The following is a 72089-nucleotide window of genomic DNA, read 5'->3' on the forward strand; positions in this document are numbered from 1 at the left end:
TTTTGTCCAAGTTGTTTGTATCTTCCTACAGTCACTCAACTTCAGCACCTTGCCAAAACACCACAGCATCATCAGCAAACAATTGCAGATTGCTGCATATCCTTTTCTGCCAAATCATTTATGTATATAGAGAACTACAGTGGCCCTATCACATTTCTCGGGTGCACTCGTGATACTCTTATCTCTGATGAACACTCGCCATCAAGGACAACATACTGGGTTCTATCACTTAGAAAGTCTTTGAACCACTCACATATCTGTGAACTTGTTCCATATGCTCTTACCTTCATTAACAGCATGTGATGGAACACTGTGTCAAATGCTTTTTGGAAATCTAGAAACATGGAATCTGCCTGTTGGCCTTCACCCATAGGTCACAGTATGTCATGTGAGAAAAGGCCAAGCTGAGTTTGCACGAGCGATGCTTTCTACAACCATGCTGATTCGTGGGCATACTTCTCAGTCTCAAGAAAGTTTATTATATTCAAATGGAGAATATGTTCAAGGATTCTGCAGCAAACCAAAGTTAGCAATATTGGCCTGTAATTCTGTTGTCCATTCTTTTATTCTTCTTACATACTGGAGTTGCCTGCACTTTTTCTTGTTGCTTGGGACTTGGTGCCGGGTGAGAGATTCATGATAAATGCAAGCTAGGTAAGGGGCCAACACCATAGGGTACTCTGTAAAATCCAACTGGGATACCAGTGATTTATTTGCTTTCAAATTGCTCAGTTGTTTCTCTACATCAGGGATGCTTGTGAAAAATTTCTTGAACATGAAATTTAAAACTTTGGCTTTCCTTTTGTTATCAACTACCACACCAAACTAGACAACAAGCGGGTGAATGGAAGCCTTAGATCCACTTACCAATTTCATATAGGGCCAGAATTTTCTTTGGTTCTCTATCACGTTTTTTGCTTAGCTATGATGGTTGTTGTAGTTCTATGCTTTGTGCCCATATCTTTCCTCAGATGCACGAGTCTCTACTAACCTTTGCTTGTCATCATTCATGCATTCTCTTTTGAACCGAGAGTGCAACAGCCCCTGCTTCCTCAGCATTTTCCGAATTTCGTTTTTAACGATTTTGTGGGTCTTTTCCACCCTTTATTCACTTACTCGGCACATAGCTCTTCACACCACGATTTACAGTCTTCTTAAACTTTGCCCATAATTTTTCTATGCCCATCTTCTGGATAAATTGATGTCAGTTCACTGTCTAAGTGGGATGATAACAAATGCTTATCTGCTCTGTCTAGCAGAAATACTCACGTAGCTTTCTTGGCTGGTTTATTGACTTTTGTAACCATAGATGCTATAATGCCATCATGATTGCTAGTCCCTCTTTCTATACTGCATTGTCAATAAGATCCAGCTTATTTGTAGTTACAAGGTCTGATATATTTCCACTCTGTGTGGGTTTCCATGATAGCCATTAAAGACAGTTTTCAGAAACACATTTGAAAGCATTTCACACAGTTTTCTCTCTGTGCCCCCCCCCCCCCCCCTCCCCTAATGAATCCATACACATACCAGTCTGTACTTGGTAGCCTAAAGTCACCTCCAACTACACTACCGGCCATTAAAATTGCTACACCACGAAGATGATGTGCTTCAGACGCGAAATTTAACTGGCAGGAAGAAGATGCTGTGTTATGCAAATGATTAGCTTTTCAGAGCATTCACACAAGGTTGGCACCAGTGGCGACGCCTACAACGTGCTGACACGAGGAAAGTTTCAAACCGATTTCTCATACACAAATGGCAGTTGACCGTCGTTGCCTGGTGAAACATTGTTGTGATGCCTCGTGTAAGGAGAAGAAATGCGTACCATCACATTTACGACTTTGATAAAGGTCGGATTGTAGCCTATTGTGATTGCAGTTTATCGTATCGCGACATTGCTGCTCGCGTTGGATGAGATCCAATGACTGTTAGCAGAATAAGGAATCGGTGGGTTCAGGAGGATAATATGGAATGCCGTGCTGGATCCCAACGGCCTCGTATCACTAGCAGTCGAGATGATAGGCATCTTATCCGCATGGCTGTAATGGATTGTGCAGCTATGTCTCGATCCCCGAGTCAACAGATGGCGACATTTGCAAGACAATAACCATCTGCAAGAACAGTTCGACGATGTTTGCAGCAGCATGGACTATCAGCTCGGAGACCATGTGACGCAGCACCACAGACAGCAGCGTCTGCGATTGTGTTCTCAATGACAAACCTAGGTGCCTGAATAGCAAACGTCCTTTTTTTCCGGATAAATCCTGGTTCTGTTTACAGCATCATGATGGTCGCATCTGTGTTTGGCGACATCGTGGTGAACGCACATTGGAAGCGTGTATTCGTAATCGCAATACTGGCGTATCACCTGGTGCAATGGTATGGGGTGCCATTGGTTACACGTCTCTGTCACCTCCTGTTTGCATTGACGGCACTTCAAACAGTGGATGTTACATTTCAATTGTGTTATGAGTCGTGGCTCTACCCTTCATTCAATCCCTGCTAAACCCTACATTTCAGCAGTATAATGCACGACCGCATGTTGCAGGTCCTGTATGGGCCTTTCTGGATACAGAAAATGTTCGACTGCTGCCTTGGCCAGCACATTCTCCAGATCTCTCACCGATTGAAAATGTCTGGTCAATGGTGGCTGAGCAACCGGCTCGTCACAATACGCCAGTCACTACTCTTGATGAACTGTGGTATCATGTTGAAGGTGCATGGGCAGCTGTACCTGTACACGCCATCCAAGCTCTGTTTGACTCAATGCCCAGGCATATCAAGGCCGTTATTACGGCTAGAGGTGGTTGTTCTGGGTACTGATTTCTCAGGATCTATGCACCCAAATTGTGTGAAAATGTAATCAGATGTCAGTTCTAGTATAATATATTTGTCCAATGAATATCCGTTTATCATCTGTATTTCTTCTTGGTGTAGCAATTTCAATAACCGGTAGTATAATATTGCTTGATCTGGAGTATTTGTGCACTACTGACGATAGACATTCTTTGAATGACTCTAGAACTGTCACACTGGAATCAAGTGTCTGGTAAAAACATCCAACAATTAACTTGGTTTCACCTACACTTGTTACATGCGACCAGGTAACTTCAGCGTCACACTGAACTTTGACCTCAACAGAGACAATATTTTCGTCAACTCCAGTCAACACTCCCCATCCCATGGCCTCTAATCTTTCTGATATACATTCCACAAATCACTATATACCTCAGAGCTTTCCACTATGGGTTTCAGCCAGCTCTCAAACCAAAGTATAATTTGAGTGCAAGAAATTTCCTGGAGGGCAGTAGATTCAGCAGCTTTGCTACAAACACTTGGAGACCCGTATCAACTCTGGGAACAATGGCGCAAATTGCGAGCTCTGCTTGGAACCCCCTCCATCACCCCCATGAGGCCAGCAGTCTTCACCAACTCTGCCAGCCACCTGTATGAACTGTGGATGCCCTCAGAACCCTTGCGAAAGGCGTTGGTGCTGACATGAGCCATAACTTACAGATGACTGCACCTTGAATAGCCACAGGCAAGTCTGCCTCCACAGCAGACATATTGTGTACACACTGACTTTCTTCCACAGGCAGTAACAGAAAATCCGTCTCATTCACCATAACCGTGCATCAAATTTGATCGGCTTACATCAAAACAGCCCAAACAGGAGACTAAACGCACAGTTATGAATCTTAGAGGGAAAACCATTGACAACACTGTGTTGTCTGCCCTAGAAAAAGGCTTAAACTTTGCTCCAACACCAGCAGCAACCCCTGTCACAGAAATCATCAGCGGAGTGGAACAAGTCGCCTCCAAGCTGCCACCGGACGCAGCGGAAGAGTTACGATGAGAAACGTGCCGCACACTCGCCAGGGCCGCGCCGCCATAACACAACACCTCCAGACGGAAAAGGGCCATGCTGCATTCTCTGCATGATGGTTCAGACATTGTCGTCCTCCCAGCGGATAAGGGGAACATAACCGTTCTACTAACGGCAGCAGAATACAAAGAGGAAATGTACAAGATCTTGGCGACCCTGCTCACAGGAAGATGATGATGGATCCAACTAGTCGGATACAGCGCAAGACGATTGAACTTCTTCGAAGTACCTTTACAGACGAGACAGCGAAGAAACTTCGGCCACGTGCTGCTGCACCACCAAGACTCTATGGACTTCCAAAGGTACACGAGATTGGCACTCCTCTGAGACCGATAGTGAGCACTATAGGAGCATCAACATACCAGCTTGCCAAACACTTGAGCGCAGTATTGAGTCCATTGGTTGGCAAATGTGAGCACCACATCAAAAACTCGGCTCAGTTTGTGGAACGTATGGGGAAACTCAAGTCGGCCAGCTCAGATCTTATGGTCAGTTTCGATGTTGTATCACTTTTCACGAGAGTTCCACCCAAGGATTTGCTGAATCTTATTGAGAAGAAATATGGGGCCACATTCAGGAAAGTATTCAACTTTGTGCTCACGTCAACATATTTTCTTTTTGACGGACTTTACTACGTACAGACAGACGGCGTACCTATGAGTATCTCTCGGTCACCTGTGGTGGCCAACATGTACATGGAAGAATTTGAGGAGAAAGCGTTAGAATCAGCACCACTAAAACCAACAGTCTTCTACAGATATGTTGATGACACTTTCGTCATTTGGCCTCATGGGGAAGAGAAGCTCCAACTGTTCTTACAACATCTGAACTCTATCCACACCCAAATTCAGTTCACCATGGAGGTGGAGAAAAACAAGCAGCTACCACTCTTGGATATTCTGGTATGGAAAAAGCCTGATGGAACACTGGGACACAGTGACTACCGGAAGACAACCCACACGGATCTGTAACTTCACACCTCCAGCTGTCATCACCCGCCACAAACGGAAGAAGTAGTAAAGACATTGGTTCACAGAGCTCGTGTGATCTCCGATGAAGGAAGCTTAAAACCAGAACTAGACCACCTTCCAGAAGAACGGCTATAGTGACCGCCAAATTCGACGCACCTTCAAGCAGAAGACCACACCACAGCCGGCACCTGATGATGATCCACTGAAAGCGACAGCCTACATACCATATGCGGGCAACGTATCTGGTAAAATAGGCAGGATTCTAGGACGTCATAACATCAAACATGTCTACCGCCAAAGAGCAAGTCCCTTGTAGGGACAGTGAAGGACGATTTAGGACTTCGGAAATCTGGAGTTTATTTCATACCGTGCAAGTGTGGGAAACCATAGGTGGGGCAAACCATTCACACATTTGAGGAAAGGTGTACTGAACACAAACGGCACACCAATCTCCAACAGTCTACAAAATCTGCAATCGCAGAACATTGCCTCGAGAAAAATCATCTCATGAAATACAAGAACACGGAAGTCCTGCACAACACACCCCACTTTTGGGACTGTGTATACAAAGAAGCAATTGAAGTCCGGCTGCATGAGAACCTTATTAACGACGACAACGGATTTAACTCAGCCAAACGTGGAATCCAACAATAAAAGTTCTGCAGGAGCAGCGGAAATGGGACACCACACCCGCCGAAGGCGGCATGTGTACTGACGCCCATCAGTCATCTCGTCAGCTCAATCTACCCCCACCACCACGGCCTGCACATCCCTAGGTCCATAACGCGGAGTCAGTGGAGGGGAGAGGCGAAGGTATATATACCACACCACCGTCCGGCCTAGGACATCAGTCAACAGGAGTAACCTGATGATGATGGCACGTTACGCCGTCGAAACTTCGTTCTACAACGACCAGTCAACCCGACTGCATGCCCTAGAGACCTCCAAGCAATATTAGAGCTGTCACAAAAAAACATGGAATGCTCCATACAGGGAAGTGGTCTAGCACTTGATGAAGCCTGAAAGTAAGCTCATAACAAATATCATTCTATTTGAGATAGGCTTTACTGTTGAGATAAAAAATGCATATTGTAAATGAAGTAATGGAAAATACAGGATGAATGTATTGTATTGTAGATGAGGTGTTTATACTATTTTGGCTGACCTATGTACACTTATTCTTTCGCCATTATGTGTACATGTTCCTTCCCTATTCTTCCTTAAAATAATACAACAAGACATTTATTTCTATTTGGTGTTCACAAAATTTAGGGAACAGGAATGCCTTCTAAAAAGAATAGTTCTTGCTTTAACTTATTGTTTGCTTTAACAAAACAAGCCTGAACTGTACCATTTCAGGGTCCCATTATGCATTTCATTTAAACATGCACTGAGAGGCTGTACATGCAATTTGAATTTACATTGATTAGTTTAGAACTAACAAGGATTGAAGTGGCTACAGAAAGATGTGGGAAAAGAAACGATTTTATCAAAGAAAGAAATCTACTTACCCACATTAGTGAAGGAATTGGAATAGATGCTTTCTGGAATTATTGAAGGCTTGGTGAGAGATGCTTTTCTAAGCTGCTAAAGCACATTAAGTTACACTCAATGAAAAAGAATACTGGTACAGTGATAAGAGAAGCTGTGAGCTGTGAGGAGCAGCTCTTCAATGTATAAAGTTTTCTAGCTATTAACAGAACATAGCAAGATCTCTAATTCAGTTATTGTGTAAAATTATTCCTGAAATCTGCAGCGTTACTTACAGATGTTCAGGAAATACATCATGGTAAAGCAAATCAGAAACAACGATTAATGGCATGTGGATTCAAAGGTCAATGGAAACCATCCCATCAAAGACAGGTAACGTATGCCCACACGATATGTGGCCTGCAACTCACAAAGTGTCATAATGATTCTCCATTGGCAAAAGATTCTAGAATAGTCCCCCAATTTAGGTCTCTGCGAGGGGACTACGAATGGAGAAGTGACCAAGAGGAAAAGATTGAATAACCTACAAAAGGATAATCTTTCTACAAGTTGGGGCAGAGAATCTCAGCAGTTTGAATGAGGTAGGGAAGCTTGAAAATATGAAGAGATAAGAGCCAATGCTCGATATAGCTATCATGGGTTCAGTTAAGTGAAATGGAAAGAAGAAAAGAGTTTCTTGTCAGACGAGCATAGGGTAATATCAACAACAGCAGAAAATGGAATAATGAGAGTAGGATAGAGGATGAGTTACTATGGACAGTTCAGTGATAGGGTTATTCTCATCAGAATCGACAGCAGACCAACAGCAACATACCTGTATACCTGTCGATGTTGCAAGCAGAAGATGATGAGATAGAGAAAGTATATGAGGATATTGAATGGATAATTCAGTATGTAAAAGGAGATGAAAATCAATAGTCATGAGAGACTGGAATGCAGTTATAGATGAAGGAGCAGAAGAACAGATTATGGAAGAAAATGGGCTTGTTAATAGGAATGAGAGAGGAGAAAGACTGAATGAGTTCTGGCATAAATTTCTGATGGTAACAGTGAACACTCTGCTCAAGAATCACAAGAGAAGGAGATACACTTGGTAAAGGCTGGGTGCTACAGGAATCTTTCAGTTATATTACATCATGGTCAAGCAAAGATTCCAGAATCGGATATTGGACTGTAATGTACCTGGGGGCAGATATACACTCAGATCACAATTTGGTGATGATGAAGAGTAGGCTGAAGTTTAAGAGACTAGTCAGGAAGAATCAATGCACAAAGAAGTAGGATACAAAAGTACTAAGGAATGAAGAGATATGCTTGAAGTTCTCTGAGGCTATACATACTGTAATACTGAATAGCTAAGTTGGCAGCTCAGTTGAAGAGAAATTGACATCTCTAAAATTGGCAATCACAGAAGTTAGAGAGAAAAACATAGGTGCTAGGAAGATAACTGCAAAGAAAACATGGGTAACAGAAGAAATAGTTCATGGGAATTCCACTGTTAAATGTAGAGGAGAGAGTCAATAGGTGGAAAGAGTACATTGAGGATCTGTATGGAGGGAGGACTTACCTGGAGATATGATAGAAGAAGAAACAGAAATAAATAAGAAGACTGATGATTCGGGTGGAGGGGGAGTATTTATTTACATACATTGCATAAATGATGTCTCCTATAATTTTAAGATCTGGGGACACATTTTAGATCAGAAGAAGAAAGATTAGAAATGGTTATGAGTAAACATTTTGAACAATAAGAAGACAGATTATCAGCTGTGTAAGTTAATATATTAAAGGTCGATTTGATGATTAATTAAAATATAAAAACAGATCTGTGGGTGGATGTTTGGAGGAAGGACTGGGGAAGAGTGAAGTGGGAGGGAGTGCTCAGAATCGACATTGAGACTTAGGAAGTGGGTGGAGAGGACTGGAAGTGAATATTGCCCTGACAATGGGATGGTGGTAGGGATCTATTAGATCTGTTTGGATGGATTTCATGGTTGGGTAAAGGAAAGCAGTTAAAGTTTCATTGGGAGAAGATGTGGAGTTGGGGGGATGTGGAGATATAGGTACAGCAGAGTAACACAGTCAGTGAATGGGGGGAGGGAAAGCTAGAGGGTAGGTAGTGTCGAGTTTATGGTATATGGGTCTTCAAGATGGAGTAGTCTGGGTAATTTTTAAGTTGGCAGTGGATGCAGGGGGCGGGGAGGGGGGGGGGGGAGGGTAAGTGGAGCCCAAACACTGGATGGGGCACATGGCATTCAAGGATCTGTGGGGCATGATAAAAGTAAAAGGAGAGAGGAGCGGGAGTCCATGCCAGATTAGCATAAGAGCGCAGAGAGTAATGTTACATCACTTTTTTATACACATCACAAAAGGTAATGTAGATGTGCTCCTTCCAAAAATATACCTTGGCTTTTTCCAAGGCATCAATAAATGTATCTGTTATCAAGGTACGATCGTGATTACGGCAGCTATTCTAACAGACAAATTAAAGTAGATGCTCTTTACATGTTCATCTGGTTTATTCATTGTAAATTAGGAAACTGTTGCTGCCTTTTCTTTCTTGGAAAGTGAGAACCTGCTACTGGTATGTAGTACGAAAAGTACTTAAGTTCCCCCAATGCTAAATAAATGTGCTGGTTGCATGAAGTATGTTATACTTTGTGCGAAAAATTAGTTCACTGCTAGAAAAGTAAATTCTACCTTCGCTCTTGAAAGTAACTGAAACAACGAGAAAAAAACACCGGCACGGATATGCCTGTACCAGTACCATAATGAATTTCGTCGGCATATGTGCTTTTTTTGAAGACGTTCTTGTTTGGTAAAGTTGTCGCTTAAAATTACTAACTTGTAAATTTTCTTTTAGACCCTATAGCCGACTGACAGTGAGACTAAGTCATCTGTTAATTCTTTCTCTTATGGATCGGTCTTTTTTCGTGTTTTATTTTATTTTATTTTGTAACAGTGAGTGGGAGTTTGTTTTTGCCATATAATCATTCGCATTTTCCGTGTTTCATGGTATTAGTAAATTATTGACAATGATAAGTCGCAGAAGCTATCTGAAACGTGAAGCTAAATAATAACATTTATTCATGACTGGTTGAGAAAAAGCATTGTATTTGCAAATTAATCTCCTTACCCACAGCTGAGGACGTTCCTCGCTACAAAATGCCAACGGGCAGTCAATATTCGTGTACTGTGTCATATGTCTCCTGATACATTTAACCGCCAATTACCCATCACCGGTATCAGAACATTTAATGGACGCTTGTCACGACAGCGCTGCGCAAGACATGATTTGTTGGGCGAAATGATGTGGATGATCGCCCGGGCAATAAACTAGTGCGTGTGTAGGCCCTTCAAGAGCAAAACAGATGCTTGGCAGAAATAAAATCTAACATGCCAGTTTTCCAGTTCATATCAGTGTCACAGCCTGTGTCAGCATAGTGTCAACAACTACTTTTTTTCCAAGCACACATGTTGGCACGTTTCTTGTAGTGGTCGTTTTTGCAGCAGCTGTATATAAATTGCAGTTGTTTCGAAGGAAATGCCTTTTTTGCATGCTGGACATCGAAATTTTTATTTTTATTTATGCACCCAGATGCGTTTCGGCTTTTTTACAAGGTATCTTCAGTATGTGTTCTGAAATATTACATGATCTGTCCATTTTTTACGTCTGGGTGAATAAATAAAAATAAAAATTTCGATGTGCAGCATGCAAGAAATGCAATTTCTTTGAAACAACTACAATTTATATATGTTGGCACTGCGTCAGTCCCGTAGCCAATGGGAAGACTGTTTTCGGCAGCCAATGAGAGACGAGGAACTAGTGAAATGTTCGAAGCGCTGGAATTGAAATCGTTCGACGTTTTACAAAGGTTACTCCGGGCTACCCTTCCTTTGAATTTTCTGCACGGCAGATTCGACATTTTTCTTAATTACTGATTTTGAATAGAGGTTGCTGCGAAATATAGGTTTGTAATGTAACTCAAGGTTCTAATTACTGAATTGCTTGTCTGGTTAGTCACAATTAGAGTTTAGACGCGGCTATTTAAAGTTTCATAGTTACAGCTATTGCAATACATCACGTTTATCTGTACTTAGCAGATTACATGTGTAAGGGAGAAAATACGTCGCATCGACGTTGTAAAACAAAGCTGTAGCTAACTTTTAAAATTTAGTTTTAGGAAAACACCGGTAGCTTTGTGCGGTTGCCGGTAATATATATACTAAAGTTTAATATAACGCCAGTATCCACAGAACTAGTAGTTGAATACCATCAGATTATTTCATTTTATCGTGACTGTTTAGTAGCTGTGAACTAACCTAACCTCCGTTTCTGTGACGAGAGAATTTACATCCGTCTTAAAATCTTCACCAATAAATACTATTCATATTCTCTCGTAAAATAAATTTCATTGTGATGCCAATAGTATTTAAACTTAAAAGCTACTCTTAAATTATGTAACTAATTTTCCCCAAAATAATTCCAATTTTCAAACAGTTTTGCACAAATCCCTTGTGGATTATCTTTCTTTAACACAGCTGTCTAACCAATTACCATGAGTGTTATAATAAACAAGTGTACAAATTGTTGCAGAAGGATGGAGGCTCCAATCTTCATATACCCATCGTGATTCAGGTTTTCCGTGGTTTCTCTAATTTATTTCAAGTGGTTGCTACTGTAAGGCCACAGCCAACTACCTGTTGCATCCTTGCCATACTGTACTGTAAGTATGCAAATGTCTGTATATGCGTACTACTTCATTTTTATTAAATTGTAATATTGTGTTATGTCCAATATCCTTGTAAAAATGATCCATGAGTGACTAAAACTACTACTACTACTACTACTACTAAATCCATAAGTGACTAAAACTACTACTACTATCACCACCACCACTATTTCTTCTTCTTCTTCCTCTACTACTACTACTACTACTACTACTACTACTACTACAGAATCATCAGGAATGGCAGCATGGGATGTTGTAATGCAATATAAATGACAACCATTAATTGACACTTCTGGAAACACAGTGACTGTCTCTTCTACAGCAAAGTGTTCGAAAAACAAGCAGCTTGTCTTGAAACTAGGTGCTAATTTGATAGTAGTGCAAGAAGAGTTGGCAATTTTGAGAGCTGCAGTCTGCAGTTGTAATATTATGGTTAGACTAGAACAGTGGATCACCGTCAAGCCTTCTAAATCTGTACAAAGATCTAGGTGATGCTCCAAATCTATTTGTTTCATTCTACTTGTCTCTGATAGCTTCATTGCTTTGGATAATTGATTTAGGTACATTTTCCATGGAGCATTTGTATAATTAATAATTATAATGCGGAACAAGTCATTCTATGTTCTCGTTACAAGTTCACATTAAGTAAAGAATCTTTTTCTGTTTATTTTCAAATGTAACTTTTCTCTCTGTCGGATATTTTACATCATAGGGAAAAAGACCAAAAATTTTGGTGGCACCATTAAGCAAAGTTTTTTATGCTAAGAACAAGTGTAATGTGGAGTAATGAATAATTTTATGTAATTTTGTCTTCTGATATTGTAATTACGTGTATCATATTGTAATTATGTATATCATTATGCCTATCCAGCTGCAGTGGACTAGTTACAACAAACAAGTAAGAGTGATTTCAGGTGTGCCTCAGGGGAGTGTCATAGGACCGTTGCTATTCACAATATACATAAATGACCTGGTGGATGACGTCGTAAGTTCACTGAGGCTTTTTGCGGATGATGCTGTGGTACATCGAGAGGTTGCAACAATGGAAAATTGTACTGAAATGCAGGAGGATCTGCAGCGAATTGACGCATGGTGCACGGAATGGCAATTGAATCTCAATGTAGACAAGTGTAATGTGATGCGAATACATAGAAAGATAGGTCCCTTATCGCTTAGCTACAAAATAGCAGGTCAGCAACTGGAAGCAGTTAATTCCATAAATTACGTGGGAGTACGCATTAGGAGTGATTTAAAATGGAATGATCATATGAGGTTGATCGTCGGTAAAGCAGATGCCAGACTGAGATTCATTGGAAGAATCCTAAGGAAATGCAATCCGACAACAAAGGAAGTAGGTTACAGTACGCTTGTTCGCCCAATGCTTGAATACTGCTCAGCAGTGTGGGATCCGCACCAGGTAGGGTTGATAGAAGAGATAGAGAAGATCCAACGGAGAGCAGCGCGCTTCGTTACAGGATCATTTAGTAATTGCGAAAGCGTTACGGAGATGATAGATAAACTCCAGTGGAAGACTCTGCAGGAGAGACGCTCAGTAGCTCGGTACGGGCTTTTGTTAAAGTTTCGAGAACATACCTTCACCGAAGAGTCAAGCAGTATATTGCTCCCTCCTACGTATATCTCGCGAAGAGACCATGAGGATAAAATCAGAGAGATTAGAGCCCACACAGAAGCATACCGACAATCCTTCTTTCCACGTACAATACGAGACTGGAATAGAAGGGAGAACCGATAGAGGTACTCAGGGTACCCTCCGCCACACACCGTCAGGTGGCTTGCGGAGTACGGATGTAGATGTAGATGTAGAACATCTTGAGGGAATAAATAGACTGTCAGGCAGTAGTCAAAATGCCTAATCCCTTAAACAGATGTCTATAAGTTGATCATGGGTGAACACCACATATTATTCTTTCAGTCACGTTTTTGAGCAATGAACACTTCCTTTCTCAAATATTAGTTACCCTAGAACATTATCCCATATGATCTTGCTGAATGAAAATACACAAAATATATCAGCATGCTGATTCGTCTCTGTCCAAGATTTGCAATGATTTGAAGTGCAAATGCACCTGAATTCAGTTCTTTTAAGAGTTCCAAAATGTTTTTTTTCCAGCTTAAACTGATTATTGATACATGGACCCCTAAAACTCTGAAGTTTCCAGCCTAGCTGTTGTTTCCTCCACATGTGAGGACAAAAGCATTCAGAGAACCCAAGAAGTTTCAAGCAGTCTGTGTGGGAAGAAAACTTTTACAAAGACCAAAAAGATCTTATTGCTGGCTAATAGCCACAAAAGAGGTAATATCAGAACTAGCTCAAAACTCTTTGGGAAGTGATTACCAGGTTACAATAGCATATTTAAGTAAAATCAAGGCCCAGTGTTGTCATCGGGGGGTGGGGGGTGCTCATTGATTTCTCATATCCACAAAAGACAATTAGAGGATAAACGTAAATCCAGTTCCATTCATTTCTTCATCATGTTTCATAGAGCCCAGCAAGAAAGATAGCCTTCAGGGATATGAAATGAGCAAAGATAAAGGTTAATTAAGAAAAGTCAAAGAAATTGTGGAAAAATATTCATTGACCTTGTTATTGAAGTCGCGAGCTATATTTGCTGGATTCATATTGCCCACGGAATACATCTCGCGTATTTAATGCACTCTCGTCCAAAGTGGTGAGCAGTCAACTGCCAGCCAGGGAGCCTCGTTACCAGGAATACTCTCTCTTCCGTGCACTGTAGTTTACTGACGTCGTGTGTTTCAATGTTTGTTTAGGTGTAACGTCCCCATACTACGACGCAGTTACCTCACATTGGACGGACGGGCAGACAGATAATAATTGTCTGAAAATAAAATATTAAACTTTTCACTTGAGGGAAGACTTGATCCAAGGACCTCTCATTCCGCAGCTGCTGACGCTATCCATGGGACTACAGTGCTCCTGAGCTTACACTGTCCTTGATGTTGCATATCTTGCTAATGGACTATTCAGTTTTTTTTTTTTTTTTTTTCATAGTTCCACACAACTTCTTCCTGTTTTCTCGATTGACCTGTGCTCAGTTTTTTAAGGCCTATCCACTGTGCCAACTTATTACAAAATCTGAGAGGGGTGTGATGAGCAGGTTCCCTTGTTAGTAGACCTGCAAAGTCATTGATTTCAGTTCATAATGAGTTGCTTTATAGTGAAAGAGTTAATAAAAGATGTTGTGTTTGGCACTGATGAAGTCTAGGACAGTGATAAGTTATAAGAAAAAATGGTTAAAATTTGAGAAGAAGCTAGAAAACCAAAAATAAAATTTAACGCAATGCTCGGTGGCGAACAACAAACAATGCATTTGTATGTTACAATTACCCCAGACAGTGTGACAGAGGAACTGTTTTACTCATCATAACTGTACATAATGGATATACAATTATTATTATAAAATTATTAAATATTACATGTTTAATTTAAAAATATTCATGGGATATTTGTGTCTTGTGTTATGGTGATCTTAACAGAGCTCAAAGGAATATAAAGAATAATGAGGAACTTACAATTTTGCACCAGGAGGTATTACAAATAGTTGGCATAATTCCAGGTATGTGGAGGTTGGGAAAGGGCAAGAGGTCATTCAGTTCAAGTAGCAATAATGTGAAGCTAATGTAATGAAATTGTTTTTGTATGTGTGTAACTGTAATTGTCATTTTGTTAGGATTAAAATTTATCAAGGGATATAAATGTTAGCTTAAAATAAATGAACATCCAGTTCTGTCAAAGCATTAGGCAGTTTGCATTGGCTCCTACAATGTGTGTCAGTTCCGCTGGGAACGGTGTGCACAGCGTAAACTTTGGGAATTCATTTGGACTTAGTATTCTGGGAACTGTTTAATGAACCAATTTTGACAGATTCTAAATCATCTTTGCTGTTGATAACACATGCATGGTTGCAGTACTTAAGTGTTGGGTACCAGTCTCAGCACCATGAGAAGTGCAAATGGAAAGAGTAGGGAGAGCAAGGCCAGGTGCTGTGACCGACTGGCTATTATGGAAATAAAGTGCTATGATGAAACATGTGGATTGGGCTGGTATAAATTATTCGAATAAGTGACGTTTGACAGTCAAGAATAATTCGCACAAACGAACACCACTGCATAAGAAACCTTTCATGATAGTATTTAAAATTGCTACTTCTTTGTGCAAAAGGATGTAAATTCACTTAATTTTAAATCTGTAGAATAGTGTATTTATGAGTACTGTATCATTCTAAGTTAGTAGTACTGCTTCATTCACCACTGACATTACTGGTCAGACACAGATAGAAATTATGCTAACATCAGTGGTATGCTAGGTGGTACTGAATATGTCATTTAATAAATCAAATGTAGCATAGAGTGGAGATACTGTAACAGGATGAGTCTAGAGAGAAAACATTACGCTGTCATTAAAAGTTATTTCTTAAAACTGGGGAATTAAGTAAATGTTCCACTGCTGCTGTAAGGCTCCTAAGCATAAACAGTAAAACACTCCTTAACAAGTGTTGTATGAAAGACCAGAGCGGCAAAGGAGAATAACCATTAGTTTGAACTGCTGAAGGACGTCAAGGACAGTTCCCTTGTGGGAAATGCATTCAATGTGGCATTACTATAGGAAACAGTTGATGTTGCTATGTATATGGATGTAGCCTGGAAAATGGTAATTGGTTTCCACTGAGCTCCGCATGATTAGGGCCTATGTACAAAGAATTTGCAGGAGTGAGCAGGTAGCCTTAAATGTTAGTCACTTAAATAAAAAAGACAAGAGGACAGCTACATATGCCCAAAGTAATGTTGGTTGGAAATTCCAAAGCCCTGAATAGAACAAACACTCTAGTAATTTAGAATTAGACAAGAAAGATTGATGCAGTAAGCCAGTTATATATCAGTTGAAGGAATGCAATTCTATGTACACCAGCACCAACTTCAACTACACATGTAACTAGACTCTACACTGTAGGCATTTACACATTATAAATGGACTCGAAATAAGCGTGAGGGAAGAACTGGAAAGTGACTTAAGTAAAGCCAGACAATACGCAGAAATGCTGAAAAGTTTGATTGACTATATGGACGTTCCCACAGACTCGCAAACAGACAAACGAGAGTGTGTATATATTAGGCCTAAGAAATTCTCTCGCCCTGTGTCAAATACCAACATTTTTCGTGTTCCGTTAATGAATAAATACAATGTACTAAATGCAGACAGTTCAGAATCGCGGACAAAAAATCTCAATGTAGCTGGTAACTGCTCACAAGGATCTATTGAACGAAAAAGTGCCAGCGGAAACTCGTTACCAACAAGTACTCTTAAACGAAAAAATCATGTTACAGCAACTTTTAATAAAGCAGAATATGAGACAAAAAAGGAAACAGTGAAGAAGAAAGAAGAAATATACATATTATCAACGAGTCATGGTAAGGGACTGGCCACAATCATGTCTGACATGCAATCGTAATACAAAGTGACTGAAATTTCGAAACCTGGTGCTCCTCTACGGGAAGTGCTGAAAAACTATGAAAGTGCCGTAAAAAGCGACGTCAACTGTGTCATCATCGGAGGAGCAAACGATGTCTATAAAAACGAAAGCAGCCTTGCTGTAAGAGCACTGAAAGAATCGCTAAGAAAAATTTCACAGGAGAAAGTATTTGTTGTAAACATTCCCCATAGGCACGACTTAACAGAAAACTCATGTGTAAACAGAGAAATCATTGCAACAAATCGAAAATTCAGGAAGATTTGTAGCAGTTTTGTGCACACAACTTTCATTGAAGCGACGACTTCAGTAAGAGAGCATTTTACTAGACATGGACTACACAGAAACAACCTAGGCAAGAAAGTGCTGGCCAAAGAAATTCTCCAGGTGATAAAAACTGCAGGAGTGGACACCCATGTGAAAATAGCACTACCTGCAACAGGTTCTCTGCCAATGACAACAGAAATGAAAAGTGCACCTACAACATATGAGGAAGAAACATCTGCAGATACACTCTGTGATGAAAAAATTACATCTGTGCCAACATGTGAAGTATCACAGTCACCAGTGGCATCATCAATAACAGCAAGGGAAAAGGAAGTAACTGTAGCAGTACCAGCAGAAGTTTCACCAGCAACAGTAACCACATCACCAGTAGCAGAAGTTTCACCAGCAACAGTAACCACATCACCAGTAACAGTAGTGGAAAAGGCAGTACCAGCAGAAGTTTCACCAGCAGCAGTAACCACATCACCAAGTATAGCGGTGGAAAAGGAAGCAACAGTAGCAGTACAGTGCAGCTTAAGGAGGAGCCAAAGGAAAAATACATCTGTGCCACTTAGTGATAATTTTTTATGGTTTCAAGCCAAAAAGAAGACAAAAATGTGAAAAAACTGCCTGCAAACTCACAGATAAGTAACAGTAGTATCATATTCTTAAACATTCAGGGTCTTGAAAGTAAAGTTGAAATACTGGAGGAGGCAATGCCACATAATAAGTACTCCTTCCTATGTTTATCTGAACATTGGCTTAAACCAGGACAAATTGAATACTATGTACCAGAAGGCTATACACATGGAAACAGTTTTTGCAGATCTCAGTACCGCAAAGGAGGTACTGTTATCTTCGTTTCAAAGGAAATAGAGTTTAGACCACTAGATCTTAGTTGGGCATGTGAAGAGAAACACTTTGAAATTGCTGGAATCATATGTGATGTAATGAAACTTATCTTAGTATGTATATACCATACCCCTGACTCAGATGAAAAAACTTTCTTAGGTAAGTTAGACAGTATACTCTGCCACATAACAAAGTGGAAACAATATGTAACTATAATTGGGGGAGACTTTAATTCAGGCTTTGATGTAACATGTAACAAACCAAGTGTAAATAAGTTACTAAACATGCTAAGGCAGCACAACTTCCATCATGTAAATTCTGAACCGACAAGACTAAAAGCGTGCCTGGACAATGCTTTTGTCAACTGTACTTGTGATATTTACTCCACCAATGTAAAGGAATTTGCTTTCTCTGACCACTCTATCCTAACAGTAGAATTAAGACATATTATGAAAAGGAATGGGAACAAGGCCACACAAAAAATATCAAAATGCAATACCTTTATACTAACAAAAAACAATCTCGGAAAACTAACACACCAACTAAACATAACTAACTGGGACAAATTATTTCAAACATGTGGTTCTAATGCGCAGTTAGTGTATGAAACATTCCACAATTACTTAATAGGGGTTTTAAAAGCTCATCTTGTACCAAAGAAATATCACAAAACAAGAAAGGGTAAAATGTGGTACACGAAAGAGTTGGAGAATCTAAAAAATAAGCTAATGCTGTTAAAGCGCCTAGGCAAAGTAATTAATTCTAAAGAAATTAAGGATCTTGAAATCAACGCAAAAAATGTATAAGAAAGAGCTACAATTGGCTAAACAAAGATACAACACTAATCTCATAAAAAGTAGTAGAAACCAGTGCAAAACTGCCTGGACAATAATTAAGACTGTTAAAGGTCAAATAAGAAACTTTGATGAGACAGTCCCAATACCAGTAGATACATTCAACAAATATTTTGTAGGCTGTGCAGATGAAATAAAAAACTTGATCAGTAAACCCAATGTGACGCATATAGATTATCTTAAGACTGCAAACCGAAATCATAATCAGGCCGGACCTTCATTGAAACACCTTAAAGAGGTATGTCAAGACGAAGTTATCAAAATTGTCAAAGAAATGAAAAATTCACATAGTACAGATATTTATGATATGTCAAACAATTTACTGAAAGAAGTAATACCTTACATTGCAGCACCATTAACATATTCTATAAACTTGTGTCTTAGAGAAGGGGTCTTTCCTGATTCTCTCAAACTATCCAAGGTGACTCCAATCTTTAAGAAGGGAAGCAAAGCTGAGCCTGCTAACTACAGACCAATTTCACTAATTCCAACACTAGCCAAAGTCTTTGAAGGCATAATGTATCAGCAGATCTATGAGTACCTAGAACTAAACGATATGCTGAGTTTGGTTACAGGAAAGAAAGGTCAACCATACATGCCATAGAACTCTTAGCGAGTGACATTTTAGCAGCATTTGAGGACCAGGCTCACATACAGGTAACCTTATGTGACCTGAGCAAGGCCTTTGACTGTGTTGACCACTCTGTTTTACTCTCTAAACTCGAATATTATGGAATATGTGGCAAAAGTTTAAAACTCGTCAAATCATACCTTAATAATAGGAAGCAAGTAGTAAGCTCAGGAAGTAATGTGTCAAACACACTTGAGGTTCAACACGGAGTGCCACAGGGATCTAAATTAGGACCACTTCTATTCCTCATACATATAAATGACCTACCGGCAAATATTAATGTAAAGACATATATGTATGCAGATGATACAACTCTGCTGTCTGTAAACCATGATTTTGATAAACTTGTAAGCAGTATGAATTTGGCCCCTACCGATGGGCTCTGAATAGGGCTGATTGGGGCTTGTTCTCCTCTCTCGCCACTATCGCACCTCCTTCCCCTGCCACCATTGATGCGGTGGTTCAGTCGGTCACCACCGGCATCATTTCTGCGGCGGCATCTGCGATTCCCTGTTCATCCGGGTCCCCTCGGCGGAGGACTGTGCCTTGGTGGGCGCCCGAGATCGCAGAGGTGATTAGAGATCGCCGGCGGGCTCTTCAACGCCATAAGCGGCACCCGTCCTTGGAGAACCTCATCGTTTTTAAACAGCTCCGTGCCCGTGCCCGACGCCTTATTCGCCAATGGAAGCAGGAGTGCTGGGAACGGTATGTTTCCACCATTGGCGTCCGTACCTCTGCATCGCAGGTTTGGGCTAAGATTAGGCGACTCCATGGCTATCGGCCGCCTGTCTCTGTCCCTGTGCTTTCGCTGAATGGAGTGGTGTGTACTGACTCCGACACGATTGCGGACCAGTTAGCAGCGCATTTTGCTCAGTGTTCCGCATCTACGAATTACCCACTGGCCTTCCGCTCCCGGAAAGAGCGGTTGGAAAGTTGGAGGTTTTCCTTTCACATGCGCCACGCGGAGTCGTACAATGCTCCTTTCAGCGACTGGGAATTCCAGAGTGCCCTATCTGATTGCCCTGATACGGCTCCTGGGCCAGACCGCATCCACAGCCAGATGCTGAAACACCTCTCTGTGAATTGCCAGCGACGCCTCCTAGATGTTTTCAACCGCATCTGGGTTGAGGGTGTGTTCGCGTCTCAATGGCGAGAAAGCATCGTCCTCCCCGTGTTGAAACCTGGCAAGAACCCGCTGGAGGTGGACAGCTACCGCCCCATAAGCCTCACCAACGTTCTTTGCAAGTTGCTAGAACATATGGTGAGCCGGAGGTTGAGTTGGCTCCTCGAGTCTCGAGGCCTTCTGGCTCCGTCTCAGGGTGGGTTCCGTAAAGGACGCTCTGCCGTCGATAATCTGGTCTCCCTAGAGTCTGCCGTCCGTACAGCCTTTGCACGCCGCCAACATCTGGATGCCGTCTTCTTCGACATGCGGAAGGCGTACGATACGACTTGGCGAAATCACATCCTGGCCACACTTCATGGGTGGGGTCTTAGGGGCCCGCTCCCGATTTTTATTCAGAATTTTCTGTCGTCTTGTTCCTTCTGCGTGCAAGCTGCTGCGTCCAATAGTTCCTCCTGGGTCCAGGAGAACAGGGTCCCACAGGGGTCGGTCCTCAGTGTCTCCCTGTTTTTAATTGCGATCAATGGGCTCGCTGAGGCGGTGGGATCGTCCGTCGCAGCTTCGTTGTATGCAGACGACTTCTGCCTCTACTACAGCTCCGCTGGCATTGCAGTTGCTGAGCGCCAGCTGCAGGGCGCTATCCGCGAGGCGCAGTCGTGGGCTGTGGTGCACGGCTTCCAGTTTTCGGCCGCTAAGACCTGCGTTGTGCATTTCTGCCGGCGTCGCACTGTTCACCCTGAGCCACGCCTTTACCTTGACGGTGAACCTCTTGCTGTGGTAGAGACGCATCGGTTCTTGGGACTGGTATTTGATGCCCGGTTGACTTGGCTGCCTCATATTAGGCAGCTTAAACAAACATGCTGGCGGCATTTAAACGCTCTCCGTTGCCTTAGCCACACCGGATGGGGTGCCGATCGGTCCACCCTTCTCCGGCTGTATCAAGCGCTGATCCAGTCCCGCCTTGATTATGGGTGTGTGGCTTATGGTTCAGCATCGCCATCAGCGTTGAAATTGCTGGATCCCATCCATCACTGCGGGATCCGACTCGCCACAGGAGCATTTTGGACAAGCCCTGTTGACAGCTTACTTGTGGAGGCTGGTGTTCCTCCATTGCGGATCCGGCGCGACCGACTTCTGGCCGCTTATGCTGCCCACGTTTGTAGCTTGCCAGGGCATCCCAACTACCGTCTCCTGTTCCCGCACTCGATAGTCCATCTTCCAGACAGGCGGCCCCGGTCAGGGTGTACGATCGCGGTTCGCATCCGGGCTCTACTGTGTGGGATTGAGTTTTTTCCTCTCCCGCCTGTTTTCCGGGCCAATCTCCGTCTGCCCCCTTGGTGTTTGCGCCGACCATGCATTCGGCTGGATTTGGCACAGGGTCCGAAAGACTCGGTCCCTCCTCCGGCCCTCCGCCGCTGCTTTGTTTCTCTCCTTGCCGAGTTTCCCGGATCTGCCGTGGCCTATACCAAAGGTTCGATGGTCTCTGGTCGCACTGGTTACGCTCTTACTCTAGAGGATCATTGTGAGCAACGGTCGCTGGCACCCGGGAACAGTGTATACACTGCCTAGTTGGTTGCCATCTATCGCGCCCTAGAGTATATCCGCTCCCGCTCAGGTGAGTCCTTTGTCATCTGTAGTGACTCCCTGAGTGGTTTACGAGCTCTTGACCAGTGCTTTCCTCGTTCCCGTCTGGTGATGGCCATCCACGAGTCGCTCCATGCTCTTGCCCGTTGCGGCCGCTCCGTGGTCTTTGTTTGGACCCCAGGTCATGTCGGCATCCCGGGCAATGAGTGGGTTGACACGCTGGCTAAACAGGCAGTGAGTTCACCAGCTGTGGAACTCGGCCTTATGGAGTGTGATCTCCTGTCACTTTTGTGCTAGAAAGTGCTTGGTGCCTGGGGTGACGAGTGGCGCACCCTGCCCACGCCCAACAAACTTCGGGTGGTGAAGGAGACGACCGGTGTGTGGCGCTCCTCCATGCGGGCCTCTCGGAAGGACTCTGTCGTCCTCTGCCGGCTGCGCGTTGGCCACACGTGGCTGACGCACGGCCATTTGTTGCGCCGGGAGGACCCACCGCTATGTCGCTGCGGGGCAGCTCTGACGGTGGTCCACATTTTGGTGGACTGCCCGCTTTTAACAGGACTCAGGCAGACGTTTGCGCTGCCTGATACCCTCCCTGCCCTTTTATGTGATGACGTTGCTATGGCGGACCTGGTGTTGAGTTTTATTCGGGCAGGGGGTTTTTATCGTGTGATTTGAGTGTTTGTCCTTTTATTTCCTGTATTGACTTGGGCCTTTGGCCTGTGGTTTTAAACTGTGGGTTTTAATGTCATTTGGTGGTTGGCTTTTCCTTATTTTCATGGTCGGCCAACCACCTTCACACTCGGTGTGATTTTAGTTCCGTTTGTCTGGTCTTTGTCTGTCTTGTATTGTGTCGTCCCTTGTCTCAGTTCTCCGTTTTTAACGACTGACAGTTTTTATTTTGTGTGATTTTATCGTGGAACAAGGGACCGATGACCTTAGCAGTCTGGTCCCTTCAATCCCACACCCAACCAACCAACAGTCAACAGTTTCCTATACTAAATCGATGTTGAACACATTTCCGGAAAGGGAAAGATCCCTGGCATCCTTCTGCAGTTCAAAGTAATGGTTATGCTCCTTTTGCTGCTCTTGTGATCCATACAGAACTCGTTAACGTGTGTATTTTATTGTTTACATTTCTGTGCCTCACTGCAGCAGTGAAATATTTCCCACTTTTCCCCAGATAAATCCTGGTGACAGCATAATGTTTTCTCTCCAGCCTCACCATGTCACAAATTTTCCACTTAATGCTACATTTGATTTGTTAGAGGACACATTCAGTACCACCTAGCGCACCAGTGATGTTAGCATTATTTGTGTCTGTGTCTGACCAGTAGTGCAAATAGACTGAAGTGGTGCCAAGCATTTGTACTAACTGCAGAATGATCCAGTACTTATAAATACACTATCCTACAGAATTAAACTTGCATACTTTTACACAAAGACATAGCAATTTTAATATTATGATGAAATGTTTTTTATGCAATGGTGTTCCTCTATGCAAATGACTGTTGACTCTCAGCATTCCCTTACTTGCAAAATCTATACCAGCCCATCGTGTTACGTCACATCACATATTTCATTGTAGCACTTGGTGTTGCTCTGCCTACTCTTTCCAGTTGCACATCCTATGGTGATGAATGTGGTACCCAATGCTAGGTACTGCAACCATGTGTGTGTCACTCTGCACCCACCATCAGCAAAGATGATGTAGACTGTGTCAAAATTGGATCACAAAGCAGCCTCCAGAATACAAAGTCTGTAGGAATCCTCAAAATTCGTGTTTTACACACCATCTGCAGTGGAATTGACACATAAAAGAGGCAATGCAACTAATGCATTGATAGAATTGGATTTTCATTTATTTTAAGTAACCATTTATATCTGTTGAAAGTTTTTAAAACTAAAAAAAATGACAATTACTATTATACACACACAAAAACAAGTGAGTTACATTAGCTTCTCATTATCCCTACTTGTTCTGATTAACCTCTTGATTTTCGCCAAACTACACACTTCTCAAATTATGCCGACTATTTGTAATACCTTCTGGTGCGAATTTATAAGTGCCTCCTTATTCTTTACAGTCCTGTTAGCACTATCAGAATCACCACAAGACAAATCGTAATTATCCCATGAATGTTTCTATATTAAGCATGTAATACTTAATAACTTCATGTATAATTGTATATACGGGGTGATCAAAAGGTCAGTATAAATTTGAAAACTTAATAAACCATGAAATAATGTAGATAGAGAGGTAAAAATTGACACACATGCTTGGAATGACATGGGGTTTTATTAGAAAGAAAGAAAACACCCCATATTGCTAGATGTGTGAAAGATCTCTTGCGCATGTCGTTTGGTGATGATCATTTGCTCAGCCACAACTTTTGTCATACTTGGCCTCCCAGGTCCCCAGACCTCAGTCCGTGTGATTATTGGCTTTGGGATTACCTTAAGTCGCAAGTGATCGACCGACATCTCTAGGGATGCTGAAAGACAACATCTGACGTCAATGCCTCATCATAACTATGGACATGCTTTACAGTGCTGTTCACAACATTATTTCTTGACTACAGCTATTGTTGAGGAATGATGGTGACCATATTGAGCATTTCCTGTAAAGAACAGCATCTTTGCTTTGTCTTACTTTGTTATGCTAATTATTGCTATTCTGATCAGATGAAGCGCCATCTGTAGGACATTTTTTGAACGTTTGTGTTTTTTTGGTTCTAATAAAATCCCATGTCAGTCCAAGCATGTGTGTCAATTTGTACCTCTCTATCTACAATATTCCATGATTTATTCAGTTTTCATACTTATACTGACTTTTCGATCACCCGGTACATCATGCACTGTTAAATGTTTTCTGTTTGCCACCAAGCTTCCTGTTGAATTCTATTCTTCATTTCTGCCTTCCTGTTCGAATTTTAACCATTTTTTCTTATAACTTAGTACTATCCTATACTTCATCATAAAATCAGTGCTCAACACAGCATCTTTTATTAATATTTTCACAATAAAGCAAATCATTCTAAACTGAAATCAATGATTTCGCAATTCTTCTAACATTTCTTTTGCTACAGATATGTCCAACCCAACAGTTGCAGTTCTAGTTTTTACACCAGTGACATAAATAATTACCAATATCTTGGACATTAGCCTATGTAACAAATTTTGAACATTGACAATACCTTGCTCTCAGAACCTATAAGTGTACATATTTTCTTGTCACAAACATCGATTTCTAAGACTGGCTGAATATTTTCTGTTTCTTCATCCTCCAAACATTTTTCTCTTCATGGGTTCTTTTCTATTTTTGTGCACCTACGCTATATTCATCTCCTCTGTCAAAGAGTCTTGAGCCTTGTTATCTCCTTTCAATAATTCATGAAGTAATTCCGCCACACCTAGTTCTGTTATCAGTTTCATTCCTTATCTTAGCCTTTCCAAACTCTGAAATACCCTTCTGATGCCTGTAATTCTGACTACATAAACACCATTCATCTTTAGTATACCTGTCTAGATCTTTTATTAAAAACAAAGATTCCAAGACTTACCAAGTGGGAAAGCGCCAGTAGATAGGCACATTTTAATATATTTTTCCCATGTGGAAGTTTCTTTCTATTTTATTTATGTCTAGATCTTTTGTACTACAATCTATTTTGACTTCATCATTCAAAGTCTGATTCAATGAGATGAGATTACGGTCAATCTCTGCCAAGGTCGTATCTGCCTCTGGTCTCGAAACCAATACCGATATTGTTTTTCAAAAGTTTTCCACCATTAGCCTCATCATCCCCTGAATCAGATACATCTTTTACTCCTATTTTCTTGTCATTTGATACACCTTTCCCATGTATTTCTCTTTCCTTGCTGTTACTTTGGATCTGATTTGTCCCTGCTTTATTGCCCTCCTTTACAATCTCCATTTTCATACTTTCAACCTTCCTTTCTAACTGACTACATTTTTCGAATTTGCTACCTATCTTCTCCTTTTCCATACTGGTTTAGATTGACATATCTGGACCTGAAATGCAGAGAAATCTAGTTTTCAGCTCTCCTGTTGTGGCTATGTCGCCATTGTTTTGTGGGTTGTTCGAACCTTTACTCCTTGTCATATTGCCTAAAATTTACTTCCTCATTATTCCCCCTATGTTAACTTTTTCATTTTTACTTCTGTGCCTGTGAAATATTTTGGATTTATTCATTGTGTTTTAAGTAAAATTTACATTGTAGTTCCCATTCCTTTGCCTGCTGGTGAAGCTACAAATATCCAAGAATTTGTCTACTGGGTTGGTTGTGGTGTGTATTAAGTCCCTTTGCATCAGTTCTGGAAATCGCCACTTGATCATTGTAATTTCAGTTAGAACATCCAGCGGTCAAGTTTTGTGCATCAGTTTAGTCATTTCACATACATGAAACTTTCTCATTATTTTATTGCTGTGTCTATAAATTGGCTTATTTAAGAACTTGTTTGAAGTTTTATCGGTTCTGATTAACTCCAGAAGCTATTTACAAAACATTTTTCAACTGCCTCATAACTGGTAAACAAGTCATTTAACAATTTTGCCTACTGTTGCACATTTTCTTTTTAATTGCTTTCCACTAGTTTCATTTTTCACACATGAGACATTCCTGGTGTGCAGCTGTCTTTACCTGCTGCAAGAAAATCTGTCAGATGATTCTTTCCTTTGTTACGAAAGCATATTGAAGATCCTGGTCCACCACATGGTAGATTTATTATAGTGAAGACCCGATCCATCACTAACACATCTACTTTCAAGCTCATCTCCTCCAAACCCAACTGAGTTTTTGCAAAGACCAATTTACAGTTCTCTTAGACATATTGTGAAGTACATCTCGTGTTTCCCCCAAAAGTGCATTCGGCTTCAGCAAACAATTATTAACACCACCCTTGAATTAGTAATGCATCCTTTTCCACTTTTAGCTTCATTGACTTTTTAAAATCACATGTTTTCTCATCCATGAGGCATTCTTCATCTCTAATTTTGTACATTATCGTTCAGATTTGAGCTAACTTCCTCATAATTACACCGTCTATATCCATTTTAATGTCCTTCATCTGTCTTTGAATGTAGTTGGTTTTTGCAACTGAAATTTCATTTAATAGATCAGTCTGCATTTTCCCCATACTGAACTGTAGAGCCCCATTATCTGCAACATGTTAGTAATTGGACCTTACAAATATAAACTTCCCAATCTGACTTCAAGCTATCCGGCAGATTATTCTTTTCCAAACCATCAGTGTTCAGTGACAATTTGAAAGTGACATCTTCAGTTCTTGATGGTAGGCCAGCAAAGGTACATACATGGTGATTGTCTTCTTGTTGTTGTGGTCTTCAGTCCTGAGACTGGTTTGATGCAGCTCTCCATGCTACTCTATCCTGTGTATGTAGGCAAGAAATAAATTCTGTACCCTGAGACAGAGGCTTGAGTTGATATGTTCATAGTTCAGGATCTGTACAATTTTGTATTCCTTGGAGTCAGACTCACTGGAAATGGTGTATTAAGAGAGAAAGTGGAGGCAAGAGCAATAGATTTGTTTGCCAACAGTATCAATCTGCAGGTTGGAGGTGAATTCAAAGTTGCATCACCTTCCACTTTGTACGAGGCAGTTCAGCTTGTGCTATTATGTGAGAAAGTTGAGCAATTTGTTTTGACTTCATCAGGCAGTAATGACCTGTGCCACGTGTTTACAAATAAGTTAAACTGCCAGAGGTGAAAGTGACCGGGACATACAGCTGGTGCATCCCATGACCCTTACTACATATATTGTAAAGAAACTGGTCACTGTGGTAGTAACCTACATTGTGAGCAGGGACAGTCAAATCAAGACAGAGGAGGATTTCAAAATTGATAGAGCTTTGCATCTCTTCCAGAACCTTGTAGCTGGGAAGATGTGCATTAGCACAAACAGTGTGTACTAACTAGTCATAGTATTTCTTCAATTTCATTTTTACTTTGTGTTTTCCACTCCTTGTGACTCTACACCACACCTACAAGGAACCACAACCATTGGTATACCGAGAAGTGATATTTGATTTTTAAAGCTTGGGTAGGAATGAGTTTTCGTTTCAAGACCAGGTACAGATGCTACACTAGCATGTAAGACCTGAAAGGAAAGCCATATTCTTTATGTTGCCCAAACCTGGCTGTGTACATCAGATTACTAGTGAAAGTAAGTGGCACTTGGTCTACAGGTGCACCATAAAGTCACTGCTATGATTTGCACCTGGAAATGTTAGGATGCTGTGTGACCTAGCAGACTGTGGGATGAAAGTATTGAACCTTCTTCTCTCTGCCTTCTCTTATAATTTATATCTCCTACTTCTGCAGTGTTCAGCTAATGTCTTCTATTTTGCAAGTGTTGTTTGATGTTTTACAGATGTGTGATATGTCTTACATTAGAAAAAATAAACTGGAACTCAGTGCTAGTGCTGATGAGGGATTACACAATGATAATGTACCGGGCACAGTAATTTAATGAAGAATTATGATTAACATGCTCATGCCATCACTTATAATCTGCTGTACACCTCCATAGTTGAGTGGTCAGCATAGAATACTGCATGCAGAGGATCCGAATTTGGTTCCTGGTGCTGCCAAGGATTTTTCCTCTGTTGAAGGACTTATATGGGTGCACTCAGCCTCAAGATATCACTTGAGGAGCTCCTCAATTGTGAAGTAAATGGTTCTTCTGGAAAGTCTACAAAACAGCTGGGAGAGCAGTGTGCTGACCACACGCTCCTCCGTATTGCATTCTGTTGTCACCTTCTGTAGAGCAGCGATGTAGGTGGAAGTTGTAGAGTGATATTGATATGAAGATATCACATACATTAGATGTAATGATTAATAATGAATATGAATTAATGTTATGAAATAGGGAAGCCTCCTGCCCAGGAAATAATGTGGAAGTGAAATGCACAAGTGTTTGGCTGCCTGTATTTTTATGTTGGTATCTTTCTAACGTTGCCTTCAGTAGGAGCAGTAAGATAACGGGAATAGTTAAACAGCAGTGTCAGGTAACATTTCCATGGAAATGGCCATGGCACACCATTAGGCTTGTCAAAGTATGGAGGATAGCTGCGTGAATGAAATACAAGAATTACATATAGCTTAGATGGGCTTTGCAGAAACTGTACACTGACAACAGGTGTCTCTTTGTACAGAATCAAGTGAGATAAGGCGCTACCTATGTGTGCAGCCTGAGCAATGAACAGGCATCTCTATTTGCTAATGGAGCACACTATTGCATGGTGCCGCCATTTGAGGGTACTTTGGAGGGGCCATCATAGAATACGCAAGTAGACCACTCCAAGAACGTCAGTAGAAGTGGCAAAGACACAAAAGAGACTGGTTAATTTTGAGTGAAGGTCCAGATTAAGGGTTATAGTCATGTGCTTGTGAATTGTAAACGTGTAATTATGGAAGAAAATAGTGCTTAAAGCAAAGTCGTTGTTGGGACATAATTTACAGTGCTAAAGATAGCAGAAACCCCACTCACTTTCAGTGAACTGCTCACACTTTGGAAAAGAAGCACTGTAAGAAGTCAAGTAGGAAGAACTGACCAGTGCAGCCAAATCACAGCTATTACTACAGGCGACCATCACTCCAGTGTTAACATACAGCAATCCAGCAAGCAAAGAGAAGGCAGCATTACATCTGGCATTAAGTACGGTGAAGCCCAGCAACATCAGGGTACATAATAAACATGACATGTGTCGACTGTTAGACAGACTGTTTCAAGTGAATGAGAGCAGAAGAAGAGAATTTTGAAGAATGTAAACAGTTTAAAGTGGGCAATTTTAAGAGATATGGCATTGCCAAGGGCAACCTCCTACATTAGTTACAAAATAACAAGAGGCTAGTAGCCATAAAGAGTGATTTTTGGTTGCCAAATAAGAAGTCACTGACAGAAGTGACAGAGTTTTTGATACATAAAACTACTAAGAAGAAGGTGGCTACAAATATCGGATAGCTGTAGTCGGTACTGCAAGACAGCGTGCACAGTTAGGATGCTGACAAAGCCGTGGTGACACTGATGCTGCTCACGTTAAGCCGAGAACGGGTGCAATGAACTGCTGTGGTGTGACACAAGAAGCTGCATGTTGTGCAACTGCCTGCTACTGTGCCATTCAGTCCCGCGACACTGTGATGCAGATTGTTGACACTGTGACACAGTTTCCTCTCACCACTCTGGATGAGCAGTTTTCATACTGCCATTTGTTTGGAATGGCATATCTTAATGGAGCACAGTATTGTTTAAGTGAGTATTTTGTGAAAGATGTCATAAAAGGATTCAGTCGTTATTCAACTGGTGACTTAGTGTATGCCTAAAATTACAAGGAAAATGGAATCAGTCAATCTCCAGTGACTCCTAGTGTTTCAGGAAGAGGCTAGAAAGAGAGAGAAGGAAGCTGCTAGAATGAGGGATGAAAAACCGTTACAACACTTCCAAAGGATCAAAGAAATGAAAAGAAGTAACAGAAGAGTAATAACTGAGTTAAGTGAGGAAATCCAAAATTTACATAAAATTATTGATGAAAGTCTTAGGCTACGGAAGGAAGAGGTGACCACAGTCATCAAGGAGCAAGGTCAGCATGTTACAGAACTGCAACAAATGATTTTTTCTGAAGAAATATACAGAGAGATTTCATCACCGTACATCTTAGTGTGGAAGGAACTAGATGAATATGTTAAGGAGCTTCATGGAAATGTGGAGATGGTCAGAGAATTTGTGGCACAATAACATAAAGATGTAAAGGAATGAATCTGAGGTGTGCACACATATCAAAATGCTGGTCTGGTGACACTGTTGTGTCAAATGAATCTACAACTAGTTTAGAGGAAAACATACAGGCTTAGTAGACCAAAGGTTTCAAGAAAAGACTGAAAATTTGAGTAGTATCTACACGTGTGCGAGTGATACTACTAGGCAAAAAGAGGAATTTAAAAATTATGGGATGCACCTGATAAAGCACTAAAGTCAGGAGAACAAGCGATTAGTACCCAAAACCTAAATCTATTAGAAGAGTTGCAATTAGGGAGTGCCATGAATTTCTCTAAGCATTTTCGTAAGTTCAAGCCAGATGGGGATGTGCTCTCAACATACTTTCTGAGAGTATTTTCGAGATCCTTGCCACAAAAATGGTAAGACACAAAATGGATAGACTTTGCACTAAGTAATTTAGTACATGATGTGGCAGAATGAGGAATAACCCATTCTGACAAGTTTGCATCCTGGGGCAATTTTCAGGAAAAGCTGAAGAGAAAATGCTGGTTGCAGGGAATTCAAGAGAAGTTAAGTTAGAATTGTTTAATACCAAATACTATAACAGTTCCTGGGATTGAATGACATCTAACACAATCAAAATGTTTAGATAATCTGATAGAGGAGATTCACCTCACATAGGTTTTGAAAAGAAGATTTTGTACAGGGGATGCTCCACAATAGATGATTTGTTGACATTTGTGGAAAGTCTAGATGCAATGAACAAAGAGCAAGGTGATTTTAGTCATGGAGAATCAAGCACGAATCAAAATTATGACAAAAGTATAGCAGGCACTAATAACAATAGATTTCAGAAGAATACAGAAATGAATGTTTGTTGGATAGTCAAAAATAAGACACAAAAGGGGCAAAAAACTTAGCACTTATCCAAAAACTCAAACAAGCTCACACTGGTTCCAAATTCTGTAAGCAATAGTAATCCACAGAACAGTGTAATTATAGTGTCATAACCAGTGATAGTGGTGGAAAATGGACAACGTCCTGGAACCTGGGCTGTCATCCAGAATGTGCCAAGCTGGTTTCTTTTATGCAAACAATTCAAGTGAAAGAGTGGATTTTAGAAGAACAACAATTAGAACACAATGTGAATAATTTTAAATCAATAGTATTGGGAGAAATAAACCATCAAAAGAGAGCATGTTGACTCATGAAGTGAAATCTTATGTCTTCAGAGTCATTATTAATGATGTAAGACCCCAGATTGTATATTCTACACTTCCATTGACTAGAGTATACATAATTAGTATTAAAGTTTCTAAAACAGTACAAACAAGATGTAAGATTACCTTTAATCCTGGGGAATTTTATGTTTCTGCAAACACTTTTAGTAGTGCCCAATGTCAATTATCAGTTATTGCTTGGCATTGATTGGCTTGATGCATATAAAGTAATTTCAGATTTTAAAGCCAAAGAATTGACATTTAATTACAACAATAATTGTTATGCACTACTGTTTAGGAATAGTGGAGTAATAAGTAATGGAAAATATGAGATAAGGTTGGTGGCTAGAATGAAATTTTCACTCTACATCGGAGTGTGCACTGATATGAAACTTCCTGGCAGATTAAAACTGTAAGCCGGACCGAGACTTGAACTCGGGACCTTTGCCTTTTGCAGGCAAGTGCTCTAATGACTGAACTACCCAAGCACGACTCGCACCCTGTCCTCACGGCTTTGGTTCTCCAAGGTTCGCAGGAGAGCTTCTGTGAAGTTTGGAAGGTAGGAGATGAGGTACTGGCAGAATTAAAGCTGTGAGGACGGGGCATGAGTCGTGCTTGGGTAGCTCAGTCGTTAGAGCACTTGCCCGCGAAAGGTAAAGGTCCCGAGTTCGAGTCTCGGTCCAGCACACAGTTTTAATCTGCCAGGAAGTTTCAATAAGAGGACTGATATCAAATTGTAATGGTATGGAAAGCTGTTTTCAGATAAACCAGGGGTTCTTGGAGACATATATATTGCTTTAAGATAAAGGATTCTGTTTTTTGTAAACTTTATCCTGTACTGCTGAATATACAAACGGCATTGCTCAAAAACGATATTATTGAACATAGTCTTAGTAAATGTAATAATCCCCTGGTAGTAGTACATAAACCTACCGTCAGAGTCAGGTTAGTCCTGGACATGCATACGTTGAATAACGACATAAAAATGGAATGAGACAGACCAGACTGTATCGATGAATTATTGTCAAAGTTCAAACAAGCACAGTATTTGAATTCCATAGATCTCACCTTGGGGTATTGGCATGTCATAACTGACAAAAATTGAAGAAAATACACAGATTTTTGTATGAAGGTATTTGTATTTAATGTGTTACCAGTTGGATGAAATAGTTCACTGGCCACATTCAATAGAGTTTTGCATGCAGCTTTAGGTAAAGATCTACTAACCCTTTCAGGTCCAAACAAAATTTTTGTATTATTTCAAATAGTTTTTGATAATGGCATGGTATATGGACGTCATAAACGAGCACTGTAATTGTAGGTTTTAGCCACTGGTCATCGAAATAGAGATTTTCCTGTGTCCAGCTGACTAGACTTGATAGTTTACTCTTGGAAATAATTAAGAATTAAGTGTTAGGTTATTGTAACATAATTTGTTGATCTATTTACAACAACAATGATGATAAATAATTACAGAAAACAGAGTATAACCTTTGTACTTACGTTTATTTCTGGAAGATATTGCAGAGAGGTCACCAGCAATGGCCACCATGATGCAGTGAACAGAACACCTCATTGTAGCCAAGATTACTGAAAAGTATCACTGAGGAAAAATTCTGGAGGCAGCTAAAATTTCCAGCATACTGGACGCATGGTTACAGAGTGGAAGAAACTGTAATTGAACTTAAAGCCAAACAGAATAGACTAGAATAATTTTCTTGTTGTTGGGCCATTAAGGCAATAGACAAAGTCATACATATAATACAATACATGTTGTAATAGAACAAACAGATAAGTAACATCCCACCGGCTGTATGTGGCAACTGAAGAAGCTAAAAAGTTAATTATGTATGTAGAGAATATATTACTAGTATCAAAGACTTGGGATGAACATTGTAATCTGTTAACAAGAATTTTGGATAGGTTTTACATTAAAAGTATTACAATTAAGCATTCTAAATCACTTTTCAGCAAAGCAGAGTGTGACATCTGGTACACATAAATGGGATAAAACCTGAACCAGAATGAACATGTGCTATCAAAGAGTGTCCTGAAGCAAAGGAATATGTAGCAACCAGCAATTGAGATTGTTTTGATGTGTAGCAGGATTTTATAGGCGGTACATATGGGGGCAACCTATGAACAATCCAAGGCTATTGATACTTCTTAAACAAAAACCAAAATACAGTTGGAAGCATTCAATAATATTAAGTTAGCGTTGCTAGAGGCACCTATTTTGGAACATCCACAAATGGATAAGCCTTTTACATTTAGTACTGATGCATTGGAATATGGAATTTCTTGTGAATTGTTTCAGGGAGTGTGGGATCTGACATTAGAAGACCGCAATATCTTAGCATTTCCCAACAGAGCACTGAGCAAACATGAGTTAAATTATACCACAACAAAGAAAGAGTTATTGGCCATAGTATGGAGTATAAAGAAATTTCAGACTCTGTTTTGGAGATATAAAACTATAATTTATACCAACCATCATTACTTAGGAGACTCACAAGTCGGGTATTTTTCCAAAAAGATTATCATCTACTCATAGATCACATTGTCAACATCACTGCAGTGTCGTCAGCTACCTGTGTTCAGCACTGATTGCAGTCGTCCAATATTTGCGGCCACCACTCTTCTTTGCAATTTTACATGTCAAAAACAACTTAACTCTTCCTTCTGTGAGTGAATTCTTCTTACTTTGTGAGTAAAGACCACTATTTATGGTTCAATAGGTCTTGTTATTTTGTGACTAATGTCAGTGTTTGCCCTTGCCAGTTGGTCACTTAAAACTGTTTACATGCTTCAAAATTCCCTTCATCTGCTCTCATTTACTTATCATACACTTTCCTGGCCATAATGGTCAACATCTGTCATGTTTGTCATGTTCCCTGGTGCTACTATGCTTCACTGTACATAACACCAGTTGTAACACCACCTTCTCTTTGGCTGATTGAATGTGCTTTGTGCTAACACTGAATAGATGATCACCTGTAATAATAGTTGTTAGCTGGCATTGCTGATCAGTTCCAACTTGACTTCTTGCAGTGCGTCTTTTCCTCAGTGTGAGTGCTTCACTGAAAGGGAGCGGTGTTTCTGCTATCTTTAGCCATGTAAATTATTTCTGATACTGAGTTTGCTTTAAGCACTGTATTTTCTCCCAGAGACTTAAACAATTACAGTTCACAACTACATGACAATAACTCTTAATATGGATCTTTACTCAAAATCAACTAGTCTCTTTCATATCTTTTCTACTTCTATTGACATTCTTGAAGTTGTGTGCTTCTGTATTCTCTGGTGGTCCTGCAAAGTTCCCTCAACTGGTGGCAACATGGAATAGTGTGCTCCATCAGCAAGTGGAGACCCACACTCACCACTCAGGCTGCAACGCACAGGTAGTGGCTTATTTCACTTCTCTCGGTACAAAAAGAGAACTCTCATCTCTATACTATTTCTACAAAGTCCTTCTAGGCTATATATAATCTTTGTATTTCATTCACATGGCCTTCCTCCATACTCTGAAGAGAATAACAGTGTATCATGGCCTCCTCTACAAAAATGTTATGGGACAGCACAGTATAGTGAGTTACTAGTGCAAATTGTAAGTTACTACTGGAGCTCTTTTATTTCACAACCTCTTTCATCTGTGAACACTTACGACAAGCAGCATACCAAATGGTGAGAATGCATGGCCTGGCATACAGCTGTTGCCTTTGCAATACATGTGGTGCCACCCTTATTTTCCCCCTCCCAATGCCTACATGCATATAGTAACCATTGCTGGTGCTGACATCATAAACTGTGTTTTGTAAATGTGGTTTGTTATTGTAAAGTTCAAATGATCATAGGAAAGCTGCACCAGCTGAAAACCTCAATACCTCATGGTTCAAGCCCCTAGTCTGACGCCACAATGCACTAGAAGCTATAATAACGTTTGTCGTTATTAGTAAACCTTCGTACTTGGTAAATAAGGCCTGAATATGCATTTTAGTATCTACATCTACATGGATACTCTGCAAATCACATTTAAGTGTCTGGCAGAGGGTTCATAGAACCACCTTCAAAATTCTCTATTATTCCAATCTCGTATAGCGCATGGAAAGAATGAACACCTATATCTTTCCGTACAACCTCTGAATTCCCTTATTTTATCGTGGTGATCATTCTTCCCTATGTAGGTCGGTGTCAATAAAATATTTTCACATTTGGAGGTGGAAGTTGGTGACTGGAATTTCGTGAGAAGATTCTGTCGCAACGAAAAATCATCTTTCTTTTAATGTTTTCCAGCCCAAATGCTGTATCATTTTTGTGACCCTCTCTCCCATATTTTGATAATACAAAACATGCTGCCTTTCTTTGAATTTTGTCGATGTACTCCCTCAGTCCTGCCTGGTAAGGATCCCACACCACGCAGCAGTATTCTAATGGAGGACGGACAAGCGTAGTGTAGGCAGTCTCCTAAGTAGGGCTGTTACATTTTCTAAGTGTCCTGCCAATAAATCGCAGCCCTTGGTTAGCCTTCCCTACAACATTTTCTATGTGTTCTTTTCAATTTAAGTTGTTTGTAATTGTAATACTTAGGTATTTAGTTGAATTTATGGCTTTTTATTACAAGTTATCTTTGTTTATCCAATGAGGTAATTATTCAAGATTTCATAGTAATAAAATCTGATATGCTTCAGTGGTTCATGGGGATTGCATTGGATAATGTTGTGAAAGCTGCACAATATTTCAACAAGACAGCCATTCGTCATCTTCAGGTCTTTACTGACATGCTGCTGTAATTGCTCAACAATATGTCACTGCCACACTACAAAATGGCAGACACCGATTGGTGGGGTTATAATGTCATCATAAACAAATCACAGAGGATTTTGACATCCGAATCCCCCTCTCAGAAAAACAAGCCATGGTCCTTGCATGCACAATGCAGGAAATGTGCAGAAACAAATCAGTGTTCAATGTCTACTCTTATAACGAGTTGAACCTGTGTAAAACTTTTAGCTGTATTCCATCGAGGACTTTGTCCATAATTTCTTCTATTTAACTTTACCAGTTCAGCACACAGTATAAGCTTATAATTTTAATGTAATGCAACTTTACCTTTTCTGAAGAAGATACCCTTAGTGGTATTGTATTGAAACCTGGTTGAGGCTTATTGCAGTAAACTTCAAGCAATCGGTTGTTTGCATACATCATTTACAGGGTATGGAGGTGATCGGGGCAAAAATGTATTTGTTTTAATGATTGCCACCCCAATTTGCATATCATATCTGGAGCACACTCTCCTCTATTTTGAGATAATACAAAATGAGCTGCACTTCTTTGAACTTTGTCGGTGTTCTCTGCAAATCCTATCTGATGCAGATCGCATATCATGCTACAGCACTCCAGAAGAGGGCAGACAAGCATAGTGTAGGCAGTCTCTTTAGTAGATCTGTTCCATTTTGTAAGTGTTTTGCCAATAAGTCACAGTCTTTTGTTCATTTTCCCCAGGACATTATCGATATGATCATTCCACTTTAAGTTCCTCATAATTGTAATCCCTAAGTATGTACTTGAATTCACAGGCTTTATCTTTGTGTTATTTATTGTATAACCAAAATTTGGTAGATTACTTTCAGTTCTCATGTGGATGACTCCACACTTTTCATTATTTAAAATGAATTGTCACTTTTCAAACTGCACATATATCTTGTCTAATTCATTTTGCATTTGGTTTTGATCATCTGATGACTTAACAAGATGGTAAATAACAGTATCATTTGCAAACAATTCAAGGGATCTGCTCAGATGGTCTCCTACATAATTTATATACTGTAGGAATAGCAGAGGGCCTATAACACTTCCTTGAGGAATGCCAGATATCATTTCCATCTTACTTGAAGGCTTTCTGTCAGTTACTATGAACTTTGAGCTTTCTGACAGGAAATCACTAGTCCAGCCACACAATGGGGGCAATACTGTGTAGGCACTTAATCTGAGTTATTTGTGAGGTGTGGTGTCGAAAGCCTCCTGGAATTCTAAAGATACGGAATTAATTTTACATCCACTGTTGATAGCACTCATTACTGTGAATCAAGAGTTAGTTGTCTAATGAGAATGACATTTTCTTAATCCATATTCACTATTTGTCAATAAATAACTTTGTTCAAGGTAATTCATAGTATCTGAACACAGTATATGTTCCAAAATCCCACAGCAAATTGATTTTAATGTTATGGGTTTGTAAATCAGCAGATTACTCCTATTTCTTTATTATGTATTGGTGTGACCTATGCAACTTTCCGGTCTTTAGGGCTGATCTTTCGAAAAGTGAGCACTTGTATCCAGTTGCTAAGTAAGGAATTAATGTATTAGCATACTTGGAAAGGAACCTAACCGATATACGATCTCGACCACAGGCCTCACTTTTATTAAGTGATTTAAGGTGCTTCCCAACATCAAGGATATCTACTTCTCAATTTGCCATGGCATTCCCCATAATATTTAAGTCATGTCTGTCTAGAAATTGTGTGGAACCAAAAATGCATGTGGCCACTCCGTCCTAGGAGGGAGAGAGGAGAAGGATGTACAAGATGGCCAGCTACCAGAAGTAATTCATTAACACTTCATTGACAACATTAAGTTTTCTTTCATGCCCTGAAGCTGCGAGATGCTACAAGCAAAAGTTTCCACAGTTCCAACATGCCAATGCAACCTGTCCTTCAAGACAGAAGCAGTTAATTCCATCAGCTCTCTGCTGAATGAACTAGCATGCCACACCATACATTTAACCAATAGAAAACATAAGAAGCAGGTCATGTTTGTGGTTGCTGGAACATCTTGGAGAGGAGAGCACAGTGTAGATGCTCTCTTGGGCTTCAGCCTTCAAACAAAGTGTTTGGAGTGTGCACTCTGCCTTTGGCCCAGTTCACCCTGACCTGCCACCAGCTACACAATCATGAACCACCACCTCTCACATGTCCTATTCTGTTTGTTTCATGCTGCACCTTGACAGGCTGCTAAGGTGAGCATTTCTCTGAGTACCAAGAATGTATTAAATTTCAATGAGTTTCATTCTTTAATTTTGTAAAACTCGCCTCTCAAACCCCCTCTCATATCCTGACCATGCTGCTCCTCTTTCATGCCTGCACAGAGGTGTCCAAATATGTCTAAATGTCTGTGGAGGAATGGGAGCCCCTTCTTCCTCAAGATCCACAACCAGAGAATGTAGTTGGATGTTGGGCACTGGGGTCTGGAGCAAATTTGACTTTATAACTCATCCCAAAAATCCCCTTTTGTTCAGATGGGAACCTTGGACATACCAGTCCATTCCAGGAATGTAACAGTCCTCAAACAATTGCCTCACGAATGCTGCTTTATGACAGGGTGCTTTGTCATGCTGATACAAACAATTATTGTCTCTGAACTTTTCTTCTACTGTACGAAATACAAGGCTCTGTAAAATCCTTCAGCATTTAGCATTTTCTTAAGCACAATAATGGGACGACACTCTAATCACAAGAAATATCTCGATGTCATAACTCTGCCTCCTCCATGCTTCACTGTTGGTCCTACACTTTGTGGTGGGTAACATTCTCCAGTCATTCGCCAGACCTAAACTGTAAGTCCAGATCCCTGGTTTACAGTAATGTCACTCTATACACTGTATCAAGTGTTGCTTAGCACTGAGTATAGAAGGGTGTGACTTATCAGGAGCTGCTAAACTATTGTACCCCATTATTTTTAACTCCCTACACACAAGTCATTGTGGTATCTGTGCTGCTGGCAGCACTTTGGAACTGACAACTGATTTCTTTGGTTACTTTCATACAGTGTTTTTACAACCACTCTCCACAGTGCTCAAAAGTCCCAATCCATCAGTACATGAGGTCTGCCTGGTATTGGTTTAACTGTGGTTGTTGCTTCACATTTCCACTCAACAAAACCTCACCAACGGTGGACTTGGGGGGCACCTTTAGAAGGGTTGAAATGCCCCTAATGGACTTGTAACTCAGGTGATGTCAAATGACTAGTCCATGTTGGAAGTCTCTGTGATCTCCCCTTGTGAAGAATTCTGCCTCTTGTCGCGTCCCAAGCGTGGGTTTTGCGAGGGATTGAGCGACACGGTTCGTAAACGGGAATTAGCCGGTTGACCTAATTGAGAGGGAGACTTTTGATCTGGCTAAGATGTTAAATTCCCTGGTGTGAAGGTACAAGGCTAGGGTGTTGGTAGAAGTAAACTCGTATGGACGTTATAAAAGTTCTAATTTATTCATAAAGAATACAGATCACCCTAACTGCGTAGTGATTGTACCTACAGAATAGCCAAGCCCATTACAGAGACGGTGACTGACTTCCACCGTTCTGGCTGCCTGATAGAACTTTCCAGCACTTTGCTGCCCACACTAGCACCCTACGTCAGAATCCCGCGGTCGCTGCCTAAATGCTCATCGGCGACTATCTCCAACTGTCTGCCTGCAGCCCGCCCTCAGCCCAAGTCGGCTGCTACTCACGCTGACTACCGTCGCTGCCTAAACCCGAGAGAGAGATCGCCGGAGCGGCGTGCCTCCGAGTTTTGTTAGCTCTTCCCCTTCGACCCCGCCAGCGCTTGGCATGACGTAGAGTCGAGTGCAACTTTTCCTTATTAGGGATTGTTTTAGTATTAACTTCAGTACTTTTCTTCAGAAGGTGGGTGGAGGGGTAGAGGGGCCTCTCCCTATATGGTCACGCACTGCGTCCTGAGCCCTTCATTGGCTCCTCATGACGTAGTGCGTTCCCCACCTAGGGCCCTCTTTCTTTCTCTCTCCGCTCCCAGACTTCTCCCTCTAGCCAAGAGTGTTGATACTGCAAGTAATTGTTTATTAAGGGACCTGCCCAGAGCGCCCTGTTTATCTTAATAGCTGAGTCTGCTTCCAAGCTTATCACGCGCAGCTGCCTGGCCGCTTGGACCGCCGCCTCGGCTATTTGGCTGCGTCGTTATCTTTTGTGACCCCTCTGACACGCCTGGCGTCCCCTGTTAACTCTATCTCCCCGTATGATTTCTGGTGTATCGTCTGAGAACAACTGCATTTAGACTTGGCTTTTCTGCGGTTACAACACCTCCCCCACCAGGGAAATTGGCGTTACTCCTCAGAGTAGCGTCAATTGTGACTCTTATTTTTTTTTCCATTACATGCTTTACAGATTTGTTTATTACATTAGCATCTGATATGTTGTATTTTTCATTTTCATTTAGTAAAGTCAAATTCATTAAACACACAATAATACAATTACATTATACATGCCTAACATTCAGTTATATCAAAAGCATTTGCATTAAAATCAAAGGACACTTTCATTGATACATACATTCACATTTCAATTAGAATTACATTTCAAATACAGTTACATTTCAATTACACATTTCAAATACAGTTACATTTCAATTACATATTTCAAATACAGTTACATTTCAATTACACATTTCAAATACAGTTATTTAACGTCTGTTTCTGAAAGCGACCGTATCACCTTGGTCTTTTCCACATCTTTCATAAATTACTATCTCTTCAGTTTCTTTATTACTGTGTCTTCTAGCTGAACTAGTCTCTGGGTATTGGTTCACTATGGTATTTCTTATACATACTTTTCCACAACAATCACTGTCTTCAAAATATTTCCATATACTTTTAAAACAGTCTTTACAACATTTACAGTTTTTACAACAGCATGTTATTATGATTAGAATACCTATTGATATGGCTACATACGTAGTTATGGAGTAATGTGTGAAGTACCTGGAGTACTTCATTTCCTCCTCTTGTCTCTCTACCATCTTCTGGACATCATCCAGGCTTTTTCCTGCGACTTTCAAGTCGTCTAACTGTGTTATTACCTGGTCCAATGGCAAATCTAATGCTAACGTTGAGACATTCCTTTTTTCCTTGTTTACCACGCAACAATCGAATTCTAGATTGATCTGCGGAACTATGTCTTTCTTCGTCACATTACTCTGAATCACTCTATCTGTTTGTATGAACACTCTAGTGCCATACCCCTTACATTTACTGTAAAAACTAATTTTTCCTACCCCTTTTATTACTAGGTCCTTTGGTGGTTCCCTTCCACACAATACTGTTAAGCCTTCTTCCTTCGGTGCTACATATAGCCATTCGTTACTGTTTAGATGAGTCCAAAGGCTCTGATTCAGTGCGACTATTTTTCGCACACAATCTTCCGGAATTTCTCTTACCGGTTGCAACAATTTGGCTTCGCACTCTTCGTGGTCGAATGTTGACAGCAAGGCGAATGCTTGTTTGCACAGTCTCCTATTTTTACTTAGCTCCTTGCATTTTAGTTCCTCAGCAGAAAGTTTCGCGTACTGCCTTTTGGATTCATCTATTAGTAAGAATTCTTTCTCTGGCTGTATGTACACATATTTACCTTTCATGTTTGGAATTTCTTTTGGTAGTGGGAGTACTCTATACAAATTGAAATTGTTATTATTTATTAATGGAATATTAATTACATATCCTAGTATGCTACTCGAGATGAGAACATCTAAATCAATTATTCTTAACAATAGATAACCTGAGGACTCCGTAAGAGGAACAGGAAACTTTACATCTTTTAGTTCTTCCCGTATTAAACTTAGGTATTTTACAATTTGGACTGGATTAATTATATGAGGCTGTAGTATTCCCTTCTGAGCATTTACAATGGCATTTATCATTTGTTCGTATTCCTCTTCGATCTGACCAAACACTGCCGATAGTTGTAATACTTGCTCTGTTACTGTGGCGAAGGACGCTACACGTTTAAACCCTATATCGGTTTCCTTCACGTATTCCTTCATGAATCGTTCTAGTCTTTGCATACCTGTCTTCAGAACGTGCTCATTTGACTCTAGTGTATATACCGTCCTGTTTACTCCCGCCAATGTGGCTCTTACCACTGCCACCTGTTCCTTTGTTAGCCTCAACAACCCTTCTGAGTTTTTCTCCATAGCGTCTATTCTTTCCTTATAGTATGCTGCATCTGCTTCGTCCAACGTCCCGAACAGTATTTTACTTACCTGCCCGACGAAGTTGAATACTCCTCTCTTCCTTCTGGTCTCGTGTTTCGTTAGCTGCTGTTTTAAAAGTTGCAATCCTGTGATTTTTTTTCCACATGATGGGTTACTTGTTGGTCTAGTACCCTGCATTCTATTAATCCTACATTTAATTGTGTTAGTGTTTCTCGGCACCTTTGTACCGCTGCCCTACCATACCTCTCTGCATTCTGAAACCTTTCTGTTATTATATCTAGATTTACGTATGTGACTATTCTCCATGTGGTACTGTATATTTCTACCTGTCCTCTATTATCGTAATATAGTCCTGATGAACTCGGAAATGGCGTCACTTGGTACTCATTTGTTGCATGCTCTGATGCAGTGATGTAGTATGCTGTTATCACTGTGACGAATTTCACGACCTGCCACTTGAGTGCCATACCTGAAATTTAAAAGAATTGTTTCAGCCTGTTGGCATGTACTTTTGTTTCCTTATTTCTTTTAACTTTTATTACTACGTTAGGACCTTCCACTTTTACTACTTCAAATGGACCTCTCCATTGTGAATCTAATTTCCGAGATCTACCCCGTCTCACCGACTCATCGTGCAGTAATACTTTATCTCCTACCTTGAAGTTTTTTGGATTTTGTTTCATGTCATACTGTTCCTTACTGATTTTCTTACTTCTTATAATCGAGTCTCTGGCCACTCTGTGGGCTTCCTGCATTCTCGCTCTTAGTTTATTTACATTATTTCATAATTGTAACTTACCTGCTGTGTTTCTTGCTGCAGTACTCCTGGTATGTTAACCTTTCTTCCGTATAGTAATTCAAATGGTGTGTATCCTGTGTTGCTGTGGGGTGTAGTGTTGAACACAAAAATTGCATACGGTACCCATTTGTCCCAAGAACTTTGATCTCCCGTTACAAAGTGTCTGAGATACTCTACAATAGTTCTATGACTTCTTTCTAGTGCACCATTTGATTCAGGGCGGTACGCTGTAGTATTTATACGCTTTACCTTCAACAATTTACATACACTTTTAAATACATCACTCAGAAAGTTAGACCCTTGATCTGTTAATAATACTGATGGAATTCCATACCTTAATACTACGTTTTCCACAAATGCCTCAGTTACTGTTTCGGCATCTTGTTTGTCAATTGGGATTGCTAAGGTAAATTTACTCAGATCGTCTTGGAATGTTAACATGTACCTTTTTCCTGTATTAGATACATCTAGTGGACCCACTATATCCATCGCACACTTTCCGAATACTGTTTCTGCTGTGTCTGTAATTTCTAAGGGCATCCTAGTTTTCATTTGCGTGTTTTTATTCTTTTGACACGATGGGCATTTCCTAATGTAATTTTCAATGTCACGCTTCATTCCGCGCCACTGCTTGTATGCTTTAATTCTTTCGAGTGTCCTGTGCATTCCTTGGTGACCTCCCAATGGATTGTCATGCATTTCCTTTAGTATATTTTCTTTTTCTTCGGGACTAATTTCCTCACCACTATCCGTTTCCTGTTCTATTTCACTCGACACTTGTGCTTGCCGCACGTTTACGGAACTTTCTTCCCCATTTGCTTTTGCTGCCGAGATCTCTGTCTCCACCTTCTGCTTCGCATCTATCTCTTCCTTCCCTTCATGCCTTATTCTACTCAGCGCATCCGCATTACTATTTAACTTTCCTGGCTTGTATATTACTTCATAATCATACTCCTCGAGTTTCAATCTCCACTTCAGGAGTCTCGAACTCGGATCTTTGACACTAAATATCCACGTTAGTGGCTTATGGTCTGTCACTACAGTGAACTTTCTGCCATATACATATGGTCTGAACTGTTTTACTGCGTAAACTATAGCCAACAACTCTTTTTCCGTTGTGCTATAATTTAGTTCGGCTTTGTTCAATGCTCTGGATGCATATGCGATGGGCAAGTCTTCGCCAATCTTCTTACCTTGCGATAACACTGCACCCAAGGCTGCGTTACTCGCATCCGTTGTAATGATGAACGGTTTCGTAAAGTCAGGGTACTGAAGTAACGGAGGGTTTATTAATTTCTCTTTTAGTTCTTCGAACGCATTGTTCTGACGTTCGCTCCATCGGTACTCCACTCCCTTTTTTAAGAGCTCATGGAGAGGTTTCGCAATCTTGCTGAAGTTAGCAATGAAACGGCGGTAGTAACCTATCAATCCGAGAAACCCTTTTAGTTCCTTAGTTGTCTTTGGCTGTGGGAAGAACTTCACCTTCTCCACCTTCGCCATATCTGGTGATATTCCTTTGGCAGTGATGCAATGACCTAGGAAGATTACTTCCTTCCTCAGGAATTCACACTTGTCTGGTTGCAGCTTCAAATTGTGCTCTCGCAACCTGTCAAATATTTCCCGGAGCTTTTCGTTATGCTCCTGCAGGTTTTTCCCATAGCATACTATGTCGTCTAGATATACAAAGCATTTCACTCCTTGTAAACCTGCCAAGACTGTATTCACCAGTCTCTGAAAACATCCTGGGGCTCCCTTCAGTCCCATCGGCATTCGTTTGTATTCGTAATGCTGATAGTTTGAGCTAAATGCCGTTTTCTCTCTGTCCTTCTCGTCCGTCAATATTTGATGGTACCCGCTTGCGAGGTCAAGCGTCGAGAAGTACTTAGCTTGCCCTAACTGATCCAGTATCTCGGAGATATTCGGTAGTGGAAATGCATCGCCTACAGTGATATCATTTAATCGTCTGTAGTCCACTACGATTCTCCATTTCTGTTTGCCACTAGCGTCTAGCTTCTTTGGAACTAACAGTAACGGTGCGTTCCAAGCGCTCTTACTCTCGACAATTATGTCATCTCTTAGCATCTGCTCTATTTGCTCCCTTAGCACTTCCTTTTGCGCTTCCGGGATCCTGTACGGTCTAGCGTTTACTACCTTTCCCGCGTGTTCCGGTGCAATCGGTATTCTGTGCTTCACTGCGGAAGTATAGGACAGGTTGTCCCCTGGTAGATGAAATACATCTCCGTATTCCGCGCAAACCTCTGCTAGAGCGCTTTTCTCTTCAGCGTTCAAATGATCCATTCTTAATTGCCTTCGCAACACACTAGTACGACTTTCTGTCTTTCCTATGACATTAGTACAACATTTTACTTCGCGTATTTTCCCTACTTTTTCTAATTCTTCCGTCATTAACCTGACGTTTCCTAACTGCACTCTGTCTTCTGACAAGTTTAATGCACTTACTATGCATTTCCCATTTCGCACTTTTACTAACGCTTCAGGTACATGTACCCCTTGTGCAATCTCCTGCCTAGGAATAATCATTTCCTTTTCGATTCCCCTTTTTACATTTCCTTCCACCTTTAATAACATTATTTTTTCCTCTCGGGGCCCTATTTCCCCGCCTACTTCTGAATCTTGTTCGTTCTCATGTCCCTTTGGCTCTTCCTCTACTACTACGGGTATATCTCGCCCTTTTAGTCTCACTATTTTACCTGCATAGTCTAACTTAACTCTATGCTCTGTCAAGAAATTTCTGCCTATCAGTCCGTCGTACGGAATATCTAATCCTCTCCCGTACACGTGAAATTTTTGCCCTACTTGCTCAGAACCGTCCACACTTAAGTGTACCTGTACCGTACCTATTGTGTTGACGGCCTCACTGGTTACACCTTTTAGCCGAAGCCGTTCCGCTTCATTAATTGCAAGTGTACTATTTATCGGAATACTCGTTCTCTTGAGCAGACACAACTGTGCTCCAGTGTCTATTAGCAACTTCAAATATCTTTTTAATTCTATGCAGTATAAAACCAAAACGTCATTTTCTGTTGCATAGTCGATTACCCTAACTGAGGGTTTACCTATCGCAACAAGGCCCGACTGTGCGGCCTTGCCGCCTCTTAGTTTCCCTGCACCACTTTACCGGTTTTGCTCGATACTGGCACCCTGCCTTGTCTCCATGCGTGCCAGGGCCCTGCGTGACAATCTTTCGCGTAATGTCCCGGCCGCTTACACTTGAAACAAGCAACGTCTTTTACCCTCGTACACGGAACTCCACAGTTCCCTGGTAGATTACATTGTGGGCACCTCCACTCTCGTAACCCTCCATCAGCTTCCTTATGATTTCCTCTAAAGTCTCTTGTATCTATCGGCTGAATTTTTCTTAATCTTACCCGGCATTCCGCGTCTGTATGTCCTGGCTTGTTGCACCCGTAACAAAAATTCGTAAACTCCTTGCCCGTCATTATCCGTACTCTTCCCTCTGGCCTATTCTTTCTACACTTGCTTGCCATGTGCCATCTCAATCCACAATTGAAACATTTCAAATCTCTAATATCTCTGGTATTCTTCACCGTTTCCTTTCCCCGGTTGAAAGTTACTCTTGGGGCTAGTCCCCGCTCTTTCATTGACAGTATTGCACTTTCTTCTTGCAATGCTAGTTCCACGGCCGCTGCTAGCGTGATTTCATCGCCTCTACTTCTTACTATCGTCTGTATTCTATCATTGCTTAACCCTTGTATAAAGCATGCTCTTCCTAGTGAATCAACCAGTTCTATTGCGCCCTTTAAGTTCTCCCTAGCCGTAACTCTGCTTACTGCTTCTCTGAAATCCCTTTGCATTTCATCTATTCGGCTTGCCCATGTCGCAATTGGCTCTCCTTGTCCCTGTCTCGATTGAAATATCTTGCACGCGTAGTAGTCAATGGTACGCTTACTCGCATAATTTTCCTCTAGAACATGTTTTACTTCCTGCCATGTCCCCGTGCGTTCCCTTACTTGCAGCCTCGATCTGGCCTCTCCGGTTATTTTGGCTTTAACAAACTTCAGTAACGTTTCGTGTTCCTCCGGTTTCACAAGTTCAAATGCAGCGTCTACATTTTCAATAAACTCCCTAAGATCTCTCTTATTTCCTTCGAACACTTTTGGAACTATACACAAGGCTTCTTTCACTGATATCTTACCGCTACTGGAGGATGACGGATCTTCGTTAGTTTGGGCCATCTTACCAACTTAACTATGTTAGCACTTTACAATACAAGATACAAATTCTTAATATAATTTTATATGTACCGCTTCTCTTGTGGTGCGCCGTCTGTTCCGCTGATCCGCGTTGTGCCGCGCTGCTCCGCGCTGTCTCTGTGCTCTCTACGCCCGCGCTGTTCCGCGCTGCCGCGATGCGTCGGCCGCCGCTCTGCTGGGCTGTGCCGACCCCGTCGCTCGCCTCGGCTGCCGCTGCTACGGCTGCTGCCGCTGCTACGGCTGCTGCCGCTGCTCGGCCCGGACCCCCCGGTCTCGAACGCTGGCTGCTTAGGCACCTCTGTGCCTCGTCGCTCCGCGTCGTGCTGCCGCTATCCTGCGTTGCCCTGCACCCGCGAGGACTACTTCTCTGGACTCTGTCGTAGTGGGGCTACTAATGCTGAAAGTTGCGAGTCGCCACAACTTCCTGCTAATTGCCACAGTCGCTGTAGCAAAATCTACTGGCTCCTATCTCCTTTTTGCCTATATGCCTTTGTGGTACCCCACATCTGACACCAAAACTTTTATTTATGTCGCGTCCCAAGCGTGGGTTTTGCGAGGGATTGAGCGACACGGTTCGTAAACGGGAATTAGCCGGTTGACCTAATTGAGAGGGAGACTTTTGATCTGGCTAAGATGTTAAATTCCCTGGTGTGAAGGTACAAGGCTAGGATGTTGGTAGAAGTAAACTCGTATGGACGTTATAAAAGTTCTAATTTATTCATAAAGAATACAGATCACCCTAACTGCGTAGTGATTGTACCTACAGAATAGCCAAGCCCATTACAGAGACGGTGACTGACTTCCACCGTTCTGGCTGCCTGATAGAACTTTCCAGCACTTTGCTGCCCACACTAGCACCCTACGTCAGAGTCCCGCGGTCGCTGCCTAAACGCTCATCGGCGACTATCTCCAACTGTCTGCCTGCAGCCCGCCCTCAGCCCAAGTCGGCTGCTACTCACGCTGACTACCGTCGCTGCCTAAACCCGAGAGAGAGATCGCCGGAGCGGCGTGCCTCCGAGTTTTGTTAGCTCTTCCCCTTCGACCCCGCCAGCGCTTGGCATGACGTAGAGTCGAGTGCAACTTTTCCTTATTAGGGATTGTTTTAGTATTAACTTCAGTACTTTTCTTCAGAAGGTGGGTGGAGGGGTAGAGGGGCCTCTCCCTATATGGTCACGCACTGCGTCCTGAGCCCTTCATTGGCTCCTCATGACGTAGTGCGTTCCCCACCTAGGGCCCTCTTTCTTTCTCTCTCCGCTCCCAGACTTCTCCCTCTAGCCAAGAGTGTTGATACTGCAAGTAATTGTTTATTAAGGGACCTGCCCAGAGCGCCCTGTTTATCTTAATAGCTGAGTCTGCTTCCAAGCTTATCACGCGCAGCTGCCTGGCCGCTTGGACCGCCGCCTCGGCTATTTGGCTGCGTCGTTATCTTTTGTGACCCCTCTGACACGCCTGGCGTCCCCTGTTAACTCTATCTCCCCGTATGATTTCTGGTGTATCGTCTGAGAACAACTGCATTTAGACTTGGCTTTTCTGCGGTTACAACACCTCCCCCACCAGGGAAATTGGCGTTACTCCTCAGAGTAGCGTCAATTGTGACTCTTATTTTTTTTTTCCATTACATGCTTTACAGATTTGTTTATTACATTAGCATCTGATATGTTGTATTTTTCATTTTCATTTAGTAAAGTCAAATTCATTAAACACACAATAATACAATTACATTATACATGCCTAACATTCAGTTATATCAAAAGCATTTGCATTAAAATCAAAGGACACTTTCATTGATACATACATTCACATTTCAATTAGAATTACATTTCAAATACAGTTACATTTCAATTACACATTTCAAATACAGTTACATTTCAATTACATATTTCAAATACAGTTACATTTCAATTACACATTTCAAATACAGTTATTTAACGTCTGTTTCTGAAAGCGACCGTATCACCTTGGTCTTTTCCACATCTTTCATAAATTACTATCTCTTCAGTTTCTTTATTACTGTGTCTTCTAGCTGAACTAGTCTCTGGGTATTGGTTCACTATGGTATTTCTTATACATACTTTTCCACAACAATCACTGTCTTCAAAATATTTCCATATACTTTTAAAACAGTCTTTACAACATTTACAGTTTTGTGCTGCAGCACCCAACAGTAACATAGCTGATCAGCGTAGTTACTCACCAGGTCAGTGGCATGTGGAGTTGCTGCCAACATCAGTACTACTAGCCTTTTGACTTGAAGATCACGGTCCACTTGGTGCCTTATGTAACAACAGTCAGTATACCATTTGGTGCATTTGCAGCCACAGCCACAGCTCTGTATAACAATACATGAATATTTTAGAACAAAGCCAGCAGAAATCACAAGATTGTCATGTAAGTACCAGGAGGAAGGTAATACGAGCAATAGAGGCAACAGGCAAATAAGTGATCAGCATCCAAGAGATGTTCAATAAGAAAATTTCATGCTGCTCTGGTCTTGAATCTTGAACACTTGTTTTATCCAGTTCTCTACACTAGTCTATCCTCTGTATTACTACATCTACATACATATTCTGCACACCACTGAAGTGCATGGCAGAGTGTACTCACCATGCACTACAGGTCAATGGTCCTTCCCATTCTATTCATGTATGGAGTGCCATTGTTAATTTATAATTAGTGCTATAATTGCTCTAGTCCTGTCTTTGCAGCCCCTAGAGGAGTGATACATTAGGAGGAGGGCAGTGGGCTGTTGCACATTCTGAGATTTTTCACTTAATAGTGGTTATTGTTACTATGTAAGTTAGCCTTTACAAGATAATTTTCAAGCATATGCCAATTCAGCTTTCTCATCCTTTCCTTGGTGCTCTCCGCAAAGCAACCTACATCCATCCAAACCAGCCTGCTGTAATCAAGCCTAGGTGACATTCTAGAATTTGTACCCTCACCCTATCCCCACGACCATACTTCTTCTCCATTACCAGACAGCCTACCTGATCTTTTTTAAGTGAGTGACATGTGCATAGCCACTGCTCACTGTCCCAAATAAATAATGGCTGAATGTTGCAACAACTCCTTTGCAGCATACCACACGAAGCTGTTCATATAGCTCCATTGGATCATCTGTCCACCAATTCCAGTTCACTTGTTTACATTTAGTTCTTCTTTTAAGGTTAAGAGTTCTGGAATATGACAACTCTGACTTCAGCTATTGTCTCTAATTTGTCTTTCTGCCATTTGTGATATGGATTCATTACCTTGTGAGTGTGCCATTTCTAATGTGAGTGAGTTAGGTGACAGCCTGAATACTACCTCATGTGATTATGAACTTAATTTCTTTTCTTCCTTACACAACTGGAATAAGGCAAGTGTCAACTGCCAATAAGAAATAATGATGTACTCATCTAAGCAAGCAATGTTCTTTTGTTTCCTGACTGAAATAATGTTAAGCGAAGATATGCTGGCCTCAACTCAAACATTGGTCCGAACACCATAGTACTTTACCAAGAACAGTATCTTACTGGAGGTGCTGTGCTGCTATCTTCCTCTGATCTTTGAACTACTTAACCACGTATTTATAAAAAGACCAACAGTTTAATGAAAACTCCAAAGCACAGTTCAACTTGGAATTTATTGTAATAGGTTTAAGAATCAATATCTGAGAATATGCATCTGTAGTAATTTAAAGTTGATTGAGTACATAAAACTAGTAATAGAAAGGCAAATGCCAATTGGATTCATTGAAAGAATCCTGAGAATGTGTAGTCCACCCACAAAGGGGGTAGCCCAGAAAACATTCATTCGACCAGTACTGGAGGTCTGCTTGTCAGTTTGAGCATCTACAAGGGAAGAAGAGTATGAAGGATGGGTGGGCGGCTGTTACCCCTCTTAAAATCTGCAACACACATTTCTAATTGTTGTTGTTATGTAGTATTATGTCTAGTGGCACGTCCGTGTCACTGTATGGAAATTTCTGACACGGATGTTACCTGTCTTGAGCATGTTCCTACAGTGTGCTGCATCTCCTTTTATCTTTCGTGTCATCCAGATATTGAATTATTCTTCTTCCTTATCCTGTATTACATTTGTTTTCCCTCCTATGAAATTTTGTATTTACCTGTTATGTGTGAGTATGTGTGTGATCCTGTCGGACTTCCTCTGAATAATTGTATACAGAACAGTTTCCTTCTCTGCTACTCTTTTCAGTATATAATCATTTGTCTCTGATCTGTCTTCTTGATCTTCTCCAGCATTGCATTTCAAAACTTTCCAGGTATTTTTTCTAAATTTTTCTCATGGTCCATGTCTCTGCTCCATACAGCACAATGCTCCAGATGTAGCAATTCCTCAGTTTCTTCCTTAATTCCATGCCCAACTTGCTGGTCAGCCAAGTGCTCTTCTTGCTGAATGGGGTTTTAACCATACCAATTCCTGCTCAAATTTCATTTGTGCATTGGGCATCCTTTGTCAGCAAGCTTTCCAAGTACTTCAGTTGCATCACATTCTCAATTTTCGTCAGTTTGATTGTTCAGTGTTGACTTTCATCCTGTATTTTCTTATAGTATCCACCAGCTGGTTCATTACATGTTGCATTTGTCTTTGATTTTTGGCTAACACCAGCAGGTCATCTGCATACTTGGTGGTGCTGATGAGTTGTACCACTTGTTGTTGTGGCCTTCAGTTAGACTGGTTTGATGCAGCGCTCGATGCTACTATATCCTGTGCAAGTCTCTTCATCTCAAAATAACTGCTGCAACCTACTTCCCTCTGAATGTGCTTATTGTATTCTTCTCTTGGTCTCCCTCTACAATTTTTACCTCTCACACTTCTATGTAGTACTAAATTGGTGATCGCTCAATGTCTGAGAAAGTGTACTATCAACTGATTTCTTCTTCTAGTAAGGTTGTGCCACAGATTTCTTTTCCCACCAATTCTATTTAGTATCTTCTTGTTAATTATGTTGTCTACCCAACTAATTTTCAGCATTCTTCTCTAGAGCCACATTTTAGAACTTTCTATTCTCTTCTTGTCTAAACTGTTTATTGTTCATGTTTCACTTCCATACATTGCTATATTCCAGGCAAACACATCCACAAAAGAGTTCCTAACACTTAAGCCTATATTCAATGTTAACAAATTGCTCTTATTCAGAAATGTTTTTCTTCCCATTGCCAGTCTACATTTTATATCCTGTCTACTTCAGCCATCATCACTTATTTTACTACCCAAATATCTACCTTAGGTACTACTTTAAGTGTCTCTTTTGCTAATCTAATCATCTGAGCATCACCTGATTTAATTTCACTAGATTCCATGATTCTTTTTCTTGCTTATGGTGATGTTCATCTTGTATCTCCCTTTCAAGGCGCTAAACTGCCCTTCTAATTCTTTTCTTCCCTCTGACAGAATTACAAAGTCATCAGGAAACCTCAAACTTTTTATTTCTTCACCCTGAATGTTAACTGCTTCACCAAGTTTTTCTTTTGTTCTCTTTACTACTTGTCAGTAATGTAGAAATTGAATAACATAGGGGACTGGTCACAATCCTGCCTCATTCCCTTCTCAACCAATGCCTGCCTTTCATGCCCCTCAACTCTTACAACTGCCTTCTGATTTCTCTATGAGTTATAAATAGCCTTTTGCAACCTGTATGTTACCTGTGCTACCTTCATAATTTCAAAGAGAGTGTTCCAGTCAGCACTGTCACAAGCTTTTTCTAAGTCCATAAATGCTATAATTGTAGGTACGGCTTTCCTTAACCTATCTTTTAAGAGAAGTTGTAGGATCTGTATTGCATCATGGATTCATACTTTTCCCTGTACTCTAAACTGATCTTCTCCACAGTTTGTCCATTCTTCTGGAAAGAATCCATGTTAATATTTTGGAACTATGACTTATTAAACTGATAGCTTGGTAATATTTACACCTGTCTGCACCTGCTTGCTTTGGAATTGGAATTATTATATTCTTTTTTCTGCCTGAGGGTATTTCTCTTGCCTCGTACATCTTGCGCATCAGATGGATGAATTTTGTTATAGCTGGCTCTCCCAAGGTTATCAGTAGTTTTCAAGGAATGTGGTCAACTCCTGGGGCCTTGTTTTGACTTAGGTCTATCAGTGCTCTGTCTAATTCTTCTCAGTCTCATCTTTATCTATGTCCTCTTCCATTTATATAATACTACTCTCAATTACATCTCTCTTGTGTAAGCCCTCTACATACTTCTCCCACCTTTCGGCTTTCCCTTCTTTGCTAAAACTGGTTTCACATCTGGTCTCTTGATAGTCATGCAGCTGCTTCTCTTTTCTCCAAATGCATTTTTAATTTTCCTGTATGCAATAATCTATCTTTCCCCTAGTGCTACATGCTTCTAAATTCTTCCATTTAAATACTTTACACATTTCTCCTTAGCCATATTGCATTTGTCGTGTGTTAGGTGCCGTCCACCTAACCTTCATAACCTCTTGGTTCATCCCTATGAAATCCCCAAACCACCTTCCCTACCTTCTGACTCCTACCCTTGTAATTGCCCCCCAGTGTAAAACCCGTCCCATGCACCCTCCTACCAACACCTACTCCAGTCCTGTAACCGGGAAGATGTACAAGATCAAAGGCAGAGCCACGTGTGAAAGCACCCACGTGATTTACTGACTGAGTGCCTACACTGTGAAGCTTTTTATGTGGGAATGACCAGCAACAAACTGTCCATTCGCATGAATGGACACAGGCAGACAGTGTTTGTTGGTAATGAGGATCACCCTGTGGCTAAACATGCCTCGGTGCACGGCCAGCACATCTTGGCACAGTGTTACACAGTCTGGGTTATCAGGATGCTTCCCACTAACACCAACCTGTCAGAACTCCGGAGATGGGAACTTGCCCTTCAGTATATCCTCTCTTCTCGTTATCCGCCAGACCTCAATCTCCGCTAATTTCAAGTTGCCACCACTCATACCTCACCTGTCTTTCAACAACATCTTTGCATGTGTACTTCCGACTCGACTGACATCTCTGCCCAAACTGTTAGCCTTTACAAATGTCTGCTTGTGTCTGTGTATGTGCCGATGGATATGTGTGTGTGTGTGCAAATGTATACCTGTCCTTTTTCCCCTTAAGGTAAATCTTTCCACTCCCGCGATTGGAATGACTCCTTCCCCTCTCCCTTAAAACCCACATCCTTTCGTCTTTCCTTCTCCTTCCCTCTTTCCTGAAGAAGCAGCCGTTGGTTGCGAAAGCTTGAATTTAGTGTGTATGTTTGTGTATCTATCGACCTGCCAGCGCTTTTGTTTGATAAGCCACATCTTCTTTGTTTTTAGATATATTTTTCCCACGTGAAATGTTTCCCTCTATTATAAACACAAACAGATACACAGATACCTATGTCCCCACATTGTGCCAGCTAGACTGACAATACCAGTGCTATATTGTGCCAGAGAGGCTTGCTGTGGTGGGGATAGTATTGGGTGGGGCGGATACAGGGAGAGGGAGGCAGAGGTAGGAAGAGGAACACAGGAAGGGCGAACTGTTCGATGGAGTTTGTGGGGATAGTGGGTTACCCGAGATTCAGGTCAGGATTATTACAGCAGCAGAGGATGTGTTGTAAGGATTACTCCCATCTGTGGATTCGGGGAAGCTGGTGGTGGAGGGAAGGTTCCAGATGGCTTGGGTTGTGAAACAGCCATTGAAATTGAGCATGGTGTGCCACTGGTTGTTCAACTATGTTCTTGACAGTAGTTTGGCAGTGGCCACTCATCCTGATGAATGATTGGTTGGCATTCATCGCAAAATAAAAGGCTGTGCAGAACTCGCAGCAGAGTTGATATGACATAGCTGCTTTCATAGGTGGCCTGGCCTCAGATGGTGAGGATAAGTGCTTGACAGGACTGGAGTAGGAGGTGCTTGGTAAGGGTGGATTGGGCAGATGGCAGATTTTGCACTTTTGTCTGCCACAGGAATCATATCCCTGGGGTAAAGGCTTCAGAGTGGAAGTGGCATAGGAATGGACTAAGATGTTGTGTAGGTTGGGTGGGTGATCGAACACACTTTAGGAAGTGCGGGGGGATTTTCGTAGGATGTTCCCAGCTTCAGGACAGAGTGAGCGATAATCAAAGACCTTGTGAAGGATATGATTCAGTTATTCCATTGGTTGATGAGGGGGCACTCCTTTGTGGCTGGTTCTTGGTGGTAATGGTGGGAGACCTTGGGACATGTAAGGATATGGCATGGGAAATCTGTTTGTGGACTAAAGACCTTTGCGAGGCCTTAAACGTATTGGGCAAAAGAGTTATTTTCTCTACCGATGTGTTGTCCACAGTTGGGTATCCTGTATGGAATGGATTTTTGTGGTATGGAAGGTTTGGCGGCTATCAAAATACAAGAATTGTTGGTGGTTAATGGGTTTAATGTGAACAAAGTGGTGGATGGACCAATCAGAAAAGGTAGAAGTCAAAATTCAGAAAGATGGCCCATTGGAGATGAGGAGGACCAGATAAAGCAGATGGGAGAAATATTGTTGAGGTTGTGACAGAATGTGGATTAGGTGTCATGTTCCTGAGTCCAGATTATGAATCTGAGCCAAGCTAGGGATTGCAAGTTTTGGGACACTAGGAAGATTTTCGCTAGATGGCCCATAAATATGTCGGCATAGGAGGGTTCCATGCAGGTGTCCATGGCTATGCTGTGGATAAGTTTGTAAATTTTCTGTTGAAAGTAAAAGTATCTGTGGGTCAGGATATAGTTGGTAAGGTATATGAGGAAAGAGATTGGAGGTTTGGAGTCTTGAAGGACATTGGGAGAGGTAATGTATGATCGTGGCAAAGTCATGGGCATGACAGATGTTGTGTGTAGGGTGGTGGCATCAACCATGACTAGTAGGGATTAAGAAGATAAAGAGATAGGGATGGTAGAAAGTTGGTGAAGGAAGTGGTTAATATTGTCAATGTAAGAGGCTAGGTTTCAGGCAAGTGGTTGGAGGTACTGGTCAACAAGAGCAGAAATTCTTCCAGAGGGATCACAATAGTCAGATTCAATGGGGCATCCAGCATTGTAGGTTTTGTGGATTATGTGGAAGCTTGGTGTATGAGGTGTTGTTACGATGAGATGGAAGATGATTTCAAGTGTGCAGATAGACTCCGTTAAAGGAAGCAGATGTGTGAGTAAAGTCTGATACTGCAGTCTCCCCTTCAGACTAAAAACATACACAATTTGTTCAATGCAAATAAAATACTTGTATTATTGTTCATTCCACCTCCACCACAGAATGCAATTGTGCTCCGTTAGACAAGAACTGGGCCCAAAGCAACATCATTGTAACCAAAAAGCAATTGCACTTAATCCTTGCATCCAGTTTTCTTGTACGTCATCACAGACTTGATGAATTATCTAAAATATGAAATACATGTATGAAGGGCTGTTTAAAGAACATTTTTCTGCACAAGCAACTTATTATCTCCCCTCCTCCCCTACTTTCTCCCGCATTTCTGATCATCCACATTCATCTGTTTCAGTATCCACTACTAATTGTAATACACTATACATACAAATCTTGCTTCTCTCAGCTTGGTGCCCCAAGCATCTGCTATTAGTTGTCATATGTCCTCTCTAGAATTCTGGTAGTTGTGGTTGTGGTGCCTCTCTGTTTGGCACCCCCAGCCCCAGTTTGTGTCACTTGTGTCTTAAACTGGTCCTTTCTGTATGGTGTTTGTAACATAATTGTTAGACATTATCTGAATAGAGATTAAATATTTTAACAATTTACAGCAGTTTTGAACAAGTTTTCCTTAAGTGACTGAGTTTACGGGGACAGCAAGTTTGCAAATGACGTCATAGTACTTGCTAGTGTGTTTACAGAGCTCTTTTTTCACCTCTAATGGTGAGAAATTGCCTTAAACATATAAACTGTACAGTGAGTAGTTGCCTTTCCCCCTTCCATTATTCCTACTGCATCGTTTTATTAATATACAATTCTGATAAAATAATGTCACATAATGAGCCAGTTAATTACAAAAAACACCAAGTATCTGGGGCAGTTCTGCAGTGCTTTGCAGGCCCGTTAACAGCCACACACTCACTGACCCTCCTACCTACCTTGTTGAGAGCGCAGACGAGCTTGCGGGTGATATTGCAGTCCTGCGGGTTCTCCAAACTGTGCAGCTGCCTCCAGGGTCATCAGTGTTTGACTGTAAGGACCTGTCCTCAAGAGCCAGTAAGTTTAAATGTCGATTAACAGTTCACCAAATGATATGAGCTGGAGAATATAGAAAAAAGTAATGGTGTAAAAAAAAAAAAAAAAAACCCTCACGAACAGGAGGTATCATAGTAGTTTTGGAATATGCACAAATAGCTGCTTAATGAATCTGTTTACTGTTCTACCTGTTACAAACTAAGATATCATTATTGGGCCTCAAAAAATCAACCTCAGCTACACAGGATAAGTCATAAATGAGGAAAAATACAAGATGAAGCAGCTAAAACACACCATACAAAACATACACGAAAGTAGAAAATATATCAAGGTATGGTTTTCACTAAGTTATAGCAAGTGGTGTGGTGAATTTTCTGACATACATAAGAAATTTTTAATGTTTATTACTGCCAAATTATGACACTAGCTTAGTTATTTTTAAATGGATCTATATATCTTTTTCTATGGCTTCAAAGGGTATTTCAAACCCATAGTGTGTGGAACTTAGTATCAAGATAACAGCATCTGCCGTACTGTTCCAAAAGTAAGTAATCTCTTAACTTGGTTATGGTTCGAGTGTACATCATTATGAAAGTCATATCAGGTGCTCAAAATGTTGCTTAATTCTTCCGGATCTGTTAAGAGCTGTAGTTATTTGGATGAAACAGGAAGTAATGTTGGTACCACACATGGATTGCCTTATCTCAGTTGTGATGTTTCCTAGTAACTTCTGTTGGGGACTACATAGCCATATACATTTAAAATTCCTGTCAGTGAAAGAGGGACCAATGATATGATTACTATAAAGTTTGCACAGCATACTGGGTGACCAAGGTAACTGCTTATCCATTTCTTTCAACCAGTGTGGATTTTCAAGTGGACAGATAGTGCATATTGTGAAAATCTATTTTCTCATGATTTGTAAATGATGCTTCATCCATGAACAAAATCTTACACAGAAACACTGCATTCATAGATTCCAGAACAGTCACATAAACTGTTGATGGAATGAAAGGTGGAAATGGTAAAATGGGACGGGATGAGCTATTCATAGAACACTCCTTTTGACTAATTCCTCTCATCTGCTAGAGCTTCCAAATGGTGACATGTTGCTTTTGTGTTAATGCAATTACAATGCAAGTTCCTTTTCTCTCATGTATTACTATTCTTTCTTCAAGGATGGAAATATGAAGAGTAAAATGCGATTCTTGAATTTATCATTATGTTTGCAAATGAAGATCGTGTGGGATTGGCACAATCGGGACACGTTTCAGTACAGGATAGTACCACTGCTCTAACAGTTGGACGACACTGATCATAAACAAAAACTGTATCCACATTTTCAACTGTCATCTAATTGTGAAAATCCGAATACCTCCCCAAACAAGCTGTCCTGTTGTTATAATTGTTCAACAAAGGCTAATAGGCTTCACACATACTAGTGAACACACAAACTGTAGTAGGTTTATGTGTTGAAAGAATGGGCAGTCTCACACTACACGAAGTTTAAGCTGTGAACAGTGTGTGGTTGATGGCTCTAGAGACAATGCCATTTACAATGTGGAATAAGTTGAGCAGTCCGCCACTTTCTCCTCATAGGTCATGCAAGCACACAAGACTCTAAAAGTTCCCTTCAATTTACCCAAGAAGTAGCTGTAATAACATAAATTGCTTGAAGACCAGTCTAACTTAGAATATGTTTTGTTCTTAAAGTATTTGACAAAGAGAGAAAATTTTTTTGCAAAAATTATAGCTCTTCCTACCTCACCATAAAGTGTATCAAAATGCAAGCATTGATCATTGATAACACATGCAAGGCTGGTCTGCATATCTTCTTCAGCTTGTTTAAGGTATGTGTGGATACACATGCTATTTTTCTTAAAGTAGCTATTCATGGATGTATTTCTTAGTGAGGAGAAGTAGCAGCTAAAATATTTCAAGAACAGTATATTTTTACATTTAGTTGAAGTGGTCTTTAAGCAGTTTATGTTGTTATAGCTATCATTTTAAAATGGCATTATAAGCCATAATCACAATTGTGGTGCATAAATAATGTAATAATATTCTTCGTGATGATATAAATAAAATAGAAAGAAACTTCCACATGGGAAAATATATTAAAAACAAAGATTCCAAGACTTATCAAGCGGGAAAGCGCCGGTAGATAGGCACAATGAATAAAACACACACACACACACACACACACACACACACACACACACACACAGAATTTCGAGCTTTCGCAACTGGCGGCCGCTTCGTCAGGAAATAGGGAAGGAAAAAGAAAGATGAAAGAATGTGGGTTTTAAGGGAGAGGGTAAGGAGTCATTCAAATCCCGGGAGCGGAAAGACTTACCTTAGGGGGGAAAAAAGGATAGGTACACACACACACACACACACACACACACACACACACACACACACACACAAGCAGACATAATATGTCTGGGACTACTGCATAAGGGGAACATAACAATACTGTTGTACACAAAATACTTTTATTGTGTATTTTCTGATGGCAGTACCACACAGCTCGTAAGCATTTGAGAAAACATCATTGTTCCACCACCAAGATATCATCATTAGTTATTCTGTATATCAAGGGAGATAACTCATGAAATGCATTTCATATGTAACTGTCAATACAATACTATCTGATGAAGGGTTTCTGTTATATTGTACAAAATTCAGTCAATTGATATTAGCTATAAACCATATGGAACTATTGTTTTATCACTTAGTGTATTAATTTTCACAGTGTGCATGTTATCATTAATAAGATACTGTGTATGTAACTATGTTCCTACACTTTGTCAGCCTACATATTATAGTTCACTACGGTTAATGTTTCCTGTAAGGAATCAGAACCTAACTGTGAGCACACGTACATATTACTTCAAGTTACTAACATATCATGCATAAAAATGTACTTTCTTGTACTCCACTTACATTAAAACAAAAGTGTGTTGTTTCCCTCAAAGGTTACAGTGTAAGAAAAACATTATGCATATAAAATGTAAGGAGCAGAAAATTCATATAAAAGATAATACATAAACATCAGTCACTACTTATTAGTGCTTTGTGACTGTCAATGCTAATGTTGATGTAATACTAATACTATGCTATTGCATACAAAGTATAGATTGCTGAGTTTTTATTTATGACTGTCATAAATGATCAGAGCAGTATATGATACAGAACATGTATAATGTAAGGATATTAGTCATCGGGGTTGTAACTTACATATTTCTGTATGTCAACTGTCTGTATCATTTTTGGCTTGACTTGTGGAAGTAAAACAATTGTATAGTCAACAGTATAAGGTGTGTATCTACATGAAATGTTGGAATTAGTTGTATACATAGAATGAACATTGACAGTGTCTGCTACATTTCATTATTATTATCAGTGTAAGGTACTTCAAAATTTGGCAGCAGGTAACATTGTATAAATGCATCATATTTAAGTAGTTGGTTATATGTCTGTACACTCTCAGCTCCAATACTTTCTGTGTTGTACTTTTAATTTCTATGACTTGTGATGAATGTTATGTTGTTTGATGCCATAAGCCATGTCAACTGTCTTATATCACTTTGTTAGTAGGTAACATGTTAGCATGTGAATTTTCATAAGCACGTACACCAAGATTCATTGTATTGACAGTGAAATACAAAATGCATTTCACAGGTTACCTCCCTTTGTACACAGGATATCTCACAATGGCCTAAGGATTGAAACTGGTCGTAAATTTTCAGCAGCTCTTGATAGTAGAACTGTGACATTATTTAATAAAACAATGGAAAATCGAGGAGGGAATGTAGCAATATTATGAGGACAATAGTTGCTACTTACCTTAGAGTGTAGATACTGAGTCACAGATAAGCACAACAAAAAGATTGTCACAAAATAAACTTCCAGCCAACAAGGTCTTTGTGAATAGTAGATGCCCCCCCCCCCCCCCCCCCCCTACACACACACACGCGCGCACAAACTCGACTCACACTCACATATGACGACAGTCTCTGACTTCAGCTGTCAGAAGATGCCAGAAACTGTGATCTGTGTGCATGAGCTGCATTTGTGTGTGTGCGTGTCTGTCATCTATTTTTGACAAAGGCCTTGTTGACCAAAAGCTTATTTTGTGTAGTCTTTTTGTTGCGTCTATCTGCATCTCGGCATCAGCACTGTATGGTGAGCACCACATATCCTTTTAATAATACTGTTACATTATCAAAATACATTTATTGTGGTTTCATATTCCCTTTTTTTCTTTTGAGTTAAACAGACCACTCAGTGATGGCATAGAAAGACATAAACATCAGTAATTGTACGTTTTGTGTAAGCTGAGGATGAATCATGTAATGAAAGAATTATGACAGCAGCGGAAGCTTGCAGTGTCAGATTCAAGGTGAGCTCATTGTCAGTTGTTACAGGAGAAGGGGTGCGAGAGTTGATCTACATCCACACTTTGCACAGCGCTGCGGACTTAATGGAAGATGGTATTTCTCAGTGCTTCACGTACTGGTAGTTCATTCCATTCCATTTGCATATGGTGAGTGAGAAGATTGCTTAAATGCCTCAGCAGCAAACTTCCATATCAAACTCTAATAAAATTGCTCAAATATATGTCAAATGCAGACAATACACACTGCCTTCAAGATGGGAAACTTACGGAACAAAATTTGTGCAGAAAACAACTACAACACAGCAGCTGATTTCCTAAGAACTACAGCTACATTTTGATATTTAACTTTCGAAAATGCCCTTAAAACAAGCAGAATGTGGAAATATTGTCCTAATTATGTGTGTACCTACACTGAAATTTAGTGGCAACAATTTTCCAAAACCAATATGCTTCCGAAAGTTGTAGAACACACAATTGCAACATGCACATGTTGGTGAACTATGGAGACTCATTTTTCATGACACATGTAAACTCCCAAAAATTCTCAAAGATACATGGTACCTTGAATCATATAGATATATCTTGAAATTATGTAGTACATCAAGTAAAAGTAGAAATGTATGACTACATGAGCCTTGCCCAGCATACTGAATGTCCAAATAACTTATGGGACTGCAGCCAGTAACATTATTGAACCCCACAAATATTTCGACATTTGAATCTCTCATCCTTTTTATGGCATGTGTACAGCAATTTAAATCCTCGGTCTCAAAGACTGTGAGAGAATAAAAAGGTCGGCAAAAGAATATCCCGGATTTCCGTAAGTAGTGTTGCCAGCTTTCAGGTGCGGAGGGCAAATGGCTACAGCTAGAATAATAGCCATCTACAAAGCTGTGGTGTTTCCGCAAAGATGTACACAAAATTGCATTATCTGACTGGGAATTAATTGCACAAATCGGCCACACCGAGCCCACTGCAACTGTCTGGGACCATCAACTCTGCGACAGCACCATCACACAACCTGTGGTGCTGGTCATCAGATGTTATCAGTAGTGATATATTAACCAAATACAGGTAAGCAAGTAGCTTTAATCCTGTTCCTCTGTTGTTTCACCAGGGAGACAACAAGATCCCAAACATAATTCAAGCAAATGCATTCCATATCTATTTATAAAACATATAGTTTACAGCAGACAATTCAATAAGTACTCACACCACCCACTGAATTCATCTAAAAATATGCAGTGCATAATGATACATGCATAGGTACTGATAAAGTCAATCTAAAAATAACTGTGTTTTGGACATAAACAGGAATTTAAATTATATGTGAAATGTTTGGATCTACATTTACAAAGTAAATATATCTGACATATGGTCTCGACATCTACACAAAGGAAATAACAGAAGTCACCTTACATATATGTAAACATGCACAAATTCTGCATTAACAAGTTTCTTATCACCTCTGACACAACTATGCCAAAGGTAAACAGAGCAGTACTGTTTTGTCCCACTCAAAGCAGATAAATCTGTGAAGCCAACAAAGCATATCTGACATGTCTCCATTTTGCTTGTACAATACGCAGCCACATCCTCTGTGACCTGTGGTGTTTGTATGTCATGTTGAGGATGTGCCTCACATTGTCTTCTGCTGCTGCCGGTCACTGCTCAGTGCGTTTCCCATCTTGACCAGCTGTTTCTGCAGGTGCCATAGCTCTTCTGACATGTAGCCCCCACATCCCCTGAGTGTGCTGCGTGTCATGGTGCCTTACCACCCTTTACCACTGTTCTGGCTCATTATGTAGCTCTAGGACTAAAATTTAACAAACTGCTGTTGAAGTTGTTTTCGGTCAAAAGACACACAGAATCATTGTTGTACTCCTGTCAGCATGCACAGAGGCAGCAAAAGCTTTAAAACAATAAATTGTGAGGTTCGGTTTTGCGTTTGGATCTGATAACAAATAAACTCACTAGCACCCTATCACAAATAAATGAATATCATTGGTAACAATGAATTATTACAAATCAAAAGTGGGCAATAATTATTAATGAAGAATTGTAAGCAAAATATGCACAACACAGGGAATTTAAAGCTCCAAAATGTGGTTGGCTATGTAGAATTAAAATTCTGACAAAGACTGAGAATACTTGATGGATAAATTTATTCATCTGTAGATTTATTATGGCACACAGTTTTAATACACTACAAAGCTTCAAAACAGCATACACTACAGTGCAGAGCAGAGCAGAGCATTCAGTCTGGAAATATAATCACCTAGGCTGTGATTAAGCCATGTATTTTCAATATAATTTCTTCCAGGAGTGCTACTTAAACAGAGTATGTAATAGAATTTCTGTGAATTTTGTAAGGTGGGAGAGAGGCACTGACTGGAGTATAGCTGTGAGGGCCCAAAAAATAAAAAATTCCTTAGCATGTTTTATACTTTTATTGCAGTCTGTCAAAATGGACAAGAGCTTTATACCTAAATCAAGGGGTTCCTTAAAATTAGCAACGTGTGTTGTACTGCACACCAAACAGCACTCCATATTTGTGTGTTTCTGTGGTAGACTAGCAGTCCACAAGTAAAGGCACACCATGACAGGGTAGCAGGTTAGTAACACTTCCTCCCCGACTAAGCTGATGGAAGGAGATGTGAAATGGTCAGGTAGTTAGGTGTATGTCCTGGTCCACTTTCAGGAGCTCTTGTATATGCGTATCAGGTTAGTCGTGTCCAGTGACAAGAATGTAGTCAACTCAAGTCCTTCAGTATATTCTTGTGATTATTTTGTCTCTAAAACACACACACATGATTAGAATAGGAAATTTCTGCTGCCTTATATGCTGATAAGTGCATATTAATTGAAGACAATGAAAGAGAACAAATTATTATGTGCAAAGTAATATTACAAAGCTAAAAAATTAATGATAAATTCTTTAGACATTTTTAAGGTGCTCTATATTATTTCAAGACTACGCAGACATTAGAAATAAAATAGAAGATTCAAATTTCTTAATGATAAACTTTGTAAAATTTTGTTGTGGCTGCTGTTTGTACCATACTTTTAATTTCTTGTAGACCCGTTATTCCTAGGCTACAAGTGAAATAGAAACAAAGAACTGTTTCATCAGTTACATGAGGATAAACAAAGAAAAAAAATTTAATACTGACTAAATTTCTAACACAATATATCTCAAATGATGTCAGGCTTACAGAACAAAATGGAAGAATCAATGAGAATAAATTACAGTTATATTCTGACTTAACCAAGGCAACAAAATATGGGGAAACAGCAGAAAAAATGGACAGACATACACATCAAAACATGCTAGATAGCCAGATTCATGAAGAAAGAAGAAACCACATCAACATAGTTCCACACAGCATTGCTCAAGAATCTGTAATCTTTGCGAGATAGGAATTACTTTTAAAAATATCATAGAAATAGTCTCCCGTACGGAGATCCGAATGGGGGACCGTTTTACCTCCGGAATATTTTTACCCAAGAGGACGCCTTCATCATTTAACCATACAGTAAAGCTGCATGCCCTTGGGAAAAATTATGGCTGTAGTTTCCCCCTTGCTTTCAGCCGTTCGCAGTACCAGCACAGCAAGGCCGTTTAGGTTAGTGTTGTAAGGCCAGGTCAGTCAATCATCCAGACTGTTGCCCCTGCAACTAGTGAAAAGGCTGCTGCCCCTCATCAGGAACCACATGTTTGTCTGGCCTCTCAACAGATACCTCTCTGTTGTAGTTGCACCTACGGTACGGCCATCTGCATCTGAGGCACGCAAGCCACTCCACCAACGGCAAGGTCCATGGTTCATGGGGGTAGAAGTCATTGTAATACCTGATATGATACACCATTGGAGTGGGGGGGGTCTATGGCCCCACCCCTTACCGCCGCCCCAAGATGCTTCTACAAATTGACAATAAATAATATGCTCCTCTATGACCTGCTTTGCAAAGCAGAATCTCAGACAGTGCCGTATTCAGCAGTATTAGTCGCAACGCGCTAAGCGAACTGTCGCCGGTGTCCGTGGCGCTGTTGCATTTTTTTTGCGATGAACTTCTTCACGCTTTAACAGTGTCTATCGATCCATTGCTTTGCGGTAACTAAACGAATCCAAATTTCGATTTGTTGTCGAAACGACCGTCGGTGTTGCAGCTCTGATAATGGGTTTACACTGCTTCTTTATTTAAAGTCACGGGCGCTACCTTCCTTATCTCAGTTTTCCCCCATCCCCGCGTTGCCGAAAGTGTGAGAGAAACGTTAAACCTGTAGCAAAATATTAAGAGAGAGAAATTAACGTACTTAAGTTCGTAGTGTTTGTCCATTAGTTTAATAAACATAACATAGACTTCGGTCATAAATAATATATTCTTCACTATTTAGGACTGTTACGCTGGGGTAATCTTTTGATTCCGCGACTGTAGAAACCATGTAGTTTGGGACGAATAACTCCTCAAGCTATGTTTGGAGCGCATTTTCATCCAGAAAGGAAGCTCCTTGAAGGTCGTTCGACAAAGTGAAAAAGGTGACAATTTGAGGGCGCAAGATCCGATTAATGAGATGGGTGCGGAATGACTTCCCAACACATCACATCTTTTGTTAGACTAACAGAATGCGGGCAGGTATTATCGTGGAGAAGCTTTGAAAGCAGTCTTCCTGGTCGTTCTCGGGTTGCTCCTGCTAGACATCTCAGTTGATGATAAATCTCGGCAGTGATAGTAATATTTCCGGGAAGCAAATCGAAGTATGTTTTGTGGATGCGCACAGGTCCTTGGATGAAAGTCTTGAGTAACGTGACGTACTTCCACTTTACGTCTTGGAATGTTTTCAACGCTTCGTGTGATGGGAATAAAAGACGGTGTCATCTGTTAATACTGTGTAGCCAATGTGAAAGCAGCAGGCAGAAGACTTGTTTCGAAGTAATACATTTGGAAGGTTGTAAACGAGAGTTATAAATTTAATTGCACCTTATTTGAGTCCCAGCTATTTAAGCTGTATTAGTATCTGCAAACCAAGGACAGTGTATCAAACTGACATATTCGAAAAAGTGGTGAAATATTTCTCCGCTCTGTGTTACTGTGAGCACTCTAACTGAATCAGTGCTTCTTAATTAAATCATGGAAGGAGATATGTGGCTCAGTGTTTTTGATTAAAACATGGGAGAAGGTTGGTGGATCAATGTTTATTAATATATCGAACGTGTGACTCTATTATGAATAAACATTGATCCACCTCCCTTCTCTCCATGGATCCATTTAGTGTGCTCGCGTAGATCTATTGCGTGGTCATTTCACCACCACATATTACTTTTTCATGCCTCTGCAATTAATGCACCTGCAGCAGTCTATAGCATTCGATGTCATAATCACAAAATATTTCTCTTGTAAGCCACTTATACACCTAAAAAGTGGCAAACAAAACAATCTCTTCAATTTCGGTGCACATTGCATCTCTTCTCGCCTCTCATTGTTTGTTTCAAAGAATCATCCCTTGGCTACGCTAAACTCTTGCGTTATTAAATTGCGCATATGAGCAGTAGATAAGTGCCGGCGCTAGCCCTCATCTAGACTTAAGTTGGTCTTTGTGCGGACAGTTGCTGTTTTGTTTAGACTCAAGCATTTCTTTCTTTTCTAAATGTTCGCAGAAAGATACCATTGCTTGTCACAAGAAATGATACAGCATGGGATATCTGAATTCTAATTCCACTCTTTGTTTTTTTCTGCAAGAATGTCTTGGCCACGTCTTTGAAACTGGATTTATCATGACCTCGCAGCTCTGAAAGCAAATATTTCTCAGTGGAGGTGAAGCTTACACCCAGCCCCCCCCCCCCCCCCCCCCCAGATGTCAGACACTTAGATCGGTATCAAACGTTGTGTGTATAAACCAAAACACGGATTTAGTGCAAAAATGGTTCATATGGCTCTGAGCACTATGGGACTCAACTGCTGTGGTCATCAGTCCCCTAGAACTTAGAACTACTTAAACCTAACTAACCTAAGGACATCACACATCCATGCCCGAGGCAGGATTCGAACCTGCGACCGTAGCAGTCGCACGGTTCCGGACTGCGCGCCTAGAACCACGAGACCACCGCGGCCGGCACGGATTTAGTGCGGGCTGTGTGCTGTCGACGAGTAGAAGATGCGTAAGCGGTAATTAAAAGTAACACTAGAATTACAGAATATAATAAAATCGTATCTGTGAGTTCCTTTTTTTTACAGATTACGCGTGAAACTGTTATATGAGAGAACTTTTTTTTCCACATATATAAAGCACGTTTCGAAGGTTGCAGCAATGTTCTTTTGGCAGTCTGCTTTCGCTTCGTTAGTCGAAAGTTGCAAACCTGTAGGGTACATTTTTAGAGATAGGTGTGCTGTTATCTGTATAAATATATACTATAGATTTGCGACTTTCAACTAACGTAGCGAAAGAAGTCTGCCAAAAGAACATTGCTACAAATTCCAAAACTCCCTTTTAAATGTCAGAAAAAAAAGTTATCCCGTGTAACCTTTCCATGCGTAATCTGTAATAATAATAATAATAATAATACGTCATCAGTAGATTTTGAACTCCGACCTTCTTTATAGTTTTTAACAATAAAATTTATTCAGTTCAATTATATATAGTAGATATAAGGTATGCTTAAAATTCCATTACATTTCGCTATCAGTTTTCCATTTAGATAGTTATTTTTGTTTTAATGGCATTTCTGTGTTGAGTTAGTTTGTTTCATTTCTGAAACGTTTTCCGTTTGTATTTAATTTTTTTCTAGAATTCCAGTCTTTCTTTTTATTTTTTGTAATATTTGATTAAACCACTTTAATTACAAATAAGTTTTTGGCAACGATAAATGTGAACAATATTTTTCTAATGTATCAGAAAACGTAAGACAGACAATTGAGAGTTGATTATGTACTTAGTAAAACCAACAATGACCCTCCTTTCATCAAGTCAATACACTATCATTTTAACTATTCCCAGGGAGGGCATTGATGTAACATGTTCTGCATTCGACAGCGAAAGAAAACTTCACAGAACAATGGTCTGGCCCACTACCAACTCACCTACCAGTGATGAGATCCAGAGCGCACAGATACCATTTCCCAATACTCGGTAGTTCTAGGTGTTATCTTTAATTGGTTCAAATGGCTCTGAGCACTATGCGACTTAACTTCTGAGGTCATCAGTCGTCTAGAACGTAGAACTAATTAAACCTAACTAACCTAAGGACATCACACATATCCATGCCCGAGGCAGGATTCGAACCTGCGACCATAGCGGTCGTTCGGTTCCAGACTGTAGCGCCTTGAACCGCACGGCCACTCCGGCCGGCTATCTTTAATTACCTCTTACACATCTTCTATTGGACCACAGCACAAACTAAACCGGTGTTTTGGTTGATACTCTATAGACACAAAACATTTGGTACCGATCTGAATGTATGTGTGACATCTGGAGGTTTGGGTGTTACTTTATGCATGCCAATTTGGGCTTGTGTAGCACAGTAAGAATGACTCAGCAGATGTCTGAATGAGCCCAGTCAGCTGGCATATTTATGTTAAGCTACTCTGCAGATTAATTGCTAGAAAACATGGAAGTTCATTCTATGCAGAGTTGCCATATATAGCCAGGACTCTCTTGAGAGGGGGATGTAGCAATGAAAAAAAGAAATTGTTCCATATAGCTGCATTTTGTTTATTGCACAGTTACATGAAAGATGTTGCAGCAGTAGTTGGTACAAATTCTTTCATCAAATCACTGTGGGTATCAGCAAAAATACTCTTACACAGCAGCGGCTTGTGCCGGAATCGAAAACAAATATTCAAATTTTACGTTGGCATTTGCGTTCACGACTTTGTGTTTCTTTAAGGAAGTAACTCTACTTTTCTTCCACAGTTTTTAGACTATTATTCCGAGTTGGGCTTAGTCGCTAAAAAGCTCTTCAAATCTCATATTCCAGAAAACAACTGCCTCATGAAATGTTCACATTATTTTTAGTCGGGTACAAATGGGACAAAATGAACGGTAATACTTCCGATATACCGGAACGGATAGCAACCCTTCTTTGTGAAATTTAATAGATCTCCATAAAGTGCTGGTACTTTTTCGGTAATTTTTTTTTCATAAAAAGGCTCGTTTTTGTATAGATTGATCAATGGAAAGTACTACAATTTTGCAAAAGATGGGTATCTAATTTTTATTTGCTTCCATTATCTACAATTTCAAAATACAGTCTTTGTAAGTAGTTATCAAGTGATTCAGCCTTCATTATTTTATTGGTTTTAAGTTTGTCCCCAGTTTTATCGAAAACAGACGATTACAAAGGTTCAAAGTTCTCTTTCCTTATACAGATGGTGCTGAAAGTCCACTATTTTGTTACTGCAACATAAAATCTCAAGAATCTTGGACTGGAGCGCGATGAACGGTACACATGAAAATTCCAGCAAGTTCGACAACACTTCCATTAAAAATTTATTTTTGAAATCCTTAAACACGCCAGAAAATCCTCTAAATACATTTCAGCCAAGTTTTCGAAGTCTCTGCTTTCACAGTCATGTTCAAAAACCATCAATGCCACGAAGTGCATCGGATATTGGTGGAAGCTTTCTGGACATGAAAACCGAAAGTCCGTGCATCTTTTAAGGGGAATAAGAGAAGAAAGATGCAGAGATTTAGGGCCACTGAACAAGACTAACCTCTTTGTTGGACTAGAGGTTATTGAGGTACCTAATTAATAAGATGGTCCTAGCAATGTCTGAAGAAGGCTGTAAGGTATTTATCTGATACTTTCGTGTAAAGATCACAAAATGTCAACTCATACTGACCTTCCATTGTATGTCTTAGTACTTAAATGATCACCAGATTGAAATATGTCCGTTATTGTGTTTAGAAATCCCACATAATTCTCATTATTGAACTCATTAATTCTCATTGTGACCTCAGTCTTATCAGTTCCTTTTTCCCTAAAAAGATTACATTGACGAGCCTTTTTGGTAACTGCTTGTTCTGTTTAAATTTCTCATTGTGAACGAAGCTATATTTCAACTCCTCGTTGTCAACTATCAGTTCTAGTAGAAGCCGACATAAATGTGAATAAGAGTAAGAAGATGAAGTTCAAACTTTTTCCCCCAGTATCCAGATCCTTGATGAGACCACATAATTTTACTGTTGAAAAATAGCAACAGTAAAATTTGTTTACTATATCGCACCTGCAAATCATAGTTTCCTACGTTAGTGGCTTTTGTATCCTCCTGGCGCACTAGCTTCGTTTCATTATAAACAAGAAACGAAAAACTGGTCTTTCTAGGATTTCGATACCCATACTAAATTTTTAAACTTCCGACTTGCAATCGTGCACAGCTCGATAACAATTTTCAATAAGTCGAGCGGTTCTAGGCGCTACTGTCTGCAACAACGCGACCGCTACGGGCTCAGGTTTCGAATCCTGCCTTGGGCATGGTTGTGTGTGAAGTCCTAGGGTTGGTTAGGTTTAAGTAGTTCTAAGTTCTAGGGGACTGATGACCTCAAATAGTTAAGTCCCATAATGCTCAGAGCCAATAATCAATACATAACACTGGAAACCACCCCAATGC

At 40.6% G+C, this 72089-nt stretch overlaps 1 long non-coding RNA gene across 1 annotated transcript; it reads left to right on the top strand.

Moving 5' to 3' along the window:
• Positions 1 to 10146: 10146 nt before the first annotated feature.
• On the top strand, positions 10147 to 33792 carry LOC126293460 (uncharacterized). Its single transcript, XR_007552290.1, has 3 exons — positions 10147 to 10322; positions 10949 to 11078; positions 33393 to 33792. It is a non-coding gene; the product is annotated as an uncharacterized LOC126293460 (long non-coding RNA).
• Positions 33793 to 72089: the final 38297 nt, after the last annotated feature.

Source organism: Schistocerca gregaria, chromosome 10 (genome assembly GCF_023897955.1).
Source record: "Schistocerca gregaria isolate iqSchGreg1 chromosome 10, iqSchGreg1.2, whole genome shotgun sequence".
Taxonomy (NCBI): Eukaryota; Metazoa; Arthropoda; class Insecta; order Orthoptera; family Acrididae; genus Schistocerca; species Schistocerca gregaria.